Source organism: Enoplosus armatus, chromosome 9 (assembly GCF_043641665.1).
Source record: "Enoplosus armatus isolate fEnoArm2 chromosome 9, fEnoArm2.hap1, whole genome shotgun sequence".
NCBI lineage: Eukaryota > Metazoa > Chordata > Actinopteri > Centrarchiformes > Enoplosidae > Enoplosus > Enoplosus armatus.
The window spans coordinates 10,559,501-10,623,766 of NC_092188.1; the positions used below are offsets into that span (position 1 = coordinate 10,559,501).

General features: G+C 41.5%; 6 protein-coding genes across 6 annotated transcripts; 5 read left to right on the top strand and 1 right to left on the bottom strand.

The window, feature by feature from the left end:
• Positions 1-1,280: 1,280 nt before the first annotated feature.
• leng8 (leukocyte receptor cluster (LRC) member 8) lies at positions 1,281-8,266 on the top strand. The gene is made up of 15 exons (XM_070912043.1): positions 1,281-1,321; positions 2,082-2,214; positions 2,334-2,510; positions 2,680-2,760; positions 2,905-3,334; positions 4,059-4,230; positions 4,310-4,480; positions 4,717-4,965; positions 5,056-5,220; positions 5,376-5,670; positions 5,967-6,068; positions 6,182-6,250; positions 6,340-6,469; positions 6,573-6,780; positions 6,872-8,266. Exons 1-15 carry the CDS (start codon positions 1,281-1,283, stop codon positions 7,032-7,034), a joined length of 2,586 nt encoding a protein of 861 aa, XP_070768144.1. The 3' UTR covers positions 7,035-8,266.
• Positions 8,267-13,899: 5,633 nt separating this feature from the next.
• Positions 13,900-25,775, bottom strand: rbfox1l (RNA binding fox-1 homolog 1, like). Its single transcript, XM_070911469.1, has 12 exons — positions 25,689-25,775; positions 19,710-19,946; positions 16,384-16,563; positions 16,228-16,281; positions 16,042-16,134; positions 15,876-15,945; positions 15,695-15,754; positions 15,482-15,617; positions 15,351-15,390; positions 15,198-15,265; positions 14,083-14,164; positions 13,900-13,982 (listed from the first exon to the last, which is right to left on the bottom strand). Exons 1-12 carry the CDS (start codon positions 25,773-25,775, stop codon positions 13,938-13,940), a joined length of 1,152 nt encoding a protein of 383 aa, XP_070767570.1. The 3' UTR covers positions 13,900-13,937.
• Positions 25,776-26,611: 836 nt separating this feature from the next.
• Positions 26,612-29,068, top strand: rps9 (ribosomal protein S9). The gene is made up of 5 exons (XM_070912264.1): positions 26,612-26,644; positions 27,473-27,585; positions 27,711-27,833; positions 28,022-28,208; positions 28,806-29,068. Exons 2-5 carry the CDS (start codon positions 27,489-27,491, stop codon positions 28,981-28,983), a joined length of 585 nt encoding a protein of 194 aa, XP_070768365.1. The 5' UTR covers positions 26,612-26,644; positions 27,473-27,488; the 3' UTR covers positions 28,984-29,068.
• Positions 29,069-29,369: 301 nt separating this feature from the next.
• mboat7 (membrane bound O-acyltransferase domain containing 7) lies at positions 29,370-36,251 on the top strand. The gene is made up of 9 exons (XM_070912532.1): positions 29,370-29,456; positions 30,673-30,752; positions 32,779-32,908; positions 33,041-33,167; positions 33,274-33,430; positions 33,780-33,975; positions 34,558-34,710; positions 34,817-34,993; positions 35,591-36,251. Exons 2-9 carry the CDS (start codon positions 30,677-30,679, stop codon positions 36,000-36,002), a joined length of 1,428 nt encoding a protein of 475 aa, XP_070768633.1. The 5' UTR covers positions 29,370-29,456; positions 30,673-30,676; the 3' UTR covers positions 36,003-36,251.
• A 279-nt stretch (positions 36,252-36,530) lies between these two features.
• Positions 36,531-45,444, top strand: tmc4 (transmembrane channel-like 4). Its single transcript, XM_070912055.1, has 16 exons — positions 36,531-38,722; positions 38,905-39,085; positions 39,626-39,774; positions 39,989-40,138; positions 40,933-41,018; positions 41,796-41,941; positions 42,134-42,281; positions 42,427-42,585; positions 42,672-42,829; positions 43,230-43,356; positions 43,989-44,086; positions 44,203-44,386; positions 44,508-44,638; positions 44,834-44,989; positions 45,149-45,227; positions 45,352-45,444. Exons 1-16 carry the CDS (start codon positions 38,668-38,670, stop codon positions 45,442-45,444), a joined length of 2,100 nt encoding a protein of 699 aa, XP_070768156.1. The 5' UTR covers positions 36,531-38,667.
• A 662-nt stretch (positions 45,445-46,106) lies between these two features.
• leng1 (leukocyte receptor cluster (LRC) member 1) lies at positions 46,107-50,033 on the top strand. The gene is made up of 4 exons (XM_070912468.1): positions 46,107-46,476; positions 47,428-47,631; positions 48,602-48,909; positions 49,717-50,033. Exons 1-4 carry the CDS (start codon positions 46,345-46,347, stop codon positions 49,940-49,942), a joined length of 870 nt encoding a protein of 289 aa, XP_070768569.1. The 5' UTR covers positions 46,107-46,344; the 3' UTR covers positions 49,943-50,033.
• Positions 50,034-64,266: the final 14,233 nt, after the last annotated feature.

Genomic DNA, 64,266 nt, shown 5'->3' on the forward strand with positions numbered 1-64,266 from the left:
GAGCATTTTATTTATTTGAAAGCTGTGCATCCTGACATCAAACAGGATAGTGGCCACAAACGTAAGACATTCTTAGTATCTTTATGTGGATTTAGTTCAGTTCTCGTCAACATTACTTTATAGTACGTCAGTATTAAAATCAATACAACGCCAAGAAAAAAAGTTATAAATGGCAGAACTTTGTTGTATGAAAGTTTTGTTTTGGTAGTGGAGTGGCCCCAGTTGGAATTTATCTTAAAGACGACTTTGTGAATCCTGCTGTTCATTGCTGCGCCGCAAAATACCCATTTATTAAGTTTACAACAGTTGCAAATATAATTTGTATTCCATAGAGACTTCCAAAAGGACTGAATGATTAGGGGGATCAAGAGACTGTCTGACAGGAAATGACTCCCCACTCTGTAATACACACACGGGGTTACATAAACACACATCCTGCAGCTGTGCGCGCTTCACAGGAGTGTCAGAGTAAAAATGTATACACCATAATGAGTGAGCATGCGTAAAATCTGTGAATTAATAAGAAAAACACAAAGTAACAACACACATTGCATCGTGGATTGGCAACACATGGACTAACAACATGAGCTAATGTTGAGATGAATACTATAAATTGGGGATTACACAGATAATAATATTAGATATATCTTGATTAGAGTTAGTAAAGTTTTCTATTCTTTTCCACTACTAACTTTAGTAAGAGGGAGAACTATTTGTCCTGCGTTTAGCGTCTAAGGCATTACAATCCCGCCCATCTGTTATGATTGACAGGAAAGTAGTTGAATACGGCTCTAACCTAAACCCAAAGCTAAGCATTTGATTGGTGGAGCTTGTAGGGGCGGTGCAGAATTTGGCAGTAAGCTATGCCTGAGAGGATGTACTCTGGGCAATAAACAGCAAAATCCCCAACGTCACTTGACTTGGCTAATTTTACTTATCTGCCATTTTGTATCTCCACTGCCTGGTCAGACGAAGTTGGCCGTCAACGAAGAATGAAGCGAATATGCTAATGTTCGATTCATTTTTTAACCTTTACTCAAAGTATATTTCAGTTTGACTTGTTTTGGATAGGTAAAGTTATTCGCGGTCGGCTGACTGCTTTTCTTGTAATCAGACAGTTGATCAAAGTGGTAAAGTGTTGATCATCTTGTTTACGTTTAGCTGTAGCAGGAGAACTAACGTTAACGACGCTAGCCGAGTTTCTCGCTAGCCAGCTAGCTTAGCTAGCGAACAACTGTCCTAGCGTTAGCTTTCCAAAGCTAATTTTAGTCTGTGGCGAAATGGCGGCCAACACGACACAAGCAACCCCTACGACTAACTGGTAGGTCGCATTATCCAGATACAGAAGTCTCACAACACATGTTGGATTGAATTAATGTAATATTCCTTAAGACGTTAACATCAATATATGCTGTGGCATGGTATGGTAGACATGGCTAGCTGTAATATTGAGTTAATAATTATGCTAGTTCAGCTCGGGGTGTTGACAAGTGTTAGCACACCTAGCTAACTACATACAGGCCAATGGTTTGGTCGCAGAATGCTAACCTATTAGCTAGCTAACGTATACTAACGCTGATTAACGTTAGTATTTCTTAGATTGTATTCAAGTCATATTTCGTTATCGACGGTGGAGGTCGGTGAAGCCAAACGTAATCATTTAACGTTAACGTACACATTTGCAGCCATTAACACAGCGGTACACCTGTTTATCGTAACGGAAATATCCAGACGGGCTTCCCATCCACAGGCTAACGTGAACATCCAGCTGCTATGCCATTATATATATGATAAGCGGCTGGATGTAACTGTAAGATAACTCAACTGCTAAGTAGGTAGCAGTGAACGTGGTGTAATCGTTTAAGCAAATATTGTTTAATACGTTGACTGACACAAGAACAAACGTTAACTTAGCCAGTCAGACGTAAACCGATAATATGATATAAATTTGCTTTTATGTGGTGTTCAAGTTGTCAATTTTGTGTTAATCATTCGCAAGACATATTACAATTGTATGTGTTAAAGTTAAAGCATACGAATTCCAAAAACACCCTTGACTCATGTTCCTGTGTTGATGGCAGGTCCTATGGTGCTGCTGGAGATGGCCAGGTTCATGAAAATCCAGAATGGGAGAAAGCCAGACAAGCACTGGCATCCATTAACAAGAGTCAGAGCTCTGCTAAGACTACACAAGCCAACCGGACCACAGCAGAGGTGTGCTATTTACTCTTTGTGTTGTGTTCTTTTTTTTTTTTCTTCGGTCCCTGCTAGATGATTTCCTTGCTGTTCTGGATTAAAATAACAAGGCTATATGTGCATGTGTGTCATTTCAGGCTGGTCAGTTTCAGCCAGCAGTGACAGACGCTGCTGCTGTTGTTCAGCAGCAGCAGCAACATCAACAACAGCAGCAGCAGCAGCAGCCACAGCAGTACTATCCATGGTATCAGCAAACTCAGCAACATTATCCTGGATACACATACCCCTATAACTACTACTACCCCATGGGTCCAGTAAGTACAGAAAAGCATTTTGTCAATAAGTTACATTACTGACATTAAATACAACTACAGGGCATGTACAACTGCAAGGCTTTAACATCTGCACCTCCCAAATTATCTGATGCTGAGAGATTGTGAAAAAGGTTCTAAAATGACAACACAGGTTTCTCTGAATTTCCAGTATGGAGCTGCATATCCACCAAATCAGTATGGTGTACCCCCAGGAGGCCCTTACCCAGGAACTCCAACCTCTAATGGACAGGTACATAACAAGAATTTGCATAGTAAAGCAAAATATTTGAAATTTGTAGTTATTCATAGACCTCTTAATTACATCACAGGAATAATTTTGGACCTAACTGATGAGCTTTCTTCTGGTAACATTCTTTTGTTTTTCTTTTCACAGCCTCCTCCAGTGCCTGGAATGGAAGACCAGTCCCCCAGCTACCCCTCTCAACCACAACCTCCTCCCCCTTCTACTCCCCAGCCACCCCAGAGCCCAACCACTTCAGAGAACCCCCCCCCTCCTCCGCCCCCACCTATTCCTCCCCCACCCAACTCCCAGTACCCCCCTCGTCCATCACAAAATGCTTACAGTGCCAATAACTCCATGCCATACCCACCTGGTGACCCCAACCAAATGCAAGTTTACAATCATTCCCAGGGACGGCCTAACTATGGACAGGGCTTCCAGGCCCAGAACACCTATCAGCCCTCTCAGAATACATCCCAACAGCAACAGCAGCCAGGCCAGTATGTACCAGGGCTTGGCAGAGGAGAGGCCAACAAAAACAAAAACCAAAAACAGGGACAGCAACTGTGGCACCGCATGAAACGTAAGATTTACTCTTTTGGTAAATGTATGACGTTTTAGCAACTAAATTATTACAGCAGTAATTACATTCTTGGTTCACCTATAACTGCAACTAAATAACTATAAACTATGTTAGACCATTAATGTTACTGCAGGTTTAAGACATTGTGGGCAGGAGGTGGAAATCTGGGTTTTGTGGGTGTTGAAGGAAATTGAATGGCTTACATAATTTAGTCAAAGAAAACATTCCTTATGATCAGAAAGTAAGTATATCTATGTGTAAAGAATATAGGGAGGGATAAGGTCATCTTACCCTGAACATGCCAGAAAGAATGCGTAACTAGGATTGTTTTTGCAAGATAGCGGCAGAGAGCATCTCCATACCAGGAGCACGCTCAAACAGGTAGGTAGAAGAAGTACAGGCAGGCAGTTGTTTCACCTAGCAACAGTTATGACGTATGATCCATGTCTCTGATGACTGACCAATCAGGAATCTCGCATCCCATTAGGAAGGGCTTACCATGGGAGGGGGCTGTGAGCTTGTGAGGTTTAAAAGATAATGCCGGGAAAATGTTGTTGTTCTGCATTCTGAATCCAGATCTGTATTGTGCTGTCGACAAAGAAGAATAAAGTGGTGGTCATCTAAGTTATAGAAGGCTGAACAGAAAGAATACAAACTATGACAACAGTGACAAACATTCCTCTGTTAGTTTCTAATTTTAATTCTATTTCTTTTTTTCTCACAGAGGCACCTGGGACAGCTTCTGTGAAATTCAATATTCACAAGAGGCCCTATCAGGTTCAGAGCTCTCCAATGTCCAATCAGACCTTCCCTCCAGGCGAGCAGCCCTCAGGATTGACTCAAACTCCTTCCTCCCCGGCTAGTGCTAGTACTGCACCCGGAGGTGCTCAGACACGGTGAGAACTGGTCCGTCTCCACCTATTGTCTTTTTTTAATCTGTGAATTATATATTGACTTAAAATGTTTTCTCTCCAGACCCCAGGACTGGCCACAAGCCATGAAAGAATACGTGCAGCGCTGTTTTACAGCCTGTGAGACTGAGGAAGACAAAGATCGCACAGAGAAGGTGCTGAAGGAAGTTCTGCAGGACCGGTTAAAGGATGGCTCTGCTTACACCATTGATTGGACTCGTGAGCCATTGCCAGAGTGAGTTTAGTATGGGATTAGTGTTTGCCTGGTGTACACATTGTTATCTGAGCTTCGAAATTTCTTCAAACTACTGCACATGAGCATTGCAGATCAAACAAATATCAATTTACATTATTTTGATGTGGTACAGCGGTGAATTCTGGGTACGTTTCCTCTAAATAGTTGTTGCCTGTTGTGACTTGCAGGTTGAACATACATGGTGATTTGGGTCTTTGTTGTTGTTTTGTTTGTAGACTAAAGGTCAAGCAGTCTCGTTGGGAAGCTGTTCCATCCCAGAGGACATCCGATGGCTCAATTAGCCGTGGTGGAAGTACAGTGGCTGCCGCGTCAAGAGGCAGGGGTGGTGGACACAGATTGGGCCACTATAGGAATATATTTTCTCAAAGGAGTCCATCCTCTAGTTCCTCCCGTTCCTCCTCTCGCTCCCCATCCCCCTCTCACGGCCGACACAGAGACCGCAGCAACCAAAGGCACAGACGCAGGTAAGATACCATTTCCCCTCCTTTTACTCGGTTACTGTGGACGTCCTGTGTATTTCGTTTTTTAAATGGCTCGCGTCTCTATGCTCCCAGTGATTCTGGCTCCCAGTCAGACAGTAGCATCTCCAGTGACCTCCGACCTCAGCTGTCACGACGAAGTCAGAGAGGAGCACGCGGTCGTGGTAATGACAGGGATAGAGGACGTGGAGGTGGAGAGAGAGGTCGAGGAAGAGGAGGAAAAGCCAACAGAGGAAGGCGGTAAGTTATTGAATATGTTATTCTAATCAGGCCCCTACTCTTCTCGTTGATCGCTGTTCTTGAGGAAGCCTCAAGTGGAGGAAAAATGTTTGGAAAAAGTTTCTTTTACTACCTTATGCCACGGCTTGTGAATAACCTTTAACTTATTCTCACAGAAACATGGAAGATTCCAATTCAGCTGTCGGGAAGAAGAGGAAAGGTGGCAATGCTGGTTTGGATTTTCATGACCCCAACAGAGAAGCCAAGAAGCAGAGCAGAGCAGCTCGTTTCCACAAGCAGCTTCGCTCGGAGCCCCTGGTTCTCTCCATCAATAGCCTGGACTTACCCGATGGAACACAGGAGGGCATCAGCTGGGAGGACTGCCCCATTGTGGGAACCTGCCAGGACATCACTAAGTCCTACCTGAGGCTCACCTGTGCCCCGGACCCCTCCACTGTGCGCCCTGTGCATGTAAGTCGTACTCTTCTGTCAGCCTTTTAATGTATTCTTGCTGTCGTTTTACTGTTGATGTTAAGCTTTTTGATGATCTGTCACTCTCATGTCTGAGAAATACTGAATAAATGTGTTAAGTTTTCTCAAATCATTTTCTCAGCATACTTTATACTATGCACATTTCATAAAACACCGGAGAATAGGGGGATGACATATGATGAAACCTTTTGAGTGTATTTGTGTCTCTTTTTTTTTTTTTTTTTACATCAAAGAAGTTCCAACTTTGATCTATTTATGAACTTGTTTTTACCCAGGTCCTGAGAAAATCTCTGCAGGCAGTTAAAGCTCACTGGCAAACCCACCAGGACTATGTCTATGCCTGCGAACAGATGAAGTCCATACGACAGGACCTCACGGTTAGTTATCATCATATGTTTCATTTGTCCGTTTGTCTTTTTTACAATGTTAACTTTTGGCTTGGTTTGTGTTTTCTTCTTTTTTAAAAATGTGTTTATTTTCCTTTATTTAGGTCCAGGGAGTTCGTACTGAATTCACAGTGGAAGTGTATGAGTGTCATGCACGCATTGCCCTGGAAAAGGTGAGTCTGTTTTTATTTTTAATTGTTGCAGTAGCTTAAAGTGATAACAGTACACTTCTTAATACTAGCTGAATGTTTATTGTCTTCAGGGAGACCATGAAGAATTCAACCAGTGCCAGACCCAGCTGAAGGCCCTGTACAAGGACAATCCCTCAGAGAACATAGGAGAGTTTACAGCATATAGATTGCTGTATTACATCTTCACAAAAAACTCTGGAGGTATGCTCGCATTGTTTTCTTTTGAGTCACTATTACACATCACATATATGTTCTCACCCTTTCCGTCCACATTTTAACCTTGGCCGTTCTTCTTCCACTCCAGATCTGACCACTGAGTTGGTGTATTTGACCCCGGCACTGCGGGCAGATGTTTGTGTGGCTTTTGCTCTTGCACTCCGTGCTGCCTGGGCTTTAGGAAACTTTCGCCGTTTCTTTAAGCTGTACCTAGAAGCCCCGCGCATGGCTTCATACCTCATTGACAAGTTTGTAGAGAGGGAAAGAAAGATTGCACTTCGGGCCATAGTCAAAACGTAAGTCAAGTTCCAGAGAGATGCATTTGAAAATTTTAGGTCCCTGTAACTTATGTGCTGATCCCTATTTCTCTGTGTCCTCTGTCCGCAGGTTCAGGCCCGACTTGCCGGTGCAGTATGTGCAGTCCAGCCTTGGCTTCTCTTGTTTAGACTCCTGTATGGCCTTTCTTGCAGGGCTAGGTGTCACCTTTACCCCCTGTGACCCCCATAAGATAGACTGCAAAACCAGCACAGTCTCTTTAGCTGCCTCCTGAGGGGGTGGGGTGGGGGGTAGCACCATGAAGGGAGATGCTAGGGGACCATCATGGATCCTTAAATATACAATGCACTTCAGCCAGTTCAGATGGAGCAGACTAACAACTATAGCAGACACATATAGAAAGATACATGCTAGAAAACTCTGCTGTAAGATTCATATTTCAGAAAACATAAAATTTTCTGACATGAGAACTGTTTTAAACACGAGTCTGCAGACACACTCACTCAAATATTGTAGGTTAGCCTAATACCCTCTAACAGTTCTAATTCCTCAAAAGTGGGTGAACAGTTTAGATTTGAGATTATTATGTAATCTCAGCATTTAGAGGCCAAGAAGTCATAGAACCAGATCAGAGAGGCCCTCATGGTTCCTGTTCCTTTACCACCATCAGATGTCAAAGCTAACAGTGTTGTCATGTTTTTTCCTTCCTCAAGTCAACAGCTCCAAGACCTGAAGTTTCAAGCATTGTCAACCAAAAGGGAAATACAAACAGCTGTTCTTCAAGTCAGTCAGCCAGCAGTCTCCTGTTTGAAGTCAAGCCTACAGAATCAGGTCCATTTTACACTTTCCTCGTAGAGACTATGAGACAACGAGGTGAGAAGATGCCAGCAGTTTATCTGAAAGAAGAGGTGGTGGTTTGTATGTCCTGCCCTGCACCTGGTTTCCTCAAGGTATCTACAGTTGGCTGTTCATCCAGTTCCGTATCCCAAATCATATGGCCTGTGAAAGCAATGGACTGAAGTCTTAAGTCTTGTTCCTGATTTAATTAAGTAGTATTCAATCGCTGGTCACAGTCATGAAATGGTTGACCAGCATTGAGGGAGTCTCAATCTGATGAGCATTGACTATGTGAATGATAAAGGAGATACAGGAAAGTGTTCTTCATCGAGGTGATCTCCTCACTCCTCCATCCCCTTGAAGCTGAGCTCCATCTCCAGAGGCAGAGAAGGAATCTGCTTCCATGGTCTTCTGGTAGAAGTTCTGCCAGCACCTGGAATCCAGCTCGCCCTGATCAACACAGCGAAGTGCAGCGATGAAGCCCATTTTTCATCCAAGGTGACATCGTAACCTCACCAGCTGTTATTCAAAAGAAACGGGTGCAGCCAAGCTGCCATCTTCAAATACAGCTGAAGGTGGATTCTGCGTGGTGGAGCATCAGTGGGAAACCTGCTGCTTCTTCAAGAAGGAATAACGAGTGGTTTGTATGCTACGTCTGGCTCTGATGTTTGCGAGGCTGGTAAGCTAGAGGGACTTCTCTGGAAGGAGGTGGATGATGGCACAACAGATGTTGCCTCACATTTCTTCTGTATTAAATGTTTCATGTCTTGTGTTTCGTAGATAGCAGTATTGTCCTTTCCCTCGACAAAAGGAAAAAGAATGATGGAGCTGCAAAGCAGATTTTAAGGACATTTTACAGGTTGATTGGACAGATGAATTGAGTATCAAAGCAAATTTGACAATATCCTAAAATACCAATAATTGCGTCCAAGATCCCAGAAATGTTACTGCACATATACACGCTGCTGTCTAAATGTAATATGGTAAAGTATTTCAATCATAACATGAGTTTTAAACTGATGTAGACAGTAAGTTAATGAAGAGGGAGATGCAAGTAGAGTGAAGAGTAGTGCTTTTATTTTTCTAGAAGTTATGAGATGAGTTTCTGAAATTCAAAGCTCGAGTCTGCAGAAACTCCCTAAATGAAAGAACTGAGCAGTTGTGGCTGTGGAGTTGGTCCTCCCTGATGTGATTTTGGTCAGTTTATCTTAAGGCTGTCTGTGCTTTTCAGTACCTAGAATAGTATTGGTGGTGGTGCACACTGTCTTAGGTGATAACTGGGAAAAATATGTATTCTGATACTTAAATTAGTAGTGATTAGACAGCTTGGAAATGTCAGGAAGTCTACCCCTAACTAACAGAACCGTTAACCTATAATTTGGCTCTTAATGTAGAATTATTGTGCTGAAATTGAAACACAGGTCGTCATTGTTCTTCATAATTTGAGTTTTTTTTATTAGAGCAGTATTAATGACCACTGTAGAAATATTGAGCGTGAGGTATTTAAGACTGGGATGTCACTGACCAGAACATGACTTGATGCAGGCTTGCTGTACAATCTACATGTTTACTTGTCTGCAGAGAATATTTATGTAAATATTGTATAATTATTGCTGTGATTTCCTTTCAATTACTGCATAGTGTAGATGTTTTTTTTGTTCACACACGGGTAAGTGTGTTTTTTTTTCTTTTTTTTTTTTCTTGTGTTTTGCAAAACTCTTTATTAGACCATTTATGTGAATATGTAAACTTAAATGCAGACAGCTCTGGATTGGGTTGCATGCTGTGACTTCATCATCACAGTGGATGCAGTTGTGGAGTTGATAATTGCCAGTTTGCAGTGCTAGTTTCTCCCCGTACAGCCTGAAAACATTAGCACAGGCTTTTAAGTCAGATGTCGTGCTCGATTTCCAGTGACGTGAACGATTTGGTTAAAAATGTCCCTCCTTCTGGCAAATAACACTTTGCCACATTTGTGTCACTTGCCTGTTTTGTGGCAGTTTTGTGTTGGCAGATTGTTCCATGCAAAGCTGGTATTTACTCAGTGACGAATGGGACAACCATTGCCCTAACCCACCATGCACGTAATGTTAACGTTTTCCACAAAAGGATAAATTTCCATCAAGTTGACAAAACGCTCTTGTAAACTTTGATCGTCACTTTGTTTTTCTGAACTGTTCATTGTTGACCATTATTTCAGCAAACATTTTGTAATGACAATGATTTCAACATGTTTTCTTTCTTCCCCCTTCATCTACCTGACCCCACCCCCACCCCCCCACCTGTCCTCTTTGCTATTCCCTCCCCTCGCTTCTCTCACACACCACCAGACTTCTCATTCTTCAGCTCGTAGCTCTGCTGCATTGCAGGAGCACACGGGAGCGATGATAAGTGGGCGAACCGCCTCCAGACGCCAGCCGGGGAGAATGAATTGTGAGCAATCCAAGTCTTGGTTTGACCCACTGAAGTTGAAGCCATTCAGCTGATAAAATACATGGGAGCCTCACATAATGAAATGTTGAAAATGTTGATCTGCTGCTAACCCAAATATTTAAAATGTCTTTCTGTGCAACATGATACCTGTTTAGTTTTGAAAACAATGTTTGATTAACAAAGTCAACATGTACTGTTGTTTTCTGTTTGTCCAAATGCATTAACATTTTTTTTGGGTTGTTAAAATGTGTCAATATTTAGGGGATTTTTCCTTCCACTCTATTTGATTATAATTACGAATAATTTGGCTTGTGTTTGCGAGATTGACAGACCTGCGTGAGTCAGTTACAGAGTTGCAGTAGAGTTTAATTTGAGAGTTTAATCCCTCATCATCTAAACATGTGTTTGGACATACAGAGCTATTATCCTCAAAATTCACCTACATTTAGTGACAATTTATTTATTTTTCTTCATATGCAGTCTTCAGGCAAAGTTTCTTATTTGAAAGTGCTGGTGCTCCCATGCTAAGAAATTCCCTTTTGGTTTCTTCACATGTGATGAGCTTGACTGGTTGTTTGTTGCCTTTGGTTTGTTTAAATATAAGATTTTTTACACATAGTTTAAGTGTGTACATCTGATGTCTCAGGTTTTCAGCTTTGACACGGCCCAGAATGTTTGCTTTGTTTATTGGTTTTATTTTTTTAGTAGAAAGTTCACCCCAGACAACTAACAATACACTTTTTCATTTTGGATGCTTTTTTCCCTCTTCTCCGATGCCTGAGTCACGTTTTCAGTATTTTTTTTGCTCCCATGTTACTGTATACCTCCATCAGTCTTTGTAACTCCTTCCTTGATATCTGACACTGGAACAGCTCCCATGTCCCCTCACTTCATTTCCTGCCGTTTCCTTTTAACTTGTCTTCAGTTGAATTTGTCTGTTCTCACTTTCTATGACTTCTCTGCCTGCATGCTGTCCTCTCCCCTCTCCTGCTCTCTCCTACGAATCTCTAACCAGTATTTCTTCTCTTCTCATTCTTATTTTTCCTTTTGTGTTGAGTATGTTTGTGACCATTTGCCGTGCGCAACTAGTCACTCTCACTAGTAAGTATTGTATTGTGTCTGCAATGCTTTAATAGTTTATGTTGCAGCTCACTAACCACTGAAGCTGAAGGTTTATCTGCAATACCACCTCCTCCCCATTCCCATGCCTCTACAGATCTGACATGAGAAACTGCCATTTTGTAAATATTGTGTACATATTTTGAGAAATCTAATAAAATTGAAGTATATAAAGGGCATCCAGTGTTTTTAAATCATGGAGTGCATTCTGACAATTGATTTAGAGATAAATGGAGAAAACAAAAGCACAAGAACTGAGGAGGTTTTGCATGAACAGTTTATTGTGAAATGTCCGAAATATTGAGCGAGAGACACCTGTGACAATGCAACAACAGAAGCAAGAAGCCTTTCCCTTCATACATCTAGTTTGACATTTTCACTTTGGCCAACACCTTTGAGGTATAAGATGTCTTCAAAGTGAATCTAATGGAGTAGTTGGAAAAGAAAAGTTTCATTATAGGTGGAGCAGCATTTAGAAAAGTTGAAATTACAAGTTAAAGGATAGAAAATAAAGCGATAATTAGCAGATTAATGTAGAAGAAATTAAGGATATGTTAAAATATATAAATAGGAGAGAACAGCAAAGGGTTGAGCTCATTCATTCAAGTTTAAAAGGGGAAAATTAAGCAAATAGGCAAGTAAAGGAAGAACAGTTTGAAGGTTGAAAGCTTTATACAGGAAGCGAAAAAGAAAGCCTAAACCACTAATGAAAGCCTAATTATACACATTAACATTAAATCTAATTACAAGATAATGATCAAAAGTTTTAGCAGTGAAGGTGAATATAAATCTACATATATCTCAAGTCCACAGCTGCATAATTCATCTGAAGTGTACAGTTTGAGAATTTGTTAAAATAAGCTTTTACATGAAGCGTGGCCGGCTGTGAAGTTAGAGAAACTATAAAGACCAACAACTACTGATGAAAGGGAAAAGAGCAGAAGTAGAGGTCAGAATTATATAAATAAACTCAGAAGACAGAAAGAGAACTAAGCACTAAGAGGCAAAGAGCAAAAAGCTAATTTAATTACAAGAAAATAAAACTAGACCTACATAGTATAGAGGAGCAGAGGAGAGAAAATGAGACGAGAAGAATTATGCAAATAGGGAGAAAGTCATAAGCAAAGGATACAGTTAATCAGAGAGAAAATATATTGGTACAACTATACCTACTACTAAAGAAAAGAAGGAAACCAGTAAATGTAGAAGTTCAGAAAGTGCAGAAAATAGACAGAATAGAAGACAGACTGAGGCTACATTTCACGTATACATGTGATTTCTGTAGTGATGCAGAGGAGGACAGAAGGAAGAAGCGAAAAAGAGGGACGTGAGGTGACAAGGCAGTAAGCATTGAAATGAGAAAAGAAGTAGAAGTAGGAAACAGAGTAAACACAAGCAAGAAAAAGAAGGAAAGAGGCTGCTTCAGTTTCTGTATAAGGCCTGATGGGAACGATGAAGATTCATTCTGTCATCACAACTAGAAAGGCTACTACTACATTATAATTGAATGTCAAGTCTTTGGCAACAGAACAGACAAAGACACGGCGAAGGATGAGACATGGGGGGGAAAAAAGGATTGGAAAATGTTACGAATCAATAAAGGACAGAAGAGGAGAAGAGAGGGAAAACAGTTTTATTTAGAGGTAAACATCAAACACAGCAGAAAAAGAGAGCAACAGAAACAAAGACTAGGCCAAGAAGAAATGATCAACACAAGTCAAGAAGTCATTCAACAGTTCTGAGCGAGGAAGGAGAGAGAAAACAGAGGAAAAGATGACAGTAAAGAGTGAAATAAGGCAGCAAAAGAGTTTGAATAGAATAGAATAGAATATTTAATCCTCAGCTTGTGTATTAAAGCCAACAGCTTCTTACTGTATAACTGTGTGAATGTTAAAGCAGCTCAGAAAAAGAAAACGTCCCCGGGGAAATAACAGAAAGCGCTCGATGAGGCTCATCAGCTGGTGAGGTACAGAGCCACAGAGACAGAAACTAAACCATGTTAGTTATTAGGATTCATGGACGGACAAGTGAAGAGAAGAGAAAGCTCTGCAGAATCAAAGGTCACAGATACAGGAAGTGATACAGGATAAATAAAGACAGCTGCGTTAAAAGCTAAACTTGTGTGAGAGGTAGATTGTTAGAAAGAAAAACAAAACAAAAACAAATTCCAACTACATCCAGACAAACATTAGTTCTGCGTTTGTAGTAATAATACCGGAGTCACAGCTGTCTCTCAGTCGACTGGGTAACTGAACAATGTTGATGCATGACCTCACTCATATGTTCACACACACACACACACACACACACACACACAGACACACACACACTCAAACAGAGATTTAGTAAATCATTATCATCAAAAATAAGTCATTTAACACTGTACAAAATGTTCTTTTTTTGTACAGTTTGACCCGTGAAAGAATCCCAGATATTACTCACAAAAGTCATCCTCACAGTATTTTCCACAGTCTGTAGTGTGAGCCACCTACCAACATCAGCACTCATTAAATTCAAAAAACAATAATCCGTTAAAGGTTTTAAGCAACTGTCTATATATTACATAACATCCTCTCTTCCAGGTGCTAAGTATTCATCGGCAGGAAATGGGTCCTACAGTATTTACAACTTCAGTCTGTTTAGTCTCTCGAGGAGAGGTTGTGGTGGAGACAGGAGGTAAAACCATTTCCACACTTCCAGAGTTTAGGGATTTCATAATCTGTCCTGCAGCGTCCATGGATCAGCCAATCCCAGAGTTCAAGAGAGACGTCTTTCCTCCTCCTCCTCCTCAGTACGGGGTGAAGCGGTTATATCCTCCTCTGTACAAACTGGCCTGTTGACAGAAGCAGCGAGGCAGGTGTGACCAGGGCCTGTCGTTAGCCGCACATCTAATGAGATAGCTTTCAACAGAGCATGTGTGTGTTTTCACTCACCATTGTACCAACTCCATATGTTGTTGTTGGTCCGACTGAGTGGTGATAGGGATCCGCAGCTGTCGCGTAAACCCGACCGTATCTGCTCAAAAACGTCAGAAGCAGATGTGAATGTCATCTGCAGTGGACTGGATTTTAGACAGGCAGAGGTCACGAGTCCCCCCCCCCCCCGACACCTCCTAATTAACCTTTCTTTGTTTATTAATTTAGCTAACAGTCTTTGATTTAATGTTTCATATTTTTTCAGAAAAAAGCTGAATTAGCTCTAATTACTAGCTAATTGTAGATTGAAAACTACATAAAAGTCGTTCAAACTCCCAGAAACAATATCAAGGACATGAGCTCAGTGCCTCTGACACCACATTTACTGTTACTCCACTGACTGGACATAAAGGAATATAATAAAAAGGTTTTTGTATTTTTACCAAGGGAGGTCAAAGTCTAAAGTCTTTTTATACTCCATGTTAATTATTTAACTAACTATATTACTTATTGATGTATTCAGTTATATTTTTGACTCATCTTTTACTGCCTTTTGATAGTTTGGGGGATCCATAAAGTAAAGATGTATTAGGCACAGGCCAGTATCTGTTCTGAGAAAACAACAAACTGTACTTTTACAACAGTATGCAAAATGTCTGTTGTGTGCCAATGTGCTAAAGTTTCTGTGATGCAAGAAAACGTGAATTCAAAGCATGTGCATCATAGACAGACAGTGATTTTAATGAGGACATTTGAAATGCTCCACATCCCTTGTGAGATGTCTCTGTTTGCAGGTGAAATTGAGTTTTGAAATATGAAACAAATACCGCACAGTGTTCAGTAAAAATGGGAAAGAAAGTAGAAAGGAGTTGAAATAGGATTTCTTAGGCATTTTTCAAAAAAATCTTATGCAGTTGAAAAACAAACTTGTCAGGTGTGTCTCTAAATCACCTTGAGCATATTTTGGCATTTCTGGCCGATTTATCAGTTTAGCTCTCGAAAATGAATCCCAATATATAGAAAAGACTTCCCATCCTTTGAAACTGTCACACCAGAAGTAAAGGCTGATTTGTGATTTAAAAAACGTTGCTGTAAGAAACACGTGAGGATGTGTATGGTGTTTATCTGCCTACCCATCGCTGTAGGTTGCTGTGGCAGCAGACGCTGACTGAGCCACTCTGTAAGCTGCAGGATAGCCACCCTGCACATGAAGAAGAAAATAACATGAATATAACTACAGCACATTAAAATGACAGAGGAGGAAGAGGAAATGTGCAGCGACTTACATAAACTTCTGCTCCATACAGTCCATCCTGATACACCACCCTGATAAAAGTGAGTAAAAACAATATTAAAATGTTTGCAGAGAATGAGATGGATGTAGACCGGGCACTGGTACTTGGACGCAGAGTCTTACCCGGGGTAGGCGGGCACAGCAGCAGGCGTGGCTGCAGCAGAGCGAATCGTGTTGTAGACGGCTCGGCCTCGACCACGCAGCGTAGAGCCCCGGTAGGCCAAGGTGGGAGCTGCTACAGGATACGGGAAACTGGCAACTAAAGAAACAGAGAAAGCGTGAAAATGCTGTTGATCTCATAACAATAACAGATCAGTGTTACAGAGCAGAACATACCTGTGTAGAGTTCAGGTGCATACATCGCCCCCATGACGGGGTTGATCTTCCATCCAGAAGCTGCACAGACACAAAGAGTAAGTTTCTCTTCCAGAGGACATAACACACAAATCTCCCAGAATCCCTCAGCCCACGGAGTGAAACATGGAAAGATCAAGTAAAGTAAAGAGGCGAGTCTTACTCGAAATGTCACCGTTCACAAGAGGCGTCTGGGGCTTCTTGGTTACGACTCTTGCAGTGGCATTATTAACCTGGGGGGACATGGAGCAAGACAAAGGCAACGATGAAGGATAATAATGGAGAATATTAATGTGGAAACCTACAAATAGTGAGAAATCCTCCCTCACCTCGATCTTTCTCCCTTCCACAATCGTCCCATTCAGCTTTTCTCTTGCTCGGTCAGCCTCAGTTGCACTCTCGAAGGTGACGAACCCGAAGCCCTGCAAGTTCACATGGCCATGTTGTTTGTTTATATTCTGTTTTTGCTTTTTGAAAATATTTTTCATGTTCGATAATATTTCTGTGGTGCTCACCTTGGACCCCCTCTCATTGAAGATGATTTCTACATCAAGGATCTTGCCAAATTGCTGAAAATGTCAGAATAAATATTTTATGTGAATTTAATAGATTTAACTTGTATAAATTGTATAAATGAATTGTGATACTGCACGACATTGAGAAGTTCATACCCCAAACATCTGGCGGAGGTCTGGGTCTCTGAAGCGGAACGGGATGTTGGAGACATGGAGGCGTTTCGGTTGGGCCTTACCTGACCCCTCCTCATCACTTCCGCTTCCTCCTCCGCCCCCTGATGACACCGACACGCTCAGAGACTGGGGGTCAGAGGTCACTGGGGCCAAAACATCCTCCTGACAGTGAGAAAGTAAGAAAACAGGAGGAGGAGGAGGAGAGGAAGCGAGCACGTGGACAGAAGAAGAATGCACGAGAAGGAAGAGGACGTGAAAGAACAAACAAAAACAGAAAAGATGGAAAACAGAAGATGGAAAAAGAAAGAGCATGAATGAGATGAGAGTGGGTGTGAAGAAAAAACAGGGAAGAGGGCATCAGTAGGAAAGCAAAGAAAGAAAAGGGGACAAAGAATCACAAAGTCAATTCAGAAAACAAATTCAGCAACTTCTCTCAGAGAATTCTTTGTTTGTGTAAAACTTCAGTTGCGTAAGCATCACATGGCATTAGGCAGAGATCATTTTCTGAAAGTGATTCAAACCAAAGAGCATTCAGCAACCAGTGATCCCTCTCAGGCAAATGTGAGGAGGCATGAAAAGGGCTCTGTTTTAGTGAGGCGTCTTTGAATACATGCCTGTTGGAGAGTAGACAGACTAAAGCACTGTACAATAACAATACAGATTATACAGTTGACACTAAAACTACTTAACTAAAGTTTAGGCTCGCCTGAAAAACTCTAACTTAATGCCGAGTTGCCTTATGAGTATTCATATTATCTAAGCAGTTGTAATAATCTGTAAAACACATATAAAACTGTGGTAATATTTAACTAATTAAAATTGCCCCATGCAGATAAAATTCAAGGACTAATGTGCCAAAACCAAAACATTCACTATCCCACAATGCACCACGATGCTAGTGTGTGCACGTGTATGTGCGTGTATGTGTTGTCAACCAGCATCATTGCAAAAAAAGAAATGTTAAATATATATATTTTTTAAGACGAATGAATGAGTCCAAACAAGAAAAAATGAGAGTGAAAAGGTCTGCAAGAAAAAAAAAATACAGTGAGCTTCAGCAGTGAGAGAAGGAGCACAGTGCAATGGAAAGGAAAAGAAACATTAAAAAGCAAAGAAAAACTTTTTCAAGTATTGATATGTGAAAAAAAAAATTGCAGTCCTTGATGCAGAAGTGAAGACTCGAGTATTAGCATTCTAGTACCAAGAGGCAGAGAGTGGAGAAGGCCTCAGTGCAGCAGTGAAGAGTAAAATTAAACCAACGTAAAACAAGGCAAAGAAGGTGCGCAAAAAGCTTGAAAAGGAAGAGGGTGATGGGGGGGAAGGGGGTAGAGATCAAAACTGAACGTTCCACAAGGGTCAGTCTGGGGTCACGGTGCTGCTTTTCTGCCAAGGGTTAAAGATCATTTGTCAAGGGGCATAATTAATAAATTGGGGATAGACAGAAAAAGGTACAGAGACACTTTCACACAGGGGAGCGTTTTACACACATAAACACACACAGGACGCTGGATTACGCTACACCGGCTTGCCGTAATAACTACTGTAGACAGCAGACTATCACATCCACCGTCACACACACACACACACACACACACACCACAGACAGGCTACAGTGGAGGGGAGTGGGAGACAGGGAGAGAGGGTTGAGTTGGGTGGTGGTGTCATGTCACGATGCAGAATTGTGTTTCTGGACCTGAGCGATATTTCAGAAGGGGGAAAGGGGGGTCATCTGGTCAGCCTCCCCCCTTTGACCCCCTCCCTCCGTGGCGACGTCTCAACTTTCCCCCGAAAATCAGCACGGACCCAAGTATGTCGGGGGCTCTAGTAATAAAATATATAGATGGGGCCACAAAACACCATTCATGAGAGGAGGAAAAGAGATGTGGTGCAGCAGGACACAGAGCCGACCTGCCACACAGACAAACTCCTCTGTCTTTATCACAGTGGAGGTTTTCATGCCTGAAGGAGATTTGATGAGTGTGTGTCAGGTCTTAACTGCTCTGCCTGAAATAGTGACACCTAACTTCTGAGCCCTTCTCAGCCCTAAAAACTTAATATCTTCATCAATATCTACCGATAGATTATTTCAACCTCTTTCCAAATGAAAAGAAATCAGTCACCAGAATTCAGTGACTGTATCTTAAAACAAGACTAAGAGTCTACAGCCAGCTAACAGCTCTGTGAGGCTGTACTGCACAGTGGTGCTTTACGAGCTAAATGCTATGTCAGCATGCTAACAATGACAACGCTAACATTAGTAAGTATAATGTTTACAACATTCGCCAGTTAGCACTAAACATATAGTACAGCTGAGGCTGATGGGAATGTCATTAGTTTTTCAAATATTTCCAAAGTGTTGAAGGAACGGAATTTTGACCTGATGGTGGCGCTGGAGGAAAAGTCAGAGGATTACCAAAGTCATCAGAAGTTATCCTGATAGTGATCTTGATATTTATATTGATATTTCACTCAAAACCACACATGTGAGCCTCCCCTGGGGACCATGATGCACACTTTCATTACATATTTGGTCTGGGCCAAATAGTTGGACCAACCAACAGAACAACGTCACTGTTGTTAAAAACAAAGGATAACGCAGGTTTCTGCACTAGGAAATTTGATTTTAGAAAATACTTGGAACAAGTTGATTTTTATTGGAAACAGGCTGAAATAATCTTACGGCACTGGCAGATGTTTTCACTTATTTAAGAAAATAAGACACAGTCACAGACAAAATGGCATGAGAAGAAGGAGATTTCTGTAATGTGACGAACTGTTGAATTAACATACAACTGCTTCCTACTCTATTACAATTATATAAATTACTTTTCAAATTAAGCAAAAAGTAACTCCACAGTTGAAACACTGAATCATTTTATTCCCTCTATCAGAAATCAATTTGATTGCCGGATGGGATGAACCTCAAAAGCACAACATACCAAGTGTATGTTATATTATGTACATCCTCAACACACTTAAACTGTCAATATCAACACAGAATTTCACAGCTATAATCTTGAGAGGTGATTTGTTTCATTGCCTGCTAAATAAGACACAGGGGAGAAGGAACAACAAATCCCCTCTCAGCTGCTGGAGTGTGAGCGGCATTCCCGTACATGGACAGAACAGAGGAAGTAGGGCTCTAAATATAGAAGGAAACTCTATCTGCCATGTTCCTCTGATAGGACATATGGATGTGCTACCTGAAGCAGCAGGGCTTCTTGTCACATTAACCTACTGAAGATCAGATTTTATTTGGACATGAATCTCTTGTCATGATGTGAACTCCTTTCACGAACTGTTCTTACCGTGTTGCTGGAGGTCAGAGGCTCCACCCCATCGAGCTGAGGGCCCTGATAGACTCTGAGTTGGGGATGTTCGGGGTACTCTGAGCTGGCATGTGCAGAGCTGAAATCAAGGGGTGGCAGTCTGCCCACAGATGTTGGCGGACCTTGACCCGGTGGGGGGTAGGAGGGAGGAGGGGCGTAGACCTGCGGCAGGGTGGGGTCGCCGCTGCCGGGGCCGGCCTCCTGGGTGGGGCCTCCCTGAGGAGGAGAGATGGGGGGAATAAGCCAATCATATTAGATGTCAGAGGTATAAACAAACTATCCTCCACCATGTTGTTACAGTTAGATCTTTCAGAAAAATACATTGTTTGAATGTATAGTTTATGGTTCATAAGCAAACATCAGATAAACAGAAATATTTCCAAAGTGAGAATGACAGAAAGAACATATAATGTATAAATGTTGAAAAGCACATCTGGTCACTAAATGTCTACATGCTTGTTTAAGCCAAAATGTTTTTAACTTTTACTTCACATACTAAAATTAAAGGATCTCTAACTGCCAGCGGTGGAAAGTAACTAAGTACATTTACTCAAGTACTATACTTAAGTATAATTTTGAGGTATTTGTACATACTATTTCCATTTTCTGCTACTTTATACTTCTTCTCCACTACAATTCAGAGGGACATAACGTACTTTTTACTCCACTACATTTATTTGATAACTTTAGTTACTTTGCAGAGTCAGATTAATGATACAAAACAGTAAATAAATAATAAAAACAAATAAATCAACAAGTTAGCAGTTCATAAAGTAATTAAAATAGCTCCACCTTTACCAGCTGCAACATTAAAGTGAATGTACACATTAATGAATCAATAGTTATGATCCAATAATATAATAAACATTATTCTGAAATGGGAACTTTTGGTATTTTAAGCATATTGGTACTAATATTTTTGGAATTTTACCAAATAAAAATTTGAAAGAATTACTTTTACTTGTAACAGAGTATTTCTACATTGTGGTATTACTACGTTCACTTAAGTAAAAGATCTGAGTACTTCCACTACTGCTAACAGTCAAGTTAGTCAATCTACAGAAAATGAAAAAATGCGCTATTTTTTTTTTTGACATTTTACAGAAGAAATTATCAATCCGTTAATTGAAAAAATAATAGAAAGATCAATCAATGATGAAAATAAATATTAGTTGCAGCCCTACTAACAGCTATCAGAGGGGTTTAGTTTTGAGCAAGTGAAACCAAGACTTAGACACATCAAAAGATCTGGTCAGTACAGCCTCGTTTACATCGAGTCACACTGTAAAAACAACCAAATTTCAACTCCAAAGATCTGCACAGAAACAGAGGTGAACAACCATCCTATACAGCCTTGACACAAGTGAATTATCCAGCTAGGAGCTAAAAGCATTGTCTTACCCCTTTAACACATTCCTCGATCTCTGCTGCAAAGTCCAACAACTGCAGCATGTTTTAATGCCAGCTGACCACCCGCCTACCGCACCATAAGTTCTACTCATCCACCAATCACATCAAATGATTGCCAGAGCAAAAGGGACCAGCAGGCCACACCAGCTGTGGTCATCTGTAACTGTCAATCACCTCATTCCCCTCACCCACACTGCCTTCACTTTACACACTCATGAACACACACACACACACACACACACACACACAGCCCTGACTGCAGATAGCTCATAAATACCCCCAAGATGAGGTATTTATGAATGTAAATGCTCTTACAGTTGGGAGACAGTATGTCACGCTAAAGGTCGACTCTAAGAATACCACCATTGAGAGGCCAACATGGTTTTATTTCCTTTACAGAGACATTCTTTAAAACAATATATCCCGACTTACTTCTTATGCAATGTGGAATACTGTACAATTTCCCCCCGGGGATCAATAAAGTATTTCTGATTCTGATTCTGATTCTGATGCGCTTTAAAATATATCTTTAACAATTTCACCTTCATTTGTTGGATAATCAGTGACATGAAACATCTAATGTCTGCTGGAAAACAGCTCTTCTATTCTTTGCCCAGTAATATTTCTGACTTAATTTCTGACTAGTTCATTACTAGTACTTTATTATTTTCTGCATCTTACTACTTACTTACAATACTTTGCAGGTTAAGATTGTACATGAAATAACCTTGGAAAATACAGCTGTTGTCAGTGTATCAGTTCAAAAAACAACCTTGCTTTATCTCATTGCGATAATAGATTTCTGACATTATCTAAGACGACTTGGAAAAGGAAAGATGTGAGAAAAGTTTCCTGGAAAATCCCCAAATTTTTACATACAAGCAGCTACGATATGACGCATTGAGTTTGAATCTCCCTGCAGCAACGTAGTCAGGATTAGATCCACCTGGAACATTCATAACATTGTAATTATGCTCTAAACAAATAACTACCTGTACTTTTCAAAACATTTTACTGAAAGCAGAACATTACTCTTACAGGCATTGATACCCCTCAAATGTCTGTACGGTAAATATGAAGCTACAGACAGCAGCTAGCTTAATGCATAAAAACTGGAAACAGCTAACCTGGTTTGCAGTTATTACAATTAGATATTTGTACGAATTAAACAAACGAGATATAACATGTTAATAAGGGAGCTTTAAAGGTGTTGGTAGGTGGGTTTTGTACAGAGCCAGGCTAGCTGTTTCCCCCTGTTTCGAGTCTTTATGCTAAGCTAACTGGCTGCAGCTTCATATTCAATGGACAGACATGAAAGTGGTATCGATCGATATTTTTGATACCACAAAAGGTCAAACTATTCCTTTAATTGAGCATTTTTCTATTGCAAATCAAAGGCTTATAGAAGTTCTTCCGTCTCTGCATCCTAACAGACTTAAACTTATATCAACGTGTTGCCTTACATGCAAAATGCCACCAGTTTGTCAGCCAGCTTTAGGATTTAGAGGGATCTATCATAATTAAAAACTCTCTCCACTGTCATTTCATAACCTCTCATATATCCCTCTATCAGCTGTTGCACTTAAGAGGTGTGAAAAATTAGAGACATGTAGATGCAGATAGTACAATAAGGAAGGAATTAGAGGAAACATGGCTGAAGGAACATTGCTTGTGGGTCAAACGCTTGATCCAAGTTCTCAAACTGCACCCACTAAAGTCTCTAGTTGGCAGCATTAAAGTACAACTTCTCTTATGTTTTCTTTTGTGAATATCATCAGCAGGTTAGACTGAACATATTACTGAACTTTTTCGTTCCTCAGTCTGTCAATTTGTTAAATCAGAGTATGGGTTCTCAGTAGGACGGTTACTAATACACCAGGGTTGTGATGTAATTCACCCAAGTAGCGTGTTTTAAGACCTGTGTAGCAAGCATTGCACGTGGAAGCACGCGAATGACATTGATTACACTGCAGCTATGTGTTGGTGATATTTGATTGTGTTTTGCTGTCTAATTGAATGTTTTTGTTTTGTCATGTTATGTACAGGATGTAAACAAGACTGAGAGCCTGCAGCCTTGCCAACATCTCTGTGAGGCTGTACTTTCTATCTACTTTCAGCTAAATGCTAATGTTAGCATGCTAACATTCTCACAATGACAATGTTAAAATGCTGATGTTATGTAGGCATAACGTTTACCATGTTGACCATCTTAGTTTAGCGTGTTCGCCTGCTAACATTTGGTCATAAACCAAACAAAAAGGAGAAAAAAAGGTGAACCTCGTGGTAGCGCTAGCAAAGTCAGTAGGCTTCATTCTCTGGAGGCCATGAATGTCTGTACAAAATGTTACAGAAATCTATCCAATATTTGTTGAGATATTTAAGTCTGGATCAAAGTGGTGTACTGACCGACTGACTGACATTGCCACCCCTTGAGCCTTGACGCTAGAGAGGCTGAAAAGTGTTTGTCTTGTGATGCAAGACATACTGGAAATGTACGTCAATTTAAATGGAAACATTTTCTTAGAAGGGCCTTCCCTGCTATCATGTTTGTTGTTGTTGTTCTTTCTAATTCTGGGAAGTACAGCGTAATGAGGGAACCTCCGAGGGTGTGATTCTCCGTCACGTCATTCACGGCATGCCAACACTAACTTGTGCCTGTATTGTGTCCCATTTATCTCAAGAAACAACCAATGTGCAACTGCCTCGACCCTCCTCACAGATAAAAAAGTGACAGATGAGTGAAGATAACACAATCTGTTAGATATCACCACCAGTCCTCCTCTCCTGCTTTGTATTCCCACAGACTGGAACGACCAGCCACTGTGCCTGATTCAGTATCACAGAGTCAGCAGGCGTACAGACACTGTGCCCCCCCCCCTCCTCCTTGCAGGCTTTTTTTGATTTCCATTTGTTCCGTCTTTCTCTCGTCTCCCTCCTCAGCTGTCAGCTTGCGGTCAGAGGTCAACGGCTCTGAGCCAGGTGCCTGCTGGGACAGCTGCCACAGGATTTACACACAGACGACACTAACTGCAGATGTGGCCTTTTAGTGCTGGCCAAGTTACAAATGTTAGAAAGCATGTATTAAATGAAACTAAATATTCCTTTTCCCACAATTCATTCCTTAAACCCTGCTTTTTCCTATTCAGGTTCCTTTAAAAAATATCTTAAAAAGCTATTTTTGGCATTTATTAGGTAGTTTAAAATGAAGAGAAACAGTAATAGACAATGGAGAGACAGAATGCAAAGATTGACATGTGACAAAGCTCCCTGACCAGATTTCAAACCTACACTCTTCCAATTGATGCTGCGCTTCAATCATACTAAGGTTTCTTCTCTAAACTGCTGAAGCGGTGCTCAGTCCTTGGAAATAAAACATTTTAATGTAGCAAAAAGTTCAGGATGTGCCAACGAGTTTCAGAGAAATGTCTCATCCAGGCCTTTTTTTTTGGTTCTTGTCATCTTCAAACAATACCTCTCTCTACACCTGTTTTCTCAAAATACTGAATTTTCCTAAATAAAAAAAAATGTGAATATTATGCTTGAACAGATAAAATACTCAATATTTAAATGCACAACAGACAGGTTTCACACCTACTTTAAGTACAGCTGACTGCAGAAAACAAGATAGGTGACAGAATCTCGTCCAGTGATTATCTGCTCTGGACAGGACGGCTAAAAATACAGCTGGTGTGAAGCGCAGAGACAAGGTAGAGAGATACCAGATGCATTGTGGCATTAACGGTATGTCAGGGACACTTAGACTAAGACACACACACACACACACTTGCACAGCCTGCTGGCATCACTGAGACCAGTGGACTAAAGATAACCCCTAATGTGTCCTTACTAATAAATAAATAACATATTTCGCAATCAGTGCACTTCGTCCAGCTACAATCAGGCCTCTTTGATAATCTTTGATAATCTCTTCTATGCACAAGATATTCAGTCACTATTAAGCAAAACATCACTAATCTAAATTAGATATAAGATGTGACTCATTAACTCAAGGAAATATGGGCCCTTTGGTTTCTTCTGGTGAATTAAATGTTTTCCTTCTCACTGGCAACATGGTTTATTGGCTACACTGACATTAATTTCTAACTTACAATTAAAAACTAATTTAGAGCTGAAACAATTAGTCGATCAACACAAAGAATGTACGGTTTCCGTTATTCTTTAAGCTAAAATGTAAAATTGGTCTCAGCTTCTTAAATTAATGAATTTCTTAAATGTGTTAGTCCTCTGATAGTAAGATTGCATTTGGAGTCTTGATATTTGGTCAGATAAAACAAGACATTTTAATATGTAAATTTGGAGATGGCCATCTTTTACAATTTTATGACATTTTATCAACCAACCATTAATATAAAGACATATCTGGTCTCTTATTTTCTACCCCTGAATCCTGATTCACCTTAGATAAAGACTCAAAACTCCCAGTTGCCTGACAGACTGAACATTTGCTCGTGAAGACAAACATTTCAGTGCAATAACCGAATAGAGGAGAGATTTTGGAGTTTACAGAGCAGATTAAGGAGAGTTTACCTGAACTATGCTGGGATAGCATGTGGTTGTCTGTGGGTAGACAGGGAGTCCATAAGGCTGGAGAATCACAGTGGGTGAGGAGAGCATGGCCCAAAAACCACGCACAAGGAGACAGGGAACAGTGGAAGATGGGAGGAAAAGGAAAAGGAGAGCAGGGGAAAAGGAAGAGTTGATATGCACTCAGGAGTGCCGGGAATCGGGCTGGAAAAAAGAAGAAAAAATCCCAACAGGAGAAAACAGAAGATCCAAGAGGGTGAGGGGAAAGAAGGTTAACGCTCTATTTAACCTCGCAGATGAGTCAAAGAAGAAAACACAAAGAAAGTCCACAAAACAGCCGATGTCTTGTCCGGAAAAGACAGGATATAGAGCAGTGAAAGAGAAAGCAAGTGAGCTTCTGTGTGTCCATCAGTTGATCATGCAGCCTGACAGACAGAAACACATGCTCAGGGTCCCATTTCAGAGTTATATAAATAGTCACCCATGTCCTTCTCTCTGAGTTTACCACCTCGCCACCCTCACCCTCACAAAGTGTGTGAGGGTGTTGTTGTTACACACTTATACGATAACAGCCTATTCAACAGGGCTTTAATGTAAGAGAAAACCCTGAATCCAAAGCAGGTCATTTGACCCCTTGTGTACCCTAAAGTTAAACCTCATCTAGACAAACAACTGAAAGTCTGTTATCTTTTTCAGGCATATGACGACATTAAACATATTTATGATACACACATATATTTGCAGGCAAGTAGGAACACACACCTACATTTGAAGCTAGTACCGTCAGTGTTTTCAGCTGTTGTTTTCAGTTTGACCAACAGAGTGCGACAAAACGAACATTTCCACTTCCGTTCGGGCGCACAGGGGCATGATGGGATATGTAGTGCGTGCACCGGCCCTATAAGTGAATGGGAACTTCCTTCAACGTTCTCTTTACTGCGCGAGCCTGAGCGAGACAGGTACGCATCGCAGCCTCATGCTACACCACAACACAAACTCACAGCGTTTGGTGGATTTCAACATACATTAGTGCATAAGTAGAAAGAGGAAACGTAGTTGTTTGGGCGAACACGTCTTTTTAATATCCAGTGTAGCATTTTGTAATGGATTGTTGAAGTCAAAAGCTAAATCGGCTAAGCTAACGGTAGCTTGTCGCATTCAACAACGTGGTGCGGTCCAGCTGCGGCCTAGTCGTATGGCTGACAAATTACTGGTTTCTAACGCACATTTATACGATTTATTTGAGTTATAAACACTTAAAGTGAATGTTTTCTAGAATGGCAGTGTTGTGAATTAATTTATTTCGACACATTACCTGTGTTTTCATGAACATTACGACCGCAGAGTGAAATATAGCGTTTCAGTGCAGCTGTCTGTTTTTTAATAGTTGGGAGATGTAACAGCCACTCTAACTGAATTTTCTCAATGTAATGATGTTATATTCAAAATGTGCACAAGTTTGAAAGACAGAACAACACATAAACCTAAATGACTGGGTTATAGAGTTACATTCAGATGAGGCTATTTTGACGTATGCCAGTAACGTTATGCATTATATTCTTGTAAAATTAATTTGGCTGCAATTTCAAGGCTGATCTTTAATCATGTTGAGTCGATTTGGTGTGAATGGGACTAATTAAAGTTGAGGTCACCTTTATGGTTAGGGAGAGTATTTTGTTGTAACGGTCCCAATATTGGTATAATGGCACAAACTCTTGTTTTGAATATTGATCTGTATATAAAATGAACTTACATTGACTAACCTAATATCTGTATTGACATTGCAGGCACTTCTAAGCCGCCATGCCCGTTGCCAGGAGTTGGGTTTGTCGCAAGACATATGTCACACCCCGTCGTCCCTTCGAGAAGTCCCGTCTCGACCAGGAGTTGAAACTCATTGGTATGCTGTGATTTCATGAACACCAGTGTGCGATAAATGACTCTTTTTAAAGTGTATTAAGTTGTACCCTATGTTGGACTAGACAGCACTGAACTTGACTGGTTACTGTCCCGTCTTCTTTCAAGGCGAGTATGGACTGAGGAACAAGCGTGAGGTGTGGAGGGTCAAGTTCACCCTGGCCAAGATTCGCAAAGCTGCCAGAGAGCTGCTCACTCTCGACGAGAAGGACCCCAAGCGTCTGTTTGAAGGTATACAAAGTTCAAATACAGGCTTGATCTGTGTATTGGCCGATGATTAAATTATCAACTTATCAGACTTAACGCTGGTGTCACGAATTCCTCGTCAATGAGGCCAATATTATGACTTAACTCTAGTTTCCATATAAGCTGTATTTGCCTGTATGATGAAATTTGTAAATGGCTCCTGTGTTTTCCAGGTAATGCTTTGCTCAGGCGTCTGGTGAGGATTGGTGTGCTGGACGAGGGTAAGATGAAGCTGGATTACATCCTCGGTCTGAAGGTTGAAGATTTCTTGGAGAGGAGGCTGCAGACACAGGTCTTCAAGCTGGGACTTGCCAAGAGCATCCACCATGCCCGTGTCCTTATCCGCCAGAGGCACATTCGGTAAGCTCTAAGGCTCCTGGGGAACAATCATCAAATAATACAGGGCTCACATGTCTTCTGAGGGACTCATAAGAATCTCTCAATGCTTCCTCTTCCATCAGAGGACCATCAACTTGTAACGCTCTCGGCTGAGATCAGTTAAACATTTCAGCAAGGTCAATTCGGTATCAAAACCGTATACCTTGTCAGTAGACATTGCCCAGAGCCAATCCTGCCACGAGGGCTTGGACTGTGCCACTGAGGGTGTTGTGGCAGTCAGGTAAGGTTACGGGGGATTGCACCTCGGGCAATTGTAGTATTCGCTGCACCTTGTGTGTTTTCTGATGTACCAAATACTCAGGCTGATGATTTAAGATTCATATGCTCAGATTTTCTGTGGTGTCACGAATTCCTCGTCAATGAAGCCTGCAGTAATTTTATGGCACTAGCCCAACTACATATTTAAGATTAATACAGTTGGATAAAGTTGTTTGACACTTTGTCATCCAGTCAAATTTCTCCCATTTAAAAAAAAAAAAAAAAAAAAAAAAGTTTTAAAGCAGAACATGTGAAATGAACTGTTTTCTAAAGGCCCCCTCATTGTCTTTACTTTGGCAGTGTGCGCAAGCAGGTGGTGAACATCCCCTCCTTTGTGGTTCGCCTGGACAGCCAGAAGCACATCGACTTCTCCCTGAGGTCTCCATACGGTGGTGGACGCCCAGGCCGTGTCAAGAGAAAGAACGCCAAGAAGGGCCAGGGTGGAGCTGGAGGAGCCGACGATGAGGAGGAGGATTAAGAAGGATGTCGTCCAGGGAGTGTGTTCTGATGCTTCCTGTTCTGTCAAACTTTTCAATAAAAAATGTTGGGTCTGACCAGAGAAACTGAGTTGTTCCCTTTTTTCCCTCCTAGAATATTTACTATGAATCTACACTGTTTGCACAGGTTCATAATGTAGTGTAATTGTGGACCAATGAAAAGTCAGGTATTGTCCCAATATCTTATTGAAAGTTACTCACTGTCAAATCTACCAGAGGTTAAGAAGTTATCGGCAATGAATGCCGGGTTATTGTCATCCCTGACGTCGGAGTGGTACAATCCACACACCCCTATCGTTGGAATGGTCCCATCCACATCTTCCAGGTAACGTCATTCATCAACCAGGAAGTAAATGTATTCCGTGCAAGCTGTTTGAGCGAATGGGCAGTAGGGTGTGCAGGCTCTGCCAGAGACCGGAGTAATTAAACCGCAGTGGTAAAACACGTTATAAATGTAAGTAATGCAAAATTTGCCAACTCTTGCTAACGTAACGGTCCGTCACTGACCTAGCTGGTAAGCTAATGAGCTATTGGTTTGGACTCAATGCTAACGTTTGCTCAGCGGTGTAACTCCGTACAGACGGATACAGCTATGACTGCAGTGGGTTAGTCTCTTACACCAAGCCTGAACTCTTTTTTTTTTTTTTCATTTATCACAGTTTGTAAAGCTGTGACGCTGTCATAATCTTCGTCAGGCTATGTTGCTGTTAGCTAACGTTACCGCTTCAACTCAGTCACCTGGAAGGAGCCTTTTAAAGTCAAAGGAGTGACGATAGTCTTAGTAAATCAAATGATGGTCATTTACACTATAACTCCGTACACCGAATGAAAGTGATCAAAGAAGAAGCAGCTGTTTCCCCCAACTGTCTCTCGTGGACTCAGACAGAGGTCTACTGTCACAAACTCAGCTACTTCTTATGGCATTACATCCCAAAGCATCAAGTTCCCACATGTTAATCCCTGTCATGTAATATTTGCATATGTGTTGGGTTTTGCGTTTCATCTCTTTTAGCACGCCTTTATTCGAGCATCGTTAAAAATAATGTTACAAGGTGCTCTTACAAACAAAACACACCGGAAATTGCCTCAGTTAGGAAGATTTTTGCTTCACATGGAGACGTTATTGTGAAATACAGCCTGAACATGTGATAATTATTGTTGCTGCTGTTGAGTAAATGAGTATCTTTTAAAAATGTTAAAAATGTAACTGCGTTCAAATTAATTGCTAAGATGTGGCTGTAAAAAAAGGTCCACTAATGTAAAAATGGAGAGAATGATAGGGTAGACTTTAGTGGTGTACTTGCACTTCGACACATTGTAGGTGCACTGAAACCCAACCCTCTCTCTTTGTATGTAACTTTTGTGAAAAGGAATTACCTTCCCTTTGCAATATTATGGCTTCTAGCACTAACAGCATCCTCAAAACCTACTATAGGATTTAATCAATATATCTGAAATACAATCTCACTAAAAATAGAAATGATTAACGTCACCAAGGTAGTATTTGTTGCAGGATATTGGAACGGATTGTGTTGTATTGCCTGTATGGGTTGCCTTTATTGTGTCTCTTTATTGCTCTGTGTTATGGATTGTGTAGTAATGATGGTTCACATGTGTGTAGATATCTATATGAGCAAGTTTGGAGCTGATCTGTGTTTCTGTGCCAGCAGAGCGATGTCTCCTGATGAGCTGGTGTACTTGGGAATTCTCGCTGCCTCCATCCCCGTTGGATTCCTCTTCCGTTACCTCAGTGAGTATTTTGGTCTGATTAGACTTTCAACCCAAGTTACAGACATTTATGAATTTCAAACATAATTAGTAAAATTATGGCCTCCATTATCGTTTTGAAAACATATACTTGCATAGGGAAGGGATGATTGGCAGATCTGTGTATGGAGTGTAAACACATGTTGTGTTCTCCATAATATACAGTGCATCCGGAAAGTATTCACAGCGCTTCACTTTTTCCACATTTTGTTATGTTGCAGCCTTATACCAAAATGGATTAAATTCATTTTTTTCCTCAAAATTCTACACACAACACCCCATAATGACAACGTGAAAAAAGTTTATTTGAGATTTTTGCAAATTTATTAAAAATAAAAAACCTGAGAAATCACATGTACATAAGTATTCACAGCCTTTGCTCAATACTTTGTTGATGCACCTTTGGCAGCAATTACAGCCTCAAGTCTTTTTGAATATGATGCCACAAGCTTGGCACACCTATCTTTGGGCAGTTTCACCCATTCCTCTTTGCAGCACCTCTCAAGCTCCATCAGGTTGGATGGGAAGCGTCGGTGCACAGCCATTTTCAGATCTCTCCAGAGATGTTCAATCGGATTCAAGTCTGGGCTCTGGCTGGGCCACTCAAGGACATTCACAGAGTTGTCCTGAAGCCACTCCTTTGATATCTTGGCTGTGTGCTTAGGGTCGTTGTCCTGCTGAAAGATAAACCGTCGCCCCAGTCTGAGGTCAAGAGCGCTCTGGAGCAGGTTTTCATCCAGGATGTCTCTGTACTTTGCTGCATTCATCTTTCCCTCTATCCTGACTAGTCTCCCAGTTCCTGCCGCTGAAAAACATCCCCACAGCATGATGCTGCCACCACCATGCTTCACTGTAGGGATGGTATTGGCCTGGTGATGAGCGGTGCCTGGTTTCCTCCAAACGTGACACCTGGCATTCACACCAAAGAGTTCAATCTTTGTCTCATCAGACCAGAGAATTTTGTTTCTCATGGTCTGAGAGTCCTTCAGGTGCCTTTTGGCAAACTCCAGGCGGGCTGCTATGTGCCTTTTACTAAGGAGTGGCTTCCGTCTGGCCACTCTACCATACAGGCCTGATTGGTGGATTGCTGCAGAGATGGTTGTCCTTCTGGAACGTTCTCCTCTCTCCACAGAGGAACTCTGGAGCTCTGACAGAGTGACCATCGGGTTCTTGGTCACCTCCCTGACTAAGGCCCTTCTCCCCCGATTACTCAGTTTAGATGGCCGGCCAGCTCTAGGAAGAGTCCTGGTGGTTCCGAACTTCTTCCACTTACGGATGATGGAGGCCACTGTGCTCATTGGGACCTTCAAAGCAGCAGAAATTTTTCTGTAACCTTCCCCAGATTTGTGCCTCGAGACAATCCTGTCTCGGAGGTCTACAGACAATTCCTTTGACTTCATGCTTGGTTTGTGCTCTGACATGCACTGTCAACTGTGGGACCTTATATAGACAGGTGTGTGCCTTTCCAAATCATGTCCAATCAACTGAATTTACCACAGGTGGACTCCAAATAAGCTGCAGAAACATCTCAAGGATGATCAGTGGAAACAGGATGCACCTGAGCTCAATTTTGAGCTTCATGGCAAAGGCTGTGAATACTTATGTACATGTGATTTCTTAGTTTTTTATTTTTAATAAATTTGCAAAAATTTCAAAAAAACTTTTTTCACATTGTCATTATGGGGTGTTGTGTGTAGAATTTTGAGGAAAAAAATTAATTTAATCCATTTTGGAATAAGGGTGTAACATAACAAAATGTGGAAAAAGTGAAGCGCCGTGAATACTTTCCGGATGCACTGTATACTATATACTTGTGAGAAATGTAGATAAGCCTGTTGTATTTGGGTTGCACCTGTCCTTGTTGACATTGTCAATACATTCAAAAGCAGTTAAAAGCAGTAAGCTGGAAGTGATATGTTTTCACACCATGTTTGTATTTTTATTCATCAATATTAATAGCATATCCTGTCTATGACATCAACACAGTTTGTCATATGCTTTCACTTCAGGTCCTCCTGTGAAGCAGGGGGCAGCTCTCCTTCTGGGCCTCTCTATCACCATCGCCACCTGTCACATCCACACACTCCACTCTCTGGTTACGGTGATTGGAACATGGATTATTATAAAGAGCAGCTGGAGGTGAGAGACAAACATCCATGCTTTTACAAACTTATTTACCATTAAATCTGACAAAGATAAGCAGCAAATCTTCATATTGGAAAAAATGTGTGCGCATACAAAACATGTAAACTCAGAACATTTGTCTACAAGGCATGCTCCAGCACTGAGTCTCAGCTGGTCCTTTCTCTACCTCCTCTTCTTCCGGCTGGTCACTTGGTTTGGTCTGCCACCACCGACACCTTTTGCCAATGCCATCCAGCTACTTCTCACTCTCAAGGTACAGAAACCTCAGTCAGTGGATAAATCTACTGCAGCAACACACAGTGTCTTAAAAGTTGTGCGGCTGTGTTGACTTTTGATGCATCTGTCTGTTTTGAACTCAGATGGTGAGTCTGGCGAACGAGGTGCAAAGCTTCCACATAGAGAAGAAAAAGGAAGTGAGCTCTTTTGCCAAGTCTCCTGTCATTGGTGGTCTGTCTCAGGAGCCCTCTCTCTACGATATTCTGTCCTATAGCTACTGTTATGTCGGTTTAATGACTGGTAAGTCCTTTGAGGTGTGTGACTCTTCTCAGAATTATGTTTGTGTGTGGGCTGTTTATATCCATGTGTGTTGTTGTTGGTGTTCATTTGCTTTGGCATGAATTTTAACTGTTGTCTCTCTTTGTCTCACTCTCCGCTACTTGTCCAATATTGTGTGAGTCCATATCGTTTTCAGCATTATTTAAATTTACTCCTGGTTTTCATATACCTCTACTCTCTTTTGTTTTCTTACTCCCCTCACATTGTTCCCTGTTGTGTCTTGCATTATCCCGATTTTTCCATTTTTGTCTGTCACTGTCTTCTCAACACTGCCTTTATCCCTTTATCTCATCCCGCCATCTCCCCAAAGGTCCATTCTTTCGCTTCCAAACGTACGTTGACTGGCTGAGGCAGCCGAGCCCGCAGGCCCTGCCTGGCTGGGCGCCGTGCCTGCAGCGTTTGAAGCTGGTTCCCGTCTACGGCGCTCTGTTCCTGGCTGTCAACTCTGTCTTTCCACTGGCCTACGTTCGCACAGAGGATTTCCTGGATCAAAACTTTTTCTTTAGGTATTGTTGCAATGCATTACTGTCCTGATAATGTCCTTTAATCATAGTAATGATATCAGCCATAGGAAGAAGAATATATTGAATCAAATTTAAGCATTAAGCATTATCTAATGAGGAGAACGTTTAATCGTTTAACGTTTAATTAATCAATGCAGTCTTTATAGGGGCTTAAAAGCAACATACTGCACATGCTCTTGTCAAAACAATTTCTTAAATGTGGTGAATAATATTTCAGAATATTTCCTAAATTGTACTGGGAGCCAACTAACTTCATCTACTGTATACTGATTGGAAAACGTGTCTACTAATTTCTTGTCAGGAGTCTGGCTGCAATTTGTCACAGAGGTCGGTAAATAAAATGAGACCAATGAATGAAAACAAAGCATAGGTTATCATTTGCTATGAGCTAAATACAACAGTGCTGTGGTTTAGAAAAGTATAAAATGATTCCTATCAAGTCAAAGAAGATTACAAACTGTGGAGGGCCCAAAAGTAATTTATGTCTTAGTAACATCCCTGCAGCTGTTTGGTGAGATAGAGATAAATATAATGTTCTTTTCCTGTTTCTCTCTCTATCACCAGGTTGTTCTACATGATTGCAGTGTTCTTCGTGTTCAGGATGCGTTTCTATGCGGCATGGTGTGGAGCTGAGGCTGGTTGTATAAGTGTAGGTCTGGGCTGCTATCCAGAAAAGGCGCTGTCCAAACCTGGAGGAGGACCGACTATCAACTACAGGTACATTATCACAGGAATAACAAGTATATTCAAGGAGGATGCATCAATTATTGCTCACTCAACATCTTCAGGAGTATTTATGCCAATTTGTTTCTCCTGTGACCAGTCCTGATCCCACCACTGAAGAGAAATATGACTTCAGAACCATCCAGAACATTGACTGCTACAACACTGACTTCTGTGTGAAGGTCCGACATGGTATGCGTTACTGGAACATGACAGTGCAGTGGTGGCTGCATCACTACATCTACCCCAATTCCCCTTTCAAAGCCTACACCCTCAGGTAAGGCTTTATGTGTGCAGCAGTTTCTGTTTATTTTACAAGCATGAATCCCTGTACTCATCCATTGTTCAGGCATCAAAATGCCTTCATGGTACCTGTGCAATGAGATGTCAATTGTGAGATAACAGCAAACATCTCCAGATTTTAAAGCATGTTTTCTACAGGCTATATCATTTCTTATAGCTGGGCGCTGTTAGTTTTTAGCAAACACTGTTGCACTGGGTGAGTCCCTCATTTATGTGTTGTAATAGTTTTTGGGCAACAATGGAAGTTTAGGGCGCAAAGAAATAAGCTATATCAGGCTTTGGATACACAGACAATACTTACTTAGTAGGATCAGTTCATTTTGGGTTTTGATCTTTTTGTGGGGTTTTTTGACAATAAGAAAAATATGTATCCTTATCATTCATTATCCTTAAAATCTCATTTCGTTAGATGCAATTTCTTTTTAAAATCTGCTGATTTATTTGCACACAAACCATCCTGATCTTGCCCCAGCATCTTCATTTTTTACTTGTAATGAATCAAATGACAGAAGACAGAAACCCTAACAGTGGCTTGTCTCTATCAACTCTCCTGTTTGTCTGTAACTCTCAGGGCTGGCTGGACCATGTTCATCAGCGCCTACTGGCATGGACTACACGCCGGCTACTACCTCTCCTTCCTCACCATCCCCTTGTGCATCGCAGCCGAGTCCGCCATGGAGGCATCTGTCCGAGCTAAACTGGGTCCTCGTGGACAGAACATCTTTGACTGGGTTCACTGGTTCTTGAAGATGAGGGCCTACGACTACATGTGCATGGGCTTCGTGCTGCTGAAGGCCTCTGACACCATCAACTACTGGATGTCCATCTACTTCACCATGCACATAATCGCCGTTTGTTGTATAATAGTCGGCAGGGCCCTGAAGGGAGGCAAAAGGGAAGCGAGGAGAGGGGACAAGGAGGAGAAAAGAGAGGGAGAGAAGCTCGAAAACATGACAGGGAAAACTGGAGAAAAAACAGACTAAATGGAGGTACAGGAGGGAAGTGGTTGGATACTTTTTTGGGACATGAGGAAGGGTTATGTCAAGACTACAATTTCCAATCTTTCTAGCAACAAACATCACACAGTTCTTGTGTGAAAATGTAAAAAAAAATATAAAAAATGCAGTAAATCAGACAAAAGTGTGACATAAAAATCTGATAAAAGGTCGCCACTGGAGATATTTCGTACATGTACATAAAAGCACTGTGAACACTGGGAGAGGCATGTTTGAGCTCGATGAATGTTACTTTTATAGTGTGAGTGGAAACTTGGGTGTAAATGGCTCACTAATTCCCCTCATCTGTGCGTCTGCCTGTGCAGTATGTGTGCTTTTATTTCAAGATTTAAGTGTACAAGTTAACTAGCATTACCGGTCAAAATGAGGTTGTTGAAATATGCTGTTTTACAAACAGGTAGTAGGGTGAGTCAAACAGTAACCCTCATAATGATCTTATAAATAATAATAAGACACGCAAATTGAATGAGTTTCCATAAGCAACAAACATTCCCACCGTTCTCCGTGTGTGAGCGTTATCAGAGTTTTCCAATTTATTCATTTTACAGAACAAAGTAATTCTGCTGTCATTTGGCATCTTAAATCAGCACCATGACTGTTTTTGACCACAGTAAACAGTAGAGTAGAATTTCGTTTTTGTGATAGTTAAAAGTGGGAAAATTACAGTGTAAAACTTTAAACTCTTATTATTATCAGCAGACACTATTTCACTTAAAGCAGAAATACAAGCACCTTGGCGCACAGTGAAATTCAAACTGGTTTACGTTTAAAGGCACAAAACAAGGTCCAGGTTACATCTGTATTGCTGCCTAATTACATTCCTTAAGTGTTTTAGAATTAGTTTTAAATAACCTCAAGCATGTCCAGCATTATACTGTTCCTCATTTTATTTGCTGCACATTTCTGTGCTGTGGTTTACTCCTTCGATCCAGTGAATCCAAGATGTTTCTCTGTTTGTTTGTTTATTTCCTCACTGTTGTACTGCCTGTAACTGTAAAGCAATGCACATCATATCAGGAACATATGCACTAACATCTCTATGGCAGTGTTGTATACAGTGAGGAGTGTACCATGTGAAAGATAGCAACAGTCTGTTCACTGCCAAAATGTGTGTACTACCATCATGGACCATTCAGGGTTGGGACCAAACATTTGATACAAAAAGTTTCACATCGTAACTATAAGCTGCCAACGTAAGTCATGAATAACAGCACAGTTAGGGCCGGGCGATATGTTTAAAATCATTATCACAATGTTAAATAAGTTATTTTCCAATACTGGTATGTGTCACAATTTATGCAAAGGCATATATGACATAATCAAACTGATGTTCAAAGCAGTAAACTCTCCCAACTATTACCATTACATGTGACAAAACTTAAAATAGTATGGTTAAAACAAAAACATTTATTCGGACAGCAGAAATTTCTAGAATGATAATATTATATCACGATACTCGTCTGCAGAAAGGTGGTAAATGATAATGTTGAATTATCGTCAAGCCCTAACCACAGAAAAAAACTGTTTATTAGTTGGAAAACGTGTTCTTCCACTCCTGTCTCAAACTGTGTGATAACTGTATCTCTGTTTTATATGAGCATGACTTGAAAGGTCTTACTTCCCAGTGTGCTTTGTTCTCCAAATGTTATTTGGAACCAAGATAAGTTAGAAGATGAGTTACAATTAGATTTTGTGTTATGCCTTCACCCTTTACCCTCTCTGTGCCAAAACTCACTCCTTGTGGAAACGGTTTCCTTTGTTTTTATTATTGCACAGTGCTGATTGTGAATTCTGGTCCTTCTGTTGATTATCTATTTTTCAGCCTTGTGTCTGTTTTTGCGTTTGTCTCTTCGTCCTCGGCTTCACACACTGCACAGACTGTAACACTCCCTGCTCTGTAACAGTGTTACTTGTGGAATACAAATCACCATATCCTCATCAATGTTACTCACTTGCCTTTTTTTGTTTTTAAGTCTACTTGATCCGATTATCTGTGAATTATTAGTTCATTCATCATACTTACCTTGTGCAAGTCATTTATATAAAGCTTGTAGAAAAAGGCTTTTTATACATCACATTTTGTTCAGTTGTCTCACTGGGAAATCATTAACCCTCCATCAACAAACACTCCTGCTAAATTACCTCAAAAACAGTGTGTCAGTGCTTTCTTTGAGCTAAGATCCAGTGCATGTAGTTAACTACACCCCTTTTATAAAACATGTTGTGGCTGGTGAATTCATTATATTAACTTGTACACATTTATATGGATATTTCATTTGTTATTAACATTCACCAAAATAATGTGTGCAAAGACACTTAAGTTTAACCCGTCCTTCCTGTGTGCTTCTTTTCTGCCGGCTGGTTATTCAACCATGCAAATTGTAAATGGGCGACAACCATCCCCTTGGAAATAATGGGTTAAAGCATACAAGGAAGTACCTGTGTGGTCATTTACAAAGGGAGTAAAGTCCGTGAGAGAAGACAACAGGGAAGGGATTCCTGGATTGGCAGCATTTCCTCATGACGAGCTGGTTCAGCGTTTGTTTTATTCTGAACTTGTTGCTGGTGAAGTATTAGATGTGGCTACAGAGGAAAGTCTTTAAAGCAGGTTGTGTGAAACTGCATCAGAGAAATGGCTGGTGAACCACAGAGACCTGGCTCAAGCAAGGTGTATGACCGAACTGAAGGTGTGTCTTTTCTTACCTATGATCACAGTCACTTGTACATGTTTGTTTGTGGATTTTAAATAATTAAACATCTGAATATTTGCTGTTGTTATTGAATCATCTTTTCATCTGACTGAATTGTCTTGACACATGTTGCTCGATCATTTTCTCTGTTTTCCTGTCCTTCACTAAACCACTTACAGGGAATGGTTTCCCTGAGGACCAGGAGTCGCTGAGGTTATGTCGGGTTTCATCTCGAGTATCCAACCAGAATAATCCTCAATTCAACTGGACCCCTGCAGAGGAGGATGAAGAGGGCAACAGTGGACTGCCCCGGGACATCAAGGGCATTCCTCTGCCCATGACACTGAAAAGAGCTGTGCGGTATATAACCGATATGTTTATAATAACAATATAACAAATGACAACGTGAAAACAATTTGAAAGGGATCGCTCATAGTTATTATCTTCTCAGCTTTAAAGCCTGTTTCTATTTTCTGTTTCTGTTTCTACATTTCCTGGGAAATAACTATGTACTTCGGTACAAATTATTGAGAAAATAGAAATGTTCTTGAAAGAAAAGCTCCATTTAAGCCCACGTAAATAACTAATTGTTCTTAATTTATTATTGGAAACTATTCTCCATATATGTTTTTCACTTTCTCCACAAAGTTCAGCTGACCTGCTGTGAACCATCTAAATTATTCTCTTGGTTAAGTTAGCGATTCATTAGAATTAATTGATTAGAAATGTACAAACTAAACACTCTAGTTTCTATAGAATACAACCAAATTACATATTTCTTTTCAGGAAATGTGCTGGACATTATTTGGAAGTTACGGACCCATAAAATAAAGTGTTACCAATAATTATATCACACAATAGTTACTCCAGAGTGATTAAAGTGTAACTTGTCGATTACAGGCAGGTGCAACAAATGCAGGTTCCTGTGGTTTCCAGCAGAGAGTCCTGGAAGCGCAGCAAGGCCAAATCTATGCGTAAACTCAAAGACAACAGCAGTGGATTTTTCTACTTTTTCGCACTGTGGAGCAAGACCCTGCAAAAGATTGGCGGTAAACATTTAACCACTGATTTCAGGTGCAGATTAAGGGGCTTGTTTAGAGAAGATTTGTGTGTGTGTGTTTATGTGTGTGTCAGTGTCTCCGGCCTACAGATTACGCATAGTGTATAGTCCATGCATAATATGGTCAAAGAAAAGTGTTCATTAATCTTACACACGTGCTTTGAATGCATTTTTAATGAAATCCTGGGCCTTTGCCTTCACAGGGAACTTTGGAGGTGGTGTCCAGTCTTACTTCCTGTTCCTGCGCTTCTTAGTGGTTCTCAATTTTGTTTCCTTTTTGCTGATTGCTGGATTTGTCCTCGTCCCCAGCATTGTCTTCAGATCTGTTGGAACCAGCCTTGTTAATAGCACCGGTAATGACTTGTTCAGTTTGTTAGCTCACCACATGTCAGTTTGCTTTAACTTAAAAAATGGTTGTGGTACTTTATGTTTCCATGATTCTTCATTCCTCCATATTTTCCTGCCTTGTGACGTTTTAGCAAAATTCTTTCTACTATAAATGGGAAACCTTCTCACAGTTTTATGCAACAGTTTCCAGGCAACAGGAGTACATGTAGAGACAGCGGTGCCAGCCGTCGTATTCCCCTCAGAAATAAAATGAAGAAATGGTTACCAGTGCATGAGCAGAAGATTTAATCCCAAAACGATATCTAAATAAGAAATTAATTTCCTGGGGTCATCTGTAAGTATGTGTAAAATATAGAATACATAATGTTGAAACGTTTTATCATGCACAACCACGAATTTAAGCTACTCTTCTACCTATACTCTCCAACCTTAAAGTGGTTTTATCATTTTTGTCACTTTCACAAGAGATTGTGTGACTATTTCCATATGGAGGATTTCTCATTTCATCAAAGAAAACCCTTTCATTTTTGTAAAGCCGTGTGAGGAAGTTTTATCTAGATGACAGAGTAGGGATTAAGGCCCTCTGCCTCTGCTATAAAGCGAGCCACAGACCTACATTTAATCACCGCTGCAGCTTTTACTGTCCTTCTCTTTGTCTCTTTCTTTCTGTGTCTTAACACATTACTACAACTACATGACCTATGCATTCAGAGAGGTGCAGGGAAACCTATAGCAATACTGTAATCTCTAAGAGTGGATGCAGAGTTCATAAAGCTTTCCCCCTTGCTGTGTTTTCCAGGTCCGGAGGAATGCATGGATTATGATCCTAATCCTCAAGGCTTGGTGGTGTTCTATAATTACTTCCTTGACTTACTTTCGGGAACGGTGAGAAACTGCAGCATCACAATGACCACCAAAGATATGAGACTTACAGAGCTTATGGCGAAACAGATATTAGTGTTTTTCATCATTGGATGTTATGATTCTTTACATGTTTTTAGAAATACTGAGTCCTACATGTGGCTTTTTCAGATAATACCTGTGGTTACACTGTTTGATCATTTCTTACACAGTGAGTTAAGGTCTCATTTCTTGCCAAGGGTTAGATAGAAAGATTGACATCACTCTCATGCCTTTATGGTAAATATGAGGTTACATATGGTTAGCTTAGTTTAGCATAAACACTGGAAATGGGGGGAAACAGCTAGCCTGGCTCTGTCTAAAGCTAACAAAATCCACCTACCAACACCTCTAGACTCACTAATTAACTAGTTGTATCTTTCGTATCTTTATTGTTTGTTAAATTAGTACAAAAAACTAAATTAGATTTAAAAAATAACAGGACTTCGAGTAGTCAGTGCTCCTGTCCAGGAAATAGTCCCACACATAACCCCTGTGAAATCACAACGTGTAGCATTTACACTTTGATTTTTGTACGCATTAAACAAACAAGATATAACATGTTAATTAGTGAGTCGAGAGGAGAAGGAAAGTGCTTTTTGTCATCTTTGATAAGTCAGACTAACTTCCAGTCTTTAGGCTAAACGAAGCTAACCCACTCCAGCTCCATTTTCTCTGCTGTTGAACGTACATTTAAACCAGATCCCATGAATGTTTAGTACATCAGACATGTTTAGTGACTATCCTCTCCTCTTTGTCCAGGGTTTTATGGAGTATTCATACATGTTTTATGGCTACTACAACAACACAATGGTGGAGGACAGTAACTTCTCCTACAACATCCCCCTTGCCTACCTCGTCACTGCTGTCTTCTACTTCGCCTTTTGTCTCATTTGTATCATAGCACGGTCAGTCCCAGAACAAACACTCCCAGGTTCAGTATTAATAATCAAGATCCACCCTGTGTGTGTGTGTGTGTAAGTGTGTGTGTTCAGGTCAATAAGTGAAATAAACAGAATGACATTTAAAAGTCGAGTCGAGAGTTGAGTCACCTTGACCTGCGTCTGTATCCTCTCCCCTGACTGGCTGCTCACACGCAGCATGGGGACTGCAGCTCGAGTTGCTGTGGCAACAGGAGGCAGCGCCGTGGGCAACTACAGCATGATAGTGTTCACCAGCTGGGACTACGGTTGCCTGGGAGACCGAGCTACCAAACTGAAGCAGAAGAACATCCACTACCGGCTGCAGGTCAGAGGGGATCTGTCCTAATTAGCAGGATGGAGGACAGTTAGAAAAAAGAGAAATGTGATGGACATGTGGCAGTTTTTTAATCATTCCCTGTAAGTGACATGCTTTCAGATGACCCCTCATCTCTTCTCTCTTTCTCTGTCAGGTGGATCTGGAGGAGGAGAGCATAAAGAAAAGGGCAGCCTCTCTGACTTTATGTCAAAAAATTGTTTTATACTCTCTCCGTGTTTTTATGTGTTTTGTTGCATTTGGGCTCATTATAGCAGCCTTCTACGGGATCTTTGTGGCCACCGTCTTCAGTCAGGTAAATGATGTAAAAGGAGAGTGCTGATGTGGTCTTGGGTCTTAAAAATCTTGGGTGACCTTTTGACTCCCGTCTCTGACAAACAGGAGAGGAGTGGGGCGGAAGGGATCCTGGGTTTGATTTTTGAGTATCTACCCTCCATTGTCATCACCGCTGGAAACTTCCTGGTGCCGCTGCTGTGTGACCAGATCGCCTTGATAGAGCGATATGCCCCCAGCACTACTGTCATAGTGGCACTGTTGAGGTTTGCACTGGTGTTTCTGTGAGAGAGAGATTATGTCAGAGCATTTGCCTTTAGTTCATTTGGGTTTGGAAACGATAAAATTCTGAAATTTTGAATCTTGAGATTTGTGGTGGAAGACTACTCAAGTTAAAGGACCAATACAACAATATATAAAACCTCCATTGCAAGTAAAAGTCCTGCGTTCACAATTGTACTTAAGTACAGCAGTATTATCAACAAAATGTACCTCCATCTATCAAAAGTAAGTATTTGGCTCCACCACTGCTTTACAACCCGGTGTTAAGGTACTCTATAACATAGTTTTAAACTAAATCATCTATAATTTGTGTTTAATCACTTAAAGCTAAGAAACTTCAGTATCACTACTGGTTTGATAACATAACTTCTCCTCCATGTATAGGGCAGTGTTCCTTCGTCTGGTGAGTCTCGGCGTTCTCCTCTTCACCCTGTGGCGTCAGATCACCTGCGAAGGGGACACAAACAGTGGAGGTTGTAAACTGTGCCAATACAACTATGATGTCTACCCGGTAATTGTGCTTCTTGAGTGCATGTTGAGTGCACCTTTTTAAAGATGCTTCCTCTTCACAAACAGAATCAAAGGAGTCTCCAAACTGTTAGACAAGTACCAACAGCTTGGATAACAAATACAATTCTGCAGTTAGGAGATGACAAAGTATTTGTTTTTCGAATCTAACTTCCCTCTTATGTCCGTGTTTACATAAGCAAATGAGTCTATTTGCAGTTTGTTTTTGCATCAAGACATTGCAGAGACAGAGTAAGCTCTAAGTTAGCTAAATCAACTGAGGACTACAGTAGAGGCCTGCAAGAATGAGAAAAAGAAGCAAACTGATTGACGGTAGTTTTGGTCCGCCAAACACCTGTGAGTCGCCAGAGGGAGTAAAGTATGAATCTAATCATCTACCAAAGTCATAATTGGCAAAGTTAAAGCATCCTCCGTTTGACAGTTTTTCTCTAAACCATGATGGTATTGATGGATATAGATGACAGTGCTATGATTAGGAAATAATGTGGCTACACTGAGCAACATAGTGCTAATTTAATACAACCTCAAAGAACACAAAACAAGGTTAATTAAGAATCTTTTCAACATTTAAATATTAAGACAGGTTCCTCTTGTCATGTTTGTCTTGTCATGTAGTGCTGGGAAACACGTGTGGGACAGGAGATGTACAAGCTGACACTGTTTGACCTGCTAATCAACATTGCTGTGCTCGTCCTGGTGGAGTTTCCACGCAGGTACAAATCACTGCTAAACAATTGTGCAAATGAACACAGTACATTCAGATTTTGTTTTTAAAAAAAAGCAAGATGTTCAGCCGTGTGATTGTACTGTGTTTGTGTGTGTGTGTCAGGATGGTGGTGGACAACTGGTCCAATAAGCTGGCTCAGTGGGTGGGTCGGCAGGAGTTCGTAGTTCCCTCCAACGTGCTTGGACTGGTTTATGGTCAGACTGTGGTTTGGACAGGAGCTCTTTTTTGCCCACTGCTGCCACTCATCAACACCATCAAGTTTGTCATCCTCTTCTACTGCAAGAGGGTGAAGATGTTGTTTTAACACATCCAACATTTCACACCGTGGAGAAAGTTATTCACCAACTCTCTGCTTTGGTTTTGTCTCTAACCCTGCTTCATGTCTCCATTGCCATTTTCCTCCTCAGATCACACTCTTACATAATTGTCGGCCAGCACTGAAGACGTTTCGCTCCACCACCTCCACCTTCTTTTTCCTGGTGGTACTCCTGTTTGGCTGGGGTCTGGCCACAGTTGTCATGATTTACAGTCTTGCTGAGTGAGTGCTGATTGCTGCCTTCACCCCTGTAACAATCATAACAGAGGAGCTTTTTAGTTTTGCATAAACAGCAATAAATCAACGTATTGAGAAATAGCAGTTAAAGTGGACATTGAGGTTTTTACTCTGCAAGTCAGAAGGTTTTTGTAAGATACATTATTGAAGATGTTTACTGAAGTGTTTCTTTCCACCCAGGATCCGTCCTTCTATGGGTTGCGGACCTTTCCGTTTCTTACCCAGCATGTGGTCGATTGTTCCAACCTCTTTTTACAGCCTCTCTAAAATTACACAAGAGTTTCTCTTCTTCATTGGTTCCCAGGCGTTCTCCATCCCTCTGTTTGTGTTATTTTGGTGAGTGAACCCGTGCTTTCTGTAGAATCCTTATTCTGATACATGCAGTACTGGACATAAACCTAAATATAGAATGCAGCCTACATTTTACCTGCATAGTATTTGGTCCTTCACTGTCAGTTTTATGATGTATAATCATGGCTCCTTTCTCCTTGGCAGTGTGGTGATGTGCTATTTCGTAGCTTTAGCCTCTGTCTATGGGAAAAGTGTTGCCCTGCTAAGAGCTCAGCTTAAACTGGTAAGTTGTTTATCTGTATTGTAAAGTACTTACATGGTCTTGTATTGTAGGTTGGCCTATGTGATTTCCTAGTACTCACAGGCATTCAGTTTTACTGATGCAATGGTGGGTCTTTGGCTTACAGGAGGGCCGTGACAAGCAGTTCTTGGTCAAGCAGATCATGGAGCTGAGTCGACAACTTCAGATACCAAATCACACTGCAGGAGCTCAAGACTGAACATAGCATAGGGACCATGTTCAGGTTTTACGACCTTCTAAACACGACAACATGATGAGGCCTCTGAAAGGACTGTATATACCCTACATGTATGAAGTAAATGTCATATAATGCTGGCTGGGATTGAGCAGACAATCCTGCAACAAGATTATTGAATTAAAGATGTTGTGGTTCTTGACAGATCAGACAGAGATCCTGTATGTTTTCTAGGAAAAGTTGAAAAGGGAAATTAAAACTGTTATTTACCTACCTAAGTTAGCAATATATGGTTAAATTACATAAAGCCATACATAAATGCCTTTTTATAAATGCTAAGTTCCACCACCTTTGTCTGTCCATGAAAATAGAGTTGTATGCCTTTTTTTCCTTTTACATAGTAAAATGAGAGGACCTGTAGCCCCCTCTAGTGTAACAATTGTGGTATTGCAAAAATGTTTAATGTTTACTTCCTGTTTGTGTCTACTTGTTCCTGTTGGCTACTGCAGCCGCCAGCAAAAGCAACTCCTCTCACAGCAAGTCAGTGACAGTATTTGAGTCCTGTCTTTTAACTTTATATTGCTGAAATGATTTGTTTGTTTATTCCCCAGTTTGTTATGAGGGAGCAAGTTAAATGTCTCTGCTCGCAGCTGTTTCGTTAACGTTAAAGTAGCGTTACGTTGGAAAGTAGCTAACGTTAGCTTAAGCAACTTCAAAACGGTGGCATTTCTCTTATTTTCTGTCTTATATTTAGTCTATTCTCAGCTCTACTCATTTCCCCACTTCCTCTTGCTACATGCGTTACGGTTTAACAAACAAATTGAGTGTTTGACCGTGCCCACTGCTCATTCCCACTTCAGTCGACGCTAGCCAGCCTAGCTAGCTGACTGCTAAGCTACAGTATCAACAGTCGTCAAGGCAACAATGAATATTCTTCCAAAGAAGAGCTGGCACGTCCGCAACAAGGACAACGTCGCGCGCGTGCGGAGGGACGAGGCCCAGGCAGCAGAGGAGGAGCGCGAGGCCAAGCGTCGCGTGGAGCGTGCGGAGCAAGAGGTGACCCCGGTGTTGTCATGTTTGTTTGTTTGTTTGTTTTTCAGGGATGATGATGCTACAGTCCTCGCTGAGAGTGATGAGTAGAAGTGTCTCACACTGTGCTGTCCAAAAGTCTGAGTCCACCTCCAGCACCTCAAGCCCTGTAGTGTCATTATTATTAAACAAACAATACACGTCAAGTTCCCCAAATCTCACTTTGAGAAGCTGAAAAGAGCAGATGCTTTGGCAAAATGACTGAAACACTTAGTCATCTATTAAAATCGTTCCTGATCAACCCCTGTATATCTTGACGAATCAGTTCAACTGTAATTCGCTCTGATTATTAGCAGCCTTGAGTTAACATGTGAGTTGGGGACCGGCGTGAGCTTCGGCAAAAGTCGCACAACTCTTCTCCAACATTTCCCACTTTATTCCCCCAAACCTTCATCAGGCCTGACAACAACATGACATGATGATGCTTCCCTTTAGTCTGTTAGGCGTGTATTTCTGTTTCATACTAACATTTCTAAACATGTACATGAAGATGCTAAATTGCATTAGCAGTTACACTCAGTAAAGAGATGGCAAATTACAGTTTTGGTTGTATACTCAGACTTTTGGACCCGGCCGTGTACAATTTCAAGTTCAGATTTTAAAATAACGATGAGTTCAATGAAAAATATGTCCCTATTGTAATATTTGTTTCTGTACTACTGTGCTACCATTGGTGAGATTTACAAAGTAATCCTTAAAGGACGATAAAGTGTGCCTTCGGAAATCAGTACTTAGTCAGTCATCTTTTTATTTCCAATGATATTACTATACAGGCTCTCTCTTTTGTGTAGTGTCTTTGTATCGTTAACAAGAGTATTCCCGGCCCATGTAATACCTATGATATGATGTATTATAAAGAATATATATATATTGTTTTTAATATATTTAGTTTGGACTTACGACTTTTCTTCACTACAGGCACGTACAGAGTATCTGAGAAAGAAATCCCGAGCTGCTCTCCAGTCAGAAGGAGGAAGGAGGGATGATGATGATGATGATGACGACGATGATAAACAGAGTGGACGAAGTGGAGTTCTTGAGCATCTCAATCTTTTTCCCCTGGAGGAGTCCTCAGAGAAGAAGGGGAACGAGGAGTATCTCAAAGAAAAGAAAGATGAAAAGGTGATGGTGCTACTTCGAACCTCCCGTGACTATTTCTGCTTTCCATGTTTCCTAGATTTTATTAGTTTGATACCATTTCTGGCTTTACACTGAAAGGTATAACGTGTCTGCTGTTGCTAACCTGTGTCTGCTACATTGCTCACAACTATGGTCGTTCAGTTTTAATATGGAAAGGTGAACACTGGTGCAGTGTGCTGATTCCCATCAAGGAACCTCACTAGTTTTGATTAAACGTGCGGAAGCATGACGGCTTACACAAGGGCTTTTCTCCTTTATAGATGTTTGCTGCATTTTCTAGCTCTCTCAGCCATCATTTCAGCACGTCTCAATCACAAAGAATATAGTAGTAATTTATGTATTTGTAAGGTGATGTAAATAAATAAATTTTGAAGAGTTACATTCGATTTTGGCAAAAAATTCTTATCACAAGGTCCACTTACTTGGTTTTTGTGTAGATTTCCATCACATCTTGTGGCCTTCATCAACAGACAGAGTTTGCTCACTTGTCATGGAAATGGTTTAGTTGTTATCACTTGACCTAAGTACAATTTTAGGGATTACAGTCTTTGTGATGATGATGATTTTACACTTGTTTCTGCATGACCTTAATAATTCAGTCATCAGTGGAGGCGGTCAGTCTCTTGTTGTGGTCAAAAAGCAAAATATATTCTGGATGCAGCCCAACCACAATGCATACAAGCAGGGTAAACAGATGGAGCGCCAGAGTGGAGAAAAACTAATGCTGACAGAGAGTTTGATCAATACAACCACAAGAGACACAAACCTTCTATTTCAGGGCAAAGTGTTGTAATCATATCTCAAAAAATGTCAAAATGTTACTGCTATTAGCCAAAGGAAACGTGAATCATTTTTGCCCTTCTTTACACTCAGAAGGTTTAAACAGTTCAAACAGCACTGCTGTCACCACACAACAAACTTTACTGCTGGTTTTCCTTGTTTCTTTTTCCAGGAGAAGCAAGAACGAGCCATTGGCTTGCTGGTGTCTCTAGGACCCCAACCAGGGTCTGAGGTCACTCCGTGGTACATGAAAACCGGTAAAGACAAAGAAGAGAAGAAAGAAAAAGAAGAGAGGAAAGAAAAAGAAAAGAGGAAGGGACTAAGTGAAGAAGAGAGAGAGAAGAAAGATCACAGATTGAAAGATAGTTTAGATCCATTGAAAGATATGAAGAAAGCGCTGGCTGTAAAGGAGAGAAAAGACCACAGGAGCAAGAAATGGGAAAAAAGAGGCAGAGGGGAAAAGAGGAGCAGTGGAGAGAGGTAAGAAAGTCAATTTCTCTTGTTATACTTATAATATTATAATAATGACTAATGGTAGATCGGTTTTCAACCCAGTAACATTAAGAATATTTAGACATGGTGTACATGATTTTTCTGTTTTTGCTGCTCAGTTTTAAAGGAATAGTTTTAGGTTTTGGGAAATAAGCATATTCGCTTTCTTGCTGAGAGTGAGATGAGAAGATCGAGACCACTCTCTGGTCCGTACCCTAAATATGTAGCTGAAGCCAGCAGACGGTTAGCTTAGCATAAATACTAGAAACAAGCGGACACAGCTAGCCTGGCCCTCTAAAGCTCACTAATTAACATGTTGTATCTTGTGTGTTTAATGTACAAAAACTGGTGTGTGAAAACCACAATTTGCCGTTTTACAGGGGTTATGTACCGGAATATTTGTTGCCAATACATATTTTTTGCATGGATTAAACTAATGAGACATAATGTGATAATTGGTGAGCTTTAGATGTGCTGGTAGGTGGATTTTGTTACCTTTGTACAGAGCCAGGCTAGCTGTTTCTCCCTGTTTCCAGTCTTTATGCTAAGCTAACCTAACCAGCTGCTAGCTGTAGCTTTATATTTACCTTATGAGAGTGGTATCAATCTTCTCATCTAACTCTCGGCAAGATACAAAATAACCATATTTCCCAAAATGTGGAACTATTTCCCGCTTGTAGTCACATTTTCAGTTTCCTGGTAATTCAGGTATTCTTGGTGTGAATGTCATGATATGAATAAAATGTGATGATGTTGGAGAGATATGAAGAAATCTGTCTCTCCTCTCTTTTCCAGCTCCATAGAAAGGTTACGTGCTGAGCGTTTACAGAGGGAGGCTGAAGAACGGAGGAAAGCCCAGGCCCTGCTGGACCAGAGGAACGGCAAAGGGAAGGACAAGGAGTCAGGGAAGGAGACAACTGAGAGGGAGAGGCCGTACAACAGTGCATACTTCCCTGAACTTGCCCGAAAGCGTCAAAGGCGAGATCGAGACAGCTGGAGAGATGAAATATTAAAATCATGAACTCGTTTGAGGCATCTGATCTGTGATGGATAGTTAGTAAACAAATATTGTGACCTGTATGTTTCTATAAATGACGCAAATGTAAAAAGCCCTGAGGAGAGAGGGTGATGTGGAAAATGTGTACGTTTAGAGTCACATTAAGAACATACTTGTAACCTGGTCGCGTTATTGCCAGTAAGTTAATGAAGGGGCAGCTTGTAGGCCACTTTTTATTTATTTGTTCCAGGGAGGTCAGAGGTCAGGTGCAGTTACCTCTAGCCCCTGCAGCGTTTGGCTCATGATCACATCAGCAGGGCAGATGGTGTCCAATCGGGGGGGGGGGGGGGGGGGTCCAGTCTCTCAGCAAAGAAAAGACCCAACTGTTAGAATCTTTTACAATATCAATATTGCAAAAGGTGTTAGAAGATCAGCCGTCTTTAAGTAAAGAACTTACACTGTGGAGAGTAGAGCTGAAATTATTAGTCGATGAATCCATTAGGTGATCAACTTTTTTTTTCAAGTAAAATTGCCAACCATTCGCTTTCAGCTTCTCAAATATGTGGAGTTGATGCTTCTCTTTGTTGTATATTACGTTAAGATGAATTTCGGTTTTGGACTGTTCCCTGGTCACCTTGGGCTCTAGGATAATTACACTGGGCTTTTTCCCTCAATTTTCTGACATTGTATAGACTAAATGATGTGTCTATTATTTGAGAAACCAATCAGCAGATTAATCAATAATTAAAATACTTGCAGCCCTAGGTGAGATCAGACAATATGTGTCTGTTGTCCTTATGTACATTCTTATTTCATAACAGAATGTAAAATTCTGCATTTTGTTATTTTTAAAAGCTACATAAAAGCCTTTTTAACAGATGACATTTTGACTTGTCACAGAAGGAAACGCACGTGTAAATAATAAACTTCATAGTTTAATCATAGTATTAGTGGCACCAGCGCATTTTGTCTACTGTGATGAGTCAAATTGTCAGCTGTTAAAAAAAAAAAGATTTATTGCATCATGTACCAACATCAATGAGCAACATAAGATATTGACATTTACTGTCTTAGTCATTGCTATAAATTATTTAAAAAATATTACATGAAAATACACAATATTGAAATGAAATAAATACTACTTTCATGAGCGATTGTACATGTTCACTATAGTTTGTGGTGCTGACTAATTTTATTGGGTTACTCTAGTCTAAGTCTTTATTTTATTTTGCCCACCTCAAACACAGAACCAAACTACAGTCTCCAAAATGGCCATAAAGTTGCATCAACGCTCACCTAAAACCCTTAAAACTGAACATTATAGCTTCCACGAAGGGAGGATTTATTGCAGGGCTGTTGTATTAAACTGCATTAGTTTGGTTCTATGTACCTAATAAACTGGCAACGCAGTGTAAATTACCCACTGACTTGTACAGCTTGATCTTTATTTAAAATTATTATGTATTATATTATAAATACAGGATTGCACAGTGAAATTCACAGTGGTAGCCCCTTCCATGCTACACACAGAAAATGTATAAACAGATATTTAAATAAGAAATAAAAGGAAAACTAAATTATAGCTGCTTACAAGGAAAATATAGGCCTACAGTTACGTCTAAAATTGTTTTTTTGATATAGGCTAATGCAGTTAAATGAAGCCATGCTCTCTTGTAGGCGCGGTCAATTAACACGTCAACGTTATTAATTAATAGGAAGCTAATAGAAAGCCAATCACATCACACCCCAAAGTCCTCATATGAATAGTGAAGTGATACTTTAAAATATTTAAAAACCTATATGAAATCAATAGAATCCCACTCCTGAGCAGCACTCACACACCATTAGCTGCCTGTGGGAATATTATAATATGAAGATTATTTTTCTCTTTCCGGGCAGCGCTGTGATGAGCAGGCTGGACCATGACAATGCGCGCCGTGTGTCTGACGTAGGCTGGCGGAGGAGAAAAACACAGACAACCCTCCAACACTGTGAGATAAGGGGGAGAAAGAAATATATTTATTTATATGTGTATGTAACGGGAGAAACAGCGGATGGTTGTTGTCAGCAGAGCTCCACGCAGACGGAGGCAGAGCAGTAATGTATACAGCGTGCGGTGCACAATAGAGCATCTCACACACCGTGTTTAATTGCGGATTAGAGCGGGGGGGAGGACAGGGAGGAGGAGGGGGGAGCACAACAAGGAAGGCGAGGAGACGCTCTTTATTATTAGGAGAAAAGCGGAGGGGGGAGACAGAGACAGCGTGAGCCCGGAGACGGCACAGACCGTGGCGGGGGGACGGGAGAGAAGAAGACACCGACACCGACAGTCGGCAGCGTCGCTCGGATGGTGTTGTTGTTGCTCCGGACGCGGCGACGATGCGGCCACACTGCTGGGTGATGGTAGCGCTGGCGGGGATCATGTCGTACTTCAGCCCGGAGAGAGCCCTCGGAGCCCCGCAGAGGGAAGGTGAGCGGAGTCGGAGGTGGTGGTGGCGGGGGAGGCGGTGGAGGAGGAGGAGGAGGGGGTTTTGAAAACCTGTCAGCGATGCTGGAGAAAGGAGGAGAGGGGGGGGGGGGGATGTAGTCAGTTATGAAAAGGCCTCTCTACATTGGAAGGGGGGGGGGGGGGTACTGTATTATCAGCCTGTGTGACTGAGACATAATGCGAATTATTATTGCAGTACGAGGCTGACTTAATCAAAACAGCAGCGAGGCTGATTTGGTGATGGGTAGGGTACCATATTTGCATGCAGTGATAAAAATATAAGGGGGGGCTGTTTCGATCTCGGGCCTCACATCGATGGCATTTAAAAACAGCATATACTGTATGAATAGCAAGCTAAAATCGTCGGTCAGTGCGAGATATTTAGTCTATAAATAGCCTCCGCTAGACACTGGAGATTATTTAGCCTATTAACCACTGCTGGCATCTTTAGTTTCCTCAATCTGAATATGCCTTCTTCCCCCAAGATCTGGCAGAGTGTTGTGTTTGTGTAATGTGTGCAGTCATTGTATTGTGGTGTATTGTTTTGATAAGAGCTGCTGGCACCGGGGCTGGTGGAAAAGGCCCTGTGTTAGGTTCCTATTTATATGCAGTGTCTGTCTGGACATCTGTCTAGGGAAAGATGAAAGAATAGCACTGCACAGGAATTGTGCATCAGGGTTAGAGCCACCAGTTATATGTTTGTGGTGCATGTTTAGGGACCACACTGCCGAAAGGGTCATTTAGGTTTCATATTTAGTCCCTGATCAACAATTATGATCAACAATTATCTGTATTTCGCTCTGTTTCATGAGCTAAAACTTATGTAGGACTAATTATCTGTGATTTATTGGAATGTAGTGAACCGATTTTCTTTTATTAGCAACAAATTAGACCTTTCAGCAGCCTACGCTTTGATACAAAGGTGGTTTTATATGCTGAACACATCTTTACTTACCTTTGCTCAGGATGTGTGAAACAAGTGAATCATGTTCTGTCCGTGTTGCAACTTTTTGTAAGCAAGAAAACAAGACAAAAACAGGAAAACAAGAGGTGCTTAAAGTGTTAATTGAAACAAGGCCTACATGTTTATTTTGCAAATAAAACAAACTTCATGTCATAGATTTTTTTTAGTGGAATGCGGATCCTTTTTTTAAAATACATTATTTATTAAGTTGGTAAATTATTAAATATACTTCGAAATGTATGTATGCAGTGTTTACAGTATCATGACCATATGAATGTATTTTTTGGATTTGTATGTGGGACACAGAGCATGAAATTGGGATATTTCAAGACAGCACAGACTCAGAAAAACATAAGCTAAGTCATACATTTAAAGGTACAGTTTATCAATGTTTATGTAACCCCCTGGTTAATATCATTATTTTCCCTAATTGTCATTATTTCTCATGCTTATAGTTATGTGAGATTGTAATATAGTATTTTTTAGTGTTAACAACTATTTCAAATATGTGTAATATGTTGTAATATCAGTGAATGCAGCCTTAAAGCTTTGTTTTTGAGAGTACATGGGTTTACATGTGGTGAAAGTCCTACTAACTACCTTGCTAATGTTATTCTTGCAGCCTAAAATGCTGCGTTGTTTGAACAGACTCAGAAAAGACAGGCTAAAATGGTTTAAATATTAATGTTTATATTTAATATATACGTCCTGCACTATGTTAAGCGTGAGTTGGACACCTTCTGCCTGTTTCAAGGTGTCATTGTTCCTCTCTCTTATCAAGTGATGTAATGTTTGAAACCTAGAGATAACACCTGAAGGGTATTTAACCACCCTGCCCTGCCCCTTTTCTTTTCTACAGATGGTTCACTTCCCACAATCGACTACGTTGAGGTACAAATATCAAATGTCCCAATCCCTCCCTCTCTCACCTGAGTAGTAAACCTTCCTGATTTGAGTAATTATTTTTCCAGTTTCCAACCCTTCCCAGTTAGCGCTCCTTTTTACCTAAATGACAACTCCAGCCACCCCTCCCCTGCTTCTTAACTGTGTTTCCTGAGTGGAATGCCATTTCTGACATTTCCCCTTTCCCCATGCTTTTTTCCTTACTGGAATGGTATATTATCCCACTTTCAAACTTTAATTCCAGTCTCTATTTTCCTTTACTGATTCAGACAACCGTTTTTTATCTTCAACTTAGTTTCTTTTCCTGCTTTTTTCCCCCAAATCCCTGATGCAAACTGTCCATTGGGGTTCTCCACTGTGTCCCAAACCTGCCGCTAAGAAAACGCTCCAATAGTTTCCCTGTAAACAAAACACCTGTGTAACAAGATTTTACACTTTTCTGATGAAAAGTCTCTCTTTTCCTTCTCACTGACTCAAACCTAACAGTGTGTCCCTTTTATAGAAGCACAAATACCCTGAATTTCTGTATTAAATCCTTTGCTGCCTTGTATTTTCTCCCTGTCTTCCTCTCAGTTTCTCAAACCAGGGCTGCATCCCTCTCTCCTCCACCCTACGTCGTCATCCTCATCTCTTGCTCGGGGCTCGTCTCTTTTGTCCTGCTGCTCCTGACCTGCCTGTGCTGTAAGAGAGGAGGAGTGGGATTCAATGTAAGTCTTCAACATGTAAGAGATTTATTCACCTCTCTCTGCTTTCTTTGTTTTTTCACACCTTTTGAGCATGCCAGCATGGTTTTAATAAGAGCTTGACTTGATCATCTGTTTGTCAGGAGTCAATAATTCCAGTTTAATGAAGTAGAAACGGTCAATAATCATCTGTCAGTCTAACCTTGACTAAGCCTCCATCTTTTGACCTGACAGTGTTGTTGTTTTTGAGTTGGAAGACAGGGTGTCATTAGTTCAGAATGGCTGCTTTGTCATTGTCTGCCCTTGATAGTTGCTGCTAAATCCGACCGTATCATTGAGTGAAAGAGTGCCATTTATTTTATATATTTTTTAAATTATACCATTATTGTGATTTTTCTGTGCTGTTGCGGCTCAACCAGGAGTTTGACAATGCAGACGGGGAGGAGTGCTCTGGAGGCTCCAGTCCCATCCAGGAGGACAGCCTGTCGTCATGTCCCTCCCTCCCTGAGGTCTACACCTTGCCAGTCAGAGACAGGCCCAACTGCCCCGCCCTGCAGGATGGAGCAGGTAACAACCTTAAACAACTCTTGTTCTCTGACTCTCATTTGAGCACAGCTTCAAACCCCTCAAAACGAAAGCTGAAGTGCTGTGCTGCACTAAACTCCCTCAGGGTCTGTTGCCTGAGTCACTGATGTGGATCCATTAAAGGTCTCAAACTGAGTGTAGAACCGGCTCCTGAACTTCAATGGAGTGGAAACTATGATCCGAGACAATTCTGCATCACTGCTCCGTATGAGCAGGCCAAGTTTGACACTTGGCCACAGACAGGGATGGTATCAGCACATCTTAGGGTGGAGTACATGCATTTTTGTCTCAGGATGGGTATTGTGTCATTCATGTCAGTCCCCCTTCACTCAAATATGTGTTTTGCTTGTTGTTACTTCGCTTGGATGTTTGAGCTTCACTATGCAGAATTATGTGTTTCACCAGAAGTCTGTTTTCACATTCATCTGCTGAAGGTTTCCCTGTGCTCAACTTAAATCTGAGTTTGGAAGCCAGTTGTGGTCCAATATGCAATTTACAGTGTGTGCTGTGCATTTACACAGAAATGTACTCTTCAGTCACTTTCAGACATCTTGTGTCACGTAGTTAAGGAATAGATATAATTTCTAATAATTTTAAAGTAGGTAATTTAACTTTTTGTAGAAAAACTATGTCTGACAAATTATTATTCAAAGCAAAGTATTTTATATGTCTTAAAACACGTCTGAAGGGGATCTTTAATCGTTTGGCGATGGCAGTGGTAGTTTGTATTTAACTGTGCCTATGAGCAGCACTGTTTTTATTTTTTCCAGACTGTGTCAGTTTATAAAAGTGAGATATAATGTCTTAAAAGAAAATCTAATGCCGACGTCTGTGTGACCCTGATCTTTTTTTATTTCTCCTCCTTTTTAGACTCCAAGTCTCAGTGCTTCAAAAGGCACACTTTAAACTACCTTCAGGAGATAGGAAATGGCTGGTTCGGAAAGGTAAGATGATGGCCTCTCACATTCAGATATCATTATGTTTTCATGTAGAATATGACCCTCATCATAGATGTTATATTTAATTCTGCCTACCGACCAGATCAGGAGTCTTAACTCAAAATAGTTCTTTAACTGCCGCCCTCCTTCTCCTGGGCACTCTTGCATATTATTATCCATCGATCTCTGCTAGGTGATCCTGGCTGAAGTGCTGTGTGACTGCAGCTCCTCTCAGGCCGTGGTGAAGGAGCTGCGTGTCAGTGCCAGCCCTCTGGAGCAGAGGAAGTTCTTGGCCGAGTCTGAGCCGTACAGGTGGGAGAAACTGCTGAAACTCGGGTAGCCATTTTGGGGACTTAATGCAAGACTATGTAATTTTTGCAACGACAGCAACCACTGTGGCCACATGTCACAGTTATGGGATAATAGTAAAGTTAGCATAACAGTGGCACAAGTACAGAGGAGTATTCAAGTCACTGAAATGACTGTATGTAAGTTCATTCTACGTTTGTAGCTAATATTAGTCACCGTAAACTATCTGAGTGTGCATTTTATTGCTTATGAGTTTGCCTTTTCATTTACAAGAAGAAGAATGTGTTCAGTTGTCTTAAAAAAAGGACAGTCTCACTTTAATCATTGATAAAAGGAGCAACAACATGTCTAGCTTGAATCGTACCTGTTTGCTATCAGGACAGCTCTAAACCCAACCACATAAACTAAAAGAAAAAAGGGAAAATTGTGTTTTAATTTGTTTTGTTTTGTTTTGTTGTATTTAGATTGGTCATGTCAATGGAAGTAGATGGTAATAAAACTTGTTCTCGATGATGAGTACTGAACTGACCTATTTAGTGTGTTTGACTCAGAATCTGAGAAGTATTTTGGCCGTCCTCTCTCTTTAACACACACACACACACACACACACACACACACACACACACACACACACACACACACACAGACATATACACACACACGAAGTCATTTTCACACACATTCATATGCTGTTTACATCATGTTTACATCTTGCTGAGACACAAACCTCCTCTTGTCCTGTTATCTTCTCACCTCTTGCGTCCCAGTTTGTGTCTGGTGAAAACATACCTACCTTTTTTCCATTTTCTGACTTTCACTCACACTTAATTTGGCTTTGCTGCAGTGCCTCACACAAGTGCCTCTTCTCTCTCTACTTTCATCTGTGTGGGACAAAGGCTGCCAGCTATCTATCTATCTATCTATCTATCTATCTATCTATCTTGTATAAATTGTCTCGTATTACTGTTTGTCTTTAACTGTCCTGTATGTGTCCATATATCTCTTGTTTCTCCCTTCAGAAGCCTTAAACATCCCAACATCCTTCAGTGTTTGGGGCAGTGCAGTGAGAGCATCCCCTTCCTCCTGGTTATGGAGTTCTGTCAGCTGGTGAGTACAAGTAGGCCGTTGAAATATGGGACAAAAGTGAAATAGAACATACAAAATAACATAAATGCTCCTTAAAAGGGCCTTTGACATAAAAGTAACCACATTATTGTTGCACTGTCACTGTAGTGAGTCATTTTAAGGTAAACGTAGTACATCATTCTTTAGTTTTTTTGATTTGTTTTTGACATCTACAATTTGTGCGTAAAATGATTTGGGATGTTCAGAGCTGTGCTGGTTTTCTCACTTTGCTCTGGAAACTCTTAACAAATGCTAATTGCCATGCCGCTTTTATTACTGACAAATGCTGTTAATCAACATGACGGCTATTATGTTCCACCTTTGTAGCAGTTTTTCAATTGTGTTATAGTTGCATCAAATGCTTATTCAATGGGGCCTTTACTTCATTTACTTAATGTCATTTTATTTGAGTGCATATTATATGCTGCAGAAATGATAAATTATCAGAGTTAGAGATGTTCCTGGGTCACTGAAATTTTGTTTTGCATCTGCACAATCGCTTTGTTTACCTTCCCTCAGCTCGCTTAATCAGTGACTGATTAAGAAAACCATATGAGTGGACTCTCAGGCCAAACAAAGACACAAGCAGATCAATTACAGCAACACAGAGAGATAAGCCAAACAACTCTGGAGTCCTCATAGGCTGCCATTATCCAGTTTGATAAAGACTCCTATTGTTCTTTCCTGGCAGATATTTTTCATCCCTTTATATAGTCCTCATTTTATTTCCTTGCCCTTCCTGAGACACAAATGACTAATACAAAGGCTGCCAGCTCATTACCAATTCCCCTGCTGCTTTTGAGGCTCTGTGATGGAAAACACCTAAAAAGGGACATGTTTACTATAGATGTCGCAAATACTGTCTTTGCCTTTATGGTGTTACCTGCAAGTTTTATCTCTCTTTTAGGAGAAGGGTTTAAACGCTTGGCAGGCACTCTTATGGCTGAACTGGCATTTACTCATCTTCTGCTTGAGTCTGCATGTAATTCACTGCTTGCATTATTGTTGTGATGTACAAATAGGGTGACCTGAAGAGGTATCTGAGAGCCCAGCGCAAGTCAGATGGGATGACCCCTGACTTGCCGACTCGGGACCTCTTGACTCTTCAGAGAATGGCTTTTGAGATCACCTCCGGTCTGCTGCATCTCCATGAAAACAACTACATCCACAGGTCAGTCATAAGTTTACTTCTGTCTGTAACCAGAAGTCTGTAGACAAGATTGTAACGCTCACATAGAAAAGGGTGTGAATCTTTGTTTGGTGTGGCTGATTTTCGGAGGTTGTGTTCTGCTCACTGCAGTGATCTGGCTTTAAGAAACTGCCTGCTGACCTCAGACCTCACTGTTAGGATAGGCGACTACGGCCTTTCACACAACCATTATAAGGTATGTGGAAGTTATTCATTTTGGGAACCATAAAACCTTTGTTTTGTCATTATATTCTTGATTGAAATCATGCAAATTCTTGTTGTATGTCTTTGTGAAGGAGGACTATTACTTAACTCCTGACAAGCTATGGATCCCACTACGCTGGATTGCTCCTGAGCTGCTGGAGGAGTACAGAGGATCTCTCATTGTCACTGACCAAACCAAGACCAGCAACGTGTGGTATGTTTTAAAGCTATCACAGCTGCTTATAGGAGTGCTGCTGAAAAAACTAGCAATGACGAGACAGGCTGCTCATGGTCAGTTCATGTGGGTCATGCTGTAATCATGCTTGTTTATCTGGTGTCTGTCTTAGTATACACTCAGTGGCCACTTTATGAGGTACACCTGCAAAGTGTAATGCAACCCTATTCAACAGCTGAGCCATAAATTCTACCTTTACAAAGATAATAATGTTCAGTTTTGATTGACACTATCAGAGATAATTTAAATATATGTTTATTATTGAGATGTTGAACTGGACTGCATTGTATTAGGAAGTGTTTCTGGTGTACAAAATGTTTTAAATCTTTTGAATCTTAAATTGAAGCAGAGTGAAACTAAAAACACAAAGTTAGATCTTTTGAGATGTTTCTCAACAAACCATACCACAACATACCTACCTTTAAAGATCAGTGTGACCTCAGTTTTGCTGAAGCAGAGTGTGGAAGTCCATCAGTTTGTCAGCACTCCTATTGCCAGGCCCAGTAATATCAGAGGGAGTGATGAAAGAACAAGAGCTGGACTCAACCCTCAGGCTCCGAGATTACAAACTCCTCTTTAATGTGTTTTGTTGAATGAACCAACAAGAAAACATTCTGGAAACAAAACACACAAGTAGACGAAGAGTACTCTTTGCTCTTGCAGAAGAAATGATGGCTTAAGCTTTGAGATAGATGTTTATTGTCTTCTTCCTTCTCCAAACAAGTTTTTCTTATTATGCCTCTCAGTCTTGTCTGTTTGGAAGTCAGAGCTCTGCATAAAACAAGGTGTTGCTGTAAAAGCATTACATAACAACTAAGGTCTGTGAAGATTAGTCTTTCACCATCTCTACATCTTTTTTCCCAGGTCCTTGGGGGTGGTTATATGGGAGCTGTTTGAGTTTGGCTCTCAGCCGCATAGACACCTGAGTGACGAAGAGGTGCTAACCTTCGTCATTAGGGAGAGACAGATCACCCTGGCCCAGCCCAGACTCAAACTCTCCCATGCAGACTACTGGTCAGTACTTATCAACTAAGTGCATTTGCAGACATGATGATTGTGTTCATGGAAAGTAATTGTCTTTCTCCAAATTAACCTCCTATGTTTTTCTCTCCTGTCCACAGGTATGAGATCATGCAGTCCTGCTGGCTACCTCCATCCCAACGCCCCTCTGTAGCAGAGATATTCCTCCTCCTCTCCTCCCTCCTGGCTGCTGAGCGAGGAATGTCGAGGGGGAGTGTCGGGGAAGAAGATGAAGAGGATGAGGAATATGAGGAGGCCAGAGGAAGGAGAGGAGAGAGCGAGGAGTCGTTTGAAAGACGCTGGGACTTGCTCCGTCCACCTGCCTTCCAGACTGCAGCAAATGAGCGGCAAAGGGAGAGAGAGTACGGCAGGGAAGACAGAGACCACTCCTACCCCCTACTGGACCCTGTGGGGAACTGTATCACCCCGTCGTCTTCTGAGCTGGATGACATTCTGACAGTCACTGAAACTAGCAAAGGCTTGAACTTTGAGTATTTCTGGGAGAAGGCTCATGCCAGACGAGGCTACAAACCTCTTCCTCCTCCTCAGCCTATCCCGACTGTGAACAATAACCACAGACAGTCTTTGGACACTCCCACTGTGGTCCCAGTGATAAGCGCCCGCAGCCCCTCCCTCGCCAGCGAATACTACATCAGATTAGAGGAGCACACTCCCCAGGACAAGTCGCCAACTCTTAAAGGGAAGACCCAGTCCTCTTTCCGTTCTGACTCGATTTGCCGTGGAGACATGGAGCTGGTAGAGATTCGCAGTGGAATGCTGGGAAAAGAGCGAGTCCCTTATTGTTCTTCTGACAAGTGTGGGAAGGGTCTCCAGACCGTCAGATCAAGCGAGGTTCAACTCCAGGTGCCCAACACAGGTTTGGCTGAATTCAGAGACACTTCGAGCAGAGTGACTGATTTCTCAGTAGTCGATTTAGGGGATGATGATGAAGAGGAGAATAAAAAGAGCAGTGAGGCAGATAAAAAATCGTTCATGAGTTCTCATGCCCCGGTCCTTCCTCCCAAGCCTCGGTCTATGTCCATGTCATCAGCCAACCACCTTCACTCACGCCCCCTTCCCGCCCCTCCACTCGGCTATAGAGGACTGCCTCACTACACCATCACTGGAAAAATCGAAACAGACCCCCATCTCATGAGCAGCTGCCCACCTTCTACCTTTGATCACCTTGGGCTCCATCGGGCCCGACAGACTCTACCCCCATCTCCGTCCCTTTCCCCCTCCCTTCCCCCATCGAGCCATCCAATTTACCCCCAGCCTCCTCAAATGTGTCCTCCACCTCTCCCTCCCCACTCAAAACCACAAAGAATCTGCCCCAGCTACAACACAGCAGACACTTATTCAAGATACAGTAAGCCGCAGATGCAGAGATCCAACAGAGACCCACTATCCTGTGACTTGTCTGACAGAGAGGGTGGTACCAGACACACAGCATCATTGCACAACTCCAAGGAGACTTCTCATTCTCGTGCAAAAGACTTTGACTCTCCTATTCGTCGTGAAAATCCATTGCGCCCTATTTATCGCAATTTACCCCGCCCTCAGCCCACAAACCCCCAGCTTGACAGACAGTCTTCATCCAGTCCCACCTACTCAGATGAGGATGACTCTCCCTTCATGTCCCCCGAGAGACCCAGCAGTGGGACTACTGTCACTCACTCCAGCCTATCTGAAGATGCAGACCCAGCCTGTGCAGAGCTCTTCTCCAGGGGGATGAAAAGGACTCAGTCACGCCTTGACACCATCCTGCCTAGCATTTGGAAAGAGGATGCTGAACTTCAGGCAGATCGTGTGGCCGCTGCCAAGAAATCCCCCATGCACCTGTTTCTGACAGAGATATCTAGTGTGACCGAGTCTAGTGAGTCCAAGTCAGAGGCTTCATGGGAGGAAAAGAAGGAGGAGAAAACAGATGGAGAGAGATGGGGCAATTTTCTGCTGCCCAACAGAGGGATGCGCCGCTCCCAGTCACTGATCACAGAGCTGGGATCAGCAGGACAGTCATGGGGGCCAGAGAAACACAACAACAGGACCGGAGCTGAGGAGGATAATACGGTCACTAAAGAATCATTCCAGAGGGATCTTTTCCTCACAGAGATCGACACAGGAAGGATGGACATGGATCTGGAGGGAGGATCAGAAGTTGATTCAGTAAAATACCTATATCCTGCAGGATCCAGATTGCGGCCCTATGTCTGTGCTCCAGGTCTCCCCTCATACACTGAGGCTGAGGAAGCCTATTCAAAGGGTATACGTAGATCCCGATCTCTTCTCTCTGAGATCACCATCGGGAAGCAGGAGTCTGAACTTCAGCAGACTGAGAAGGAGCCTCGGAGAACAGAAATGACCAGGGAGGAGTTCCTGAAGGAGATCCAATCAGCTGAGACCTTCCTGACTGAAATCATATCTAGACAAAACGCTGCTGCAAACAGAAAGGAAACAGACTCATCTTGCTCCCCAACTACACTTTCTCCTGAATATGAATCCATATGCATTGACCCAAACTCTGCTCAGACCATCAGATTTCAGTCAGAGAGCTCCATACGAGCAAAAGGCAAAGATGATGCGCAAACTGAGGCCATCTACGCCCAAGTGACCAAGCGTGCTAAAAAGAGCGAAATAAAGGTTTCTATGAGACCTGAGATCCCAATCCTTCATATAGGATCAAATAAACAACCTCTTAAACTGGACAGCCAAGGAAGCAATGCTGACCACTGCCAATCTGGCGAGTTTGTGTTTTCAGAAATCATGCCCAAAAATGGTCTTCTGCACAACCAAACACTTCCATGTCAGAAAGAAGATGAGGAGTGTTCAGATGGCCCTGCCTTACCTGCCAGAGGAGAGCCAACAGATCTTGTAGAGCACTCTCCTTCTGAGTCCTCTGAGGGTGTTAAAGAATGCAACACTGTGCTACTGCGTGAGAACAAATCGGTAATTACAAATGAAACAGATTGCCAAAAGGCGGCTGTTATAGGAAATGGGGAGATAATGAAAGAAGACGTACCGGCCAGCAGTCCTGATAGAGGAGATCAAACATGTGGAAAGACCGATACCACGGCATATGATCCCGATAAAGAAAAGTACCAAACTGATAAAGTTTCTGCAGTGGACTCTGAATACATCACAGCAGATGATGATTTGGAGGAAAATGTGGGTTCTCAAAATAATGATGTTTTGGCAGAGACGAAAAGAGAAGATTTACTTCGACACAATGACACTGGCCAAGAAAAATGCTGTCACATTGCTCAAAAGGCACCCACTCCTGCTGCCACTCCAACCACTCCAGACTGGGACCCATCCTCTGATGTCTCGCTCGTCACCCCCACTGACTCGGTCCTGTCACCTATGACTTCCAGCTCAGCCGACTGCCTCACACCCAGTGACTCATGGACGAGTGGCGGAGGAGGAGTGGGAAATGGCGGGTGGCGAGCTCTGGGAAATGAAATACCGCATCGAGATTCTGCCTATTTCTCAGACAGTGACTGGGAGGGGGACGGGATGAACAGGAGGAGCAGTGATGGACTTATTGCTTCCAGACCGAGCAGCAGTCGAGGGGGAGATCGGGGGACACTGACGGGGATAGAGGAAAAAACTGAGGAGGAGGGAGAGATGGGAGAAAAGAGCCCCTTAAGGAATACTATACAGATGTCAGATAACTACGGTGAAACTGGAGGGATGACGACTATTGAG

Excerpts from the sequence above, each read along its gene's own strand:
- leng8 (XM_070912043.1), top strand. The coding sequence starts at position 1,281 with ATGGCGGCCAACACGACACAAGCAACCCCTACGACTAACTG. Across the intron at positions 2,215-2,333 it reads CCAACCGGACCACAGCAGAG|GCTGGTCAGTTTCAGCCAGC; the intron begins GTGTGCTATTTA and ends GTGTCATTTCAG. Across the intron at positions 6,251-6,339 it reads CACGCATTGCCCTGGAAAAG|GGAGACCATGAAGAATTCAA; the intron begins GTGAGTCTGTTT and ends TATTGTCTTCAG.
- rbfox1l (XM_070911469.1), bottom strand. The coding sequence starts at position 25,775 with ATGCTCTCCTCACCCACTGTGATTCTCCAGCCTTATGGACTCCCTGTC. Across the intron at positions 19,947-25,688 it reads GCTATCCCAGCATAGTTCAG|GGAGGCCCCACCCAGGAGGC; the intron begins GTAAACTCTCCT and ends TCTCCTCCTCAG. Across the intron at positions 16,564-19,709 it reads CTCTGACCTCCAGCAACACG|GAGGATGTTTTGGCCCCAGT; the intron begins GTAAGAACAGTT and ends TCTCACTGTCAG.
- rps9 (XM_070912264.1), top strand. The coding sequence starts at position 27,489 with ATGCCCGTTGCCAGGAGTTGGGTTTGTCGCAAGACATATGTCACACCC. Across the intron at positions 27,834-28,021 it reads CCCCAAGCGTCTGTTTGAAG|GTAATGCTTTGCTCAGGCGT; the intron begins GTATACAAAGTT and ends TGTGTTTTCCAG. Across the intron at positions 28,209-28,805 it reads ATCCGCCAGAGGCACATTCG|TGTGCGCAAGCAGGTGGTGA; the intron begins GTAAGCTCTAAG and ends TTACTTTGGCAG.
- mboat7 (XM_070912532.1), top strand. The coding sequence starts at position 30,677 with ATGTCTCCTGATGAGCTGGTGTACTTGGGAATTCTCGCTGCCTCCATC. Across the intron at positions 32,909-33,040 it reads ATTATAAAGAGCAGCTGGAG|GCATGCTCCAGCACTGAGTC; the intron begins GTGAGAGACAAA and ends TTTGTCTACAAG. Across the intron at positions 33,976-34,557 it reads GATCAAAACTTTTTCTTTAG|GTTGTTCTACATGATTGCAG; the intron begins GTATTGTTGCAA and ends CTCTATCACCAG.
- tmc4 (XM_070912055.1), top strand. The coding sequence starts at position 38,668 with ATGGCTGGTGAACCACAGAGACCTGGCTCAAGCAAGGTGTATGACCGA. Across the intron at positions 38,723-38,904 it reads GGTGTATGACCGAACTGAAG|GGAATGGTTTCCCTGAGGAC; the intron begins GTGTGTCTTTTC and ends AACCACTTACAG. Across the intron at positions 42,282-42,426 it reads ACATCCACTACCGGCTGCAG|GTGGATCTGGAGGAGGAGAG; the intron begins GTCAGAGGGGAT and ends TTTCTCTGTCAG.
- leng1 (XM_070912468.1), top strand. The coding sequence starts at position 46,345 with ATGAATATTCTTCCAAAGAAGAGCTGGCACGTCCGCAACAAGGACAAC. Across the intron at positions 46,477-47,427 it reads TGGAGCGTGCGGAGCAAGAG|GCACGTACAGAGTATCTGAG; the intron begins GTGACCCCGGTG and ends TCTTCACTACAG. Across the intron at positions 48,910-49,716 it reads AAGAGGAGCAGTGGAGAGAG|CTCCATAGAAAGGTTACGTG; the intron begins GTAAGAAAGTCA and ends TCTCTTTTCCAG.